Genomic DNA, 72,089 nt, shown 5'->3' with positions numbered 1-72,089 from the left:
AAATGTATGTGTATACTCAATCAACATCTGTTAATTTGCTTTATAATGCTTCTGTGAAGATGTTACTCCAATATCTGGAATTCAGGCTGTTTCCAATTTAAAGTCAATCTCCTGGTCTTTGGAGGCTTCCATGGGATCAAATCTAACTGTCAGACATCAGCTCTCACACTGTGACCACAAGATCCCAAAAATAATGTCTTTTTCACTGGAATCGATAAATTTGTTATGCTGCAGGAGAAGATTTGTGAACATGAAGCACAGAATTTTCATAGGTGCTTAGCTGAGAAATGGCCTTTTATTGCTTTTAGCACTAAATACAAAATTCATTTCTTTCTTCTGAGCTTTCTTCCATCAATTCTTCACACATGTAAATCCAAAATCCCCTAGCCCAAACCCCTGCAAAAGAATCAATCTTTTTCTCCCAAAGGCTATAAAACAAAAAGGATTGTTCATTTCTATTTTAAAATATTAAGGAGTTTTTACAAGGATCAGAACTTAGAAAGCATGAGGATCAAAAAAACCTCACAGAAACAAAGGCTAGAATCATCCACCAAATTTAGATTGAACCCTATGAATAGCAGAAAAAATATGTGGCTGACAGCTATTCAATGACTTTTGTTCCTTCATTTTCTTGTCCTTCTTTTAGTAAGAATCTTACTTTACTACTCCCATTTTATAGATAGGCAATGTAGAATGTGACATACCAAAAACTTCAGTGGTTTATCAGTGGAAACCTGTTAGCTCACACTAGTCCAAAACTCCAATAAATGCTTTCAAATCCAGCTTTCAAAATGTAAACACTATTTTAGGGTAATACTGAATATGCTATGTCCAATGTATGCTAGACACATTAAAAAATACATTAATAATGTTCACAAGATTCAGTTTTAAAAAACTGCCCAACAATCTGACATACCTGAGAAATTTATTCTAAATCCAGTGTACAAGCTACATCACACTGTCTGAGGTTTCTTTCCATGTTTCTGATTCATCTGCCCTAAGCTCCCATCTGTGTATGGTCCTGCCCTTTGGATAAAAAAGGATATCTATTTTCCTGTGGGTATCCTAATTTCTCTTTTGAAACACATTTTGAGGCCATAGAAGTGTTTACCTAGAAAACATCAGGAAATCTACAGAAAATATCAGGAGAACATTCCTCTGACCTTGATAATGGCACTGAAATGGAACAGCCCCTTAGTTTAGCAGCTAAACTAATTTTCATATTAGTTTGTACGCATATAGGACATCTACGCCATCTTAACAATCACCCTTGGAGCTAGAAAATAAAAGCAAATTACAGATATGCAGAAAAAGTCACCTCTGCAGCATAAATCTAGTCTTGGGTTTTTATTACATGGTCAGATACTTACACGTGACCCCTTGCTGAGGATGGATTACATTCAGGAAAATAATGAGGTGTTAAAAAAATTTCTTTTCTGGAAAGTGTGGCCTTAGGTCTTGTTTGCACTACGTTATTAAAATTCTCCTTTGAAGCCATTTGTTTAGACTTCTCTGTGGTGCATGTGAATATATTTCATGAACAGCAGTGCCTTTCCTTTTACAACTGCCTATAAAATATGACTGTAATATTATCCTGATTTTACAAAGGGTAATTAAAGCAGCAAAATTTAGAACCACTGAGTTGGGAAGCCCACTATCTGGGATAACTGAGTCTCAAACTCTCTGCCTTTTCCACCCCACTCAAATCACAGCTTCTGAAGGCTGCAGCCTCCACACCAGTCCATCAACATCCGCTGCCTTCTGGTTCGGAGAACTCCTATCACCAAGTATCAGGGGGAGGTCTTAAAGAAATGTCAAAGGTCATTCATCAGCAGTATGAATCAGCAGTATGAACAGCATTAGGCAAAAATTCTGCAGCAGTAACAGAGACAGAAATAGAAACCGGCTTTTCAATGCCCTCACTGTGGGGTAACCTTTGTGGCCTTGCCTCATGAATGGCATGAGTTTTGGCTTCTTTAAGAGAGAGGCAGGGGGCCCTGGGGAAGCAGCCTCCCTCATACTCCAAGGCACTTGGTTTCCAAAGCCAAGTCCACCCTCTCTGAGAGAGTAGCTGGGTGGTAAAAAGAGTGCAGATATGTCATTAAGAGCATAATGGGACCTATGCTGGAACAGACCAAAGGTCACTCAGTATCGTGTCTGACAATGGTTAGTAAAGCTTTCTTAAAGAAAAAGTGTAAGAAAAAAATGAAACATGTACTTACATTACTTTCTGCCTTGCAGGAAGGAGAAGCTTAAGGTTTTCCCCAGTTTCCATTTTTTCTTTCTTTTTTCTTTTTTTCCAGGCAGAAGCTTCATCCAAGCTTGTGAATTTATCAGTTGCCAATGGACATTCATGAAATAAAGATGTCTAATTCATTTCTGAACCTTTTTCTTTTTTCCCCTGCACAGTATCTTACAGCAAAACAGTTTCATAATTTGAGGACTGCGATAAATAGATTCACCCAAAACAGCCTACAGTCCTCTTTGGGACTCTTTCCTTGCAGGGTGAGACTGCACATTGGAACCCCCATGGGTTCAGAAAATAAGTTATCCTGAAACCTGCACATTAAACAATGAGGTTTTTTTAACCCAAATCTGCAAATGAAGATGCTGATTGCTGACTAGAACCCAAAACAATGAATATGTCAGAAAAACTCTTTGAATGCTTAGACCTTCCTGGCACCCCAGCTCATCTATATTACTCCCATTACAGGTAGCAGTTTCTTAGACATACACTGTATACAGGAATAACATTTGACTAATGACTTTTTATATTTCCTAAGAAACATGAGCACAAGTTTATCATCGAGGGCATTTTACACTTGGAAGCACCTGACACAGAGAAAGCTTCACTGATGTTAGTCTATACCAAATGGAGAAACAGCTTTGTCTACCTTCTTCCCACGTACAAATCTTCGTATGCACATGCAAGACTTACACAGTCATTTTTGGTATTTAAAAAGTGAATTTATCCCTGAAAGGAATGTTGAAAAGTGTTAAAAATTCTTTAAAAATGCTTTTGTTTCTTTATTTGTTTGTTTGTTTTTAAATAGCTCGTCTGGAGATATGCCAGATACCTTTACATCATATGGTGAAACGTTAAGCATTTCACTATAAATTCCTTCACAGCATCCATGGAGGTTGCTAAAATATCAAACCCCAAATGGTTTAGGAAACAAGTGAAGCATTATCCAGCTCACATGATTAGAAAGGTTCCATTATGTAACCTTGGAACAATTAAATCTTGCTGGACTGGTAGCCGTTCACCAAAGACTGTACAGGTAGACATGAGTTAAATGAAGCACAATTCAAGGAAATTATAAATGACTGACCTTTATCAGGTAGTCATAAAAAGGAGGAGAAACTATATATCACCCACAAAAGCTTTCTTTTTAAATCTCAGACACTGTTCAGCCCATTATAATTACTCTAACTTATAAGTAGTAAAATGTTTAGTGGGACAACTTAGAGGAGAAGAATGTATGAGGGAAATTATGCAGTTAATGGGGAATTGCTCAAGTTGTAATTTACTAAATATTGTTGCAGATTCCTTGTGTCAGGTTACAATAAAAGGAAAATCTTCCTAAATTAATTTATACTGGTTAATTAACTCCTAGATAATAACTAACTACACTTTTATGCAACATGAACCAAATATTTTAAGCTGGACACCCGAGCTTAGACATTCAAAATCTCCCAGCACCAGCTGCTGTACTGATCTTCAGCCTGAGCATGGATTTAGATGGTGGAAAGCAGGCAGCTACATTTGACTGTTGGACTACCACAATACTATTATGTTTGTTCAGTAACTAATGTCATTTATTACTTCATTCTGATTGGCCCCTGTATATCTGAGGCATATACTAAAATTAAATGTCCTGAAAAAAAGAAAATAAGCATGAAAATGAAAACTGGGCTGCATGTGGATTTTCTAAACACTGTCCAGGAATACAGAGGTATATAGCAAGTAGTTATTTATTTGAGTGTCTCATATTTACTTGGGAGCACTGGACACTCTTCAATAATTCATAGCACCTCAAGCTAGGAAAGTGCAACTAACTAAAAACAGGGATGCAAATGTTGCTGGGTAAGCTTTTCCTTTCTTTCTTAGTCCTTTATTTTCAGTGGAGAGAGGCAGAAAGAGAAGGAGGGAAAGAAATTGTAAGAAAAGACATGGTGTGCTACAACTGCTCCCTGGGCTTTCTCCTGCTATTTACATTTAAAGAGGTCTTGCATGGCTGTTACTTTAAGAATAAACAAATAAAAATAAATCAAAAGCCATGTTTTCAAAGAATCTGATGTGCGAGAAGCTTTAACTATAGAAAAGCAGCTTGTGAAAAAGTCACACCTGCACATCAGATTTAAAGAAATTCCAAACCAAGACATTCTTAGTAGCTGAAAAATTTTCCTTTGCATTTTTCGGGAATCCATTTCCCTTATAATTATATTTCCAAAGCATGGAAAAGAAAAAGTACTGATAAAAATATTTTTTAAAAACTGCTGGTAATTGCATTTCTCTTTGTGCATTTTTAATACTAAAAGCCTACAAGATACAAACTGGAGCAACTCAATGAAGCTAAGAAGGCTGCAGTCTTTTTATGTTGTTCCTCTGATATTTGGCACTTCCAGGAAGGGCTTGGCATTACAACATCACCCTCAGAGGAACTGGGTACATGAAGTAATGACACTGTGCTGTAGCAAGTGACCAGTTTTATCAAGTAGCCACTGACAAGTTTAACTTCGTACCAATACATCAACTTTCATCTGTGAATTCGAAAGATCCTTAGCTTGAACTTGATAAAGGACTTCTAATTATATAAAGCATTCTCCATGAGGCAGAGAAAGTCAATGCCAGAACAAGGATCAGAGCTGAGCCCCTGCAAGTGCGTGTCTGACAGGATATAACCAGCAGGCTGAATTGTAGCTTTTAGTTAAAAGTTTATAAAAATGCTTTTCGACACCTCGATAATTTACTGAGGTGAAGAATTTCATAAAATAGGATGATGTTTCCCCAGTACTTCATGGACATTTAAGATCGACATATGAAAGTATCACATGGAGTGGTGGGACTGCCTATGAAACTACCACGGATGGGTGAGGCTGACCCTTTGTTTTATTTTTTTGTTGGCATTTATCTTAATTAATTAGAGTCAAGCTCAACTCTTTTTTGAACAGAGAAAGCCGCATAACTAATGGGTGGACCCAGTGCATGCTTTAAGAGAGCGAGAGAGAAATGTTCAGGATTTCAGAAAAGCACTCAGTAGGCATGGTGTGAAAGTCACCCTGCTCTCTGTCTCTGCCCCCTCCTGTGGGCCGCAGGAAGAAGGCATCACTCTGCAAGGATCACTTTATGCTTCTCAAGGCCAAGGATGGAGTCATCTCCTTTCACTAAGTGAGAGAAGTGTTGCTGCTCTTGGGCAACTTTTAACTTATTGCTTTCAAGGTACCAGTAGGAATCAGACCAGCATGTTCAGAAGAAAGTCCATCTTTATTTACCTCGTACTTTCACAGACTGTTACAATTTACCAAATGCTCCCCAGGGATCAACTTGTGCAGCAGCACTGTGCATTATGCAGGAACTACCATCACGGTACTTACACCAGCACTGTAGAGAATTACACCTGAAAAAGTCCTTTTGACTTTAGAGTACAGAACAGTGTCCGCCGCGATGTCTCCAAATTTCCAGTATGAATAACTAGAATGACTCACTGTCCTACTTCACATTCAAGAGAAGGCAGACTTCTCCCTTGCTATAAATGAAAAAAAAATTGAAAAGGAAAAGAAAAAAAAAAAAAACCACAAAAAGATGTGTCAGGCAATGTAAATTGAGCAGTCTTGGCAGGTTGTTTCTTCATAATGTTTATGGGTCAGGTGGTCAGACATGAACAGCAGGGTCAGCCAACTTTTCTACAATAAGTGACATGTATTTTAACTTGCAGAGACCTAAGTGATTTTGAGCTCTGTTCAACTTACCCGTGTTTGGCTTCCAAGCAAAATTTTACATGAACTTTTAAATGATATTTTAAGTTATCTTCAATCAAATAGATAGTCCTATATCCAGATGCAAAGCACATTTTGTTTTATTTCTTTCTCCTTTAGGTACTGTGCCAGTAATCAAGGTTTTCTTAGTATTGCTTTGTAATAATACAGACCAGCTGTTACTGACTGAATTTACCTCTAGTGAGTATCAGTGAAAACTTTTAAATACAAACACCTTCCACAGATGGGAGTTTCCAAATGCTGAAAGAGCCTGTAGAGAGCTGTGAACTCAAAGCCCTTTCTTTTTCTCAGAATCCAGACCGTTTTTCTAGCTATTTAGAGAATACTGATTTGAAATTATAGAATCACATTATTAGAAGCACAAGACAACATTTGAATTCAGTGTGAAACACCAATTGACTTGAAATCTCTCTTGGCACTAAGAGGTTAGGCTTTTACAGTTTAAAGAGAAAAGTATTTCTATTAAAACCTTACCAAAACCTTCCTGAGGGGAAAAAAAAAATTGAGATCCCTTGATCTCCATATCAGAAGAATAATTTTCCTCAAACTTTCTTCTATCGCTAAATCATAATATCATGGACTTAAAGAGACAATCAGCAGTGTTCTCTGCAAACTTTATTTTCCAACAGGATTTCTTTGGATTTTTTCATAGATTTCTATAATACCATTCCATTTTATGATTTTTCATCCCATTGAGTGATGATATAAGTATAAATGAATATTAATGTCTTTCTCTTGGACTCTTGTTTGTGGAAGAATGGAAGAAACAATGGAAACCTTATGAAGCTATTGGTTGCGCAAGCACAGGCATCTGGGGTCTAAATGGCAAATTAGGATATCCTGACTCATCTCTAGTGGCACTCTCAAACAGGTATAGGATCACTCTATGTTCTGTTGTGCATCTGCCAACCACATGCCAACACCTAAGATAGTTTAGGAAACTTAATAACAACAGTAGACACTTTCAGTATAAGCGGCTGAATTGCTCCTCTATTTCAGAGCAGTGGTAAAAGTCCAACTAGCACCATAAAACCATGGTTTAGATATGTTGCTTTCATAAACCAGGTACCTGGAGTGCAATAGCAGCAACAAAGACAAAGATCAAACACCTTCTGGTTTTCCTTTTAAAATAAATCTCACATTGTGACAAAAAAAAAAAAAAAACCAAAAAAACCACTGCCCCTCAAGCTATGATCCAGAATTAGAGAATTATCTTGGACAAACATCCTTTCACTCTTCCAAATGCTGTATTAATTAAACTCTAATGTAATCTTCTGCAGTGGCAGCAAAAAGCTGCTGTTGTTGCAACCCTAGAGTTATTCTTCCTTAAGAGGCTCATGCTGAAATCTTTAGTTTACAATATCTTCTTCTTAATGGGTATGCATTCAGTTCTCAGAGTAATTATGACATTTTATTTGTGTGATTACAGAGAAAGATGTAAATATTTCAACAGAGGGACAGAGCCAGTTTCCGGTTAAATCAGTGGAAATTCTCACATTATTCTTCTGAAATTATATCAAGACCTCAATAAATAAAATTTTATTTTACTTAAATAAAATATTTAAAGGCACTCTTCTGTAGAAGATAAAAATAGTCTTTTTCTTTGAAATGCCTATATCTGCAGGTTACCTCCATTTCCAGCAAGCATAGTAGTGTCACATTTCAATTTTGTAGTTAATGTCAAAATATGATATTAAAAAAAACACAACTCTCATTCCTCATTAAGCTGAGCTGTACTTGCATAATTATTCTTCAGGCATCAATTAATTATATACCCCACCATGTGCTACTTTTCAACATCCTAAGTGGTACCACCTTACTGCTAAGAATATTAAACAATGAAAGGCAACACTCTTTTGTTTGGTTACACAGCGTGCTGTGTCTGAATTCAGTCTCCTCTCAAAGGTGCCCCCTCCCAGATTCTGAATTATATCCTTTACAACTATTTCAAAGACTAGCACTTACAGTCATGCTTTCTCTACAATGTCAGATTTGGTGTGTGGCTTTTGTGTTTCCTGTATCCCAGAATTTTCCCTATTAGTCAGAATAAAATTTAAAACAAAAATCAATGAAAGAGAAGAATTAAAGAAATAGAAAAAGTAAAAAGAATCTACAGAGAGTCAGAAGTTTTACTTCAGATCATTTTTTTTTTTCTTACCTTATCAAGCTAGTAATGAAGATGAGAAGAGAAACATTGGGAACATTAATAATCGTATTTCTTTGACTTACACCTAACACTGTGTTACCCTAGAGAACATGGATGCTTAAGAATAAGTGAAGAAAAACAGATAATGACTAAAAAGATACCGAAGATTATGCTCCAGTTCAATTAAATAGGAGTTCCGATCAAGCCTTGTACATCCTGAAAGTTTTTTCATCATAGTCCAAAACCATGGTACCTCCTGACCTCACAAGTGTCAAACACTGGCAGATTGACTTACCAATCCAGAAATGTTCGAGCTTTTTTTATAAGAAGGCTTTTTCTGAGAATAATAAAAGAGTTTGGTTCAGAGAAGCACGTTGGCAATTCACAGCATTTTTGCTGTGAATTGTAAGCTGCTGAAGATAAATAAAAGACTCTCGTTGATTTAAATTAGCTTTGTGTCAAGCTGAAAATGAGGATATTTGAGGAGTCACACCAAGACACAAATGTATTTTAATTATTTTAGCCAAATAAAAGTTCACTTTGTTTTATTTTATGGCTTATTTTGTATAATAATATTCCAAATTATATTCCTAAAACAAGACCACTCAAAAACCCCAACCAAAGAAACAAAAAAAAAGCTCAAATTAAATCTTACTGATAAATCATCCCAAAAAACAGAGCAACCTATCAATCATTTCCAATCAACAAACCCTAACATTTAATCACAGGCATATTCACACTTCAACATAGATCCACTTCTGTCTTTAAGCTTCTAATTAATAATTGTGGTGTCAAAATGCAGAATCATGAATAGTCCTTAAGGCTTTTCCTGTATAGATGATGATGAATACTTAGCCAATCAAAAGTTTATTTAGTTGTTAAAGTATATGTCTCTTTAAAGTAGGCTTTAACAACCAAAATTGCAGGCTTTTTGTCATTTAAATCATATTTTGAATGTTGTAGAAAGTGAATACTTGATAAATAATTACTGAAAAAGGCAATTCCCTCTGTGTTGTGGACTGCTGTTCTGTGGGTGTTACATAGTATGATGGATTCATTTTACCATTGGGCAAATCTTTTCATTCTTACTCAAGCCTCATTTCCGGGGTGTAATTTACTTCACAGGGTGGGGATGCATACAAAAATGGTGAAACCTGTTGTTACTGATTCATTGGATAGGGAAGGTAATAAAGTTAAGAAAAAAGTTAAGAAAATAAAAAGGAGATTGTTTCTGATCAGAGATAAGATAGTTTCTTTTTAACAAAGCTCAGATGAAAACTAGGCTCTGATGGACTTCTGCCTGCCAGGTAGCTTTGTAACAAAAACTTTCTCTGTTTGCAATCATTTCTGAAGCCTCCAATCCCCCTTGGCTTCTTGGTACTGCTTGTGAAGATAGCCCCACTGCTACTGGGCCTACTTGAAAGCTACTGTCTCATAGGCAGATGGATGTCGTAAAATAATGCCCAAAGATAAATGCTGACAGTCTTGCTTTTTCTCTTCCAAGAAAATAATTCCTCTCACAGCCTGAAACTTCTATGGTAGCTGTTTCACTAAACTATATAAAAATGAGAACAAAAGAAATACCTGTAGTTAAAATTACGAAAGTGAATTTATTTACTGAAAAAAAAAAAAATCATTTTGTGTGCAAAAGGTTGAAGGTATCCCAGTGTTTTTCAACATCTCCTTTAGGAAGCTTTCAATGTATTGAAAGGGCATTAGATTAGGCATTTTGCATTGTGACTGGCTTACCTCAAAGGAACACGCAATATCCATCATTGACAAAAATAGTCTGCTCTTTTTTGAAATTCTTGTATTTGCTCTCATCAGCAGAGTAATGAAAGATCACAGTTTTATGAAATAAGAAAGCTTTGCCTTTTCAAGGTAGGTGTATCTTATCACATGATTTTGTGAAGGATATTTTTCTTTGTTTTTCTGTTGTTTTTAAAATTTTTAGAAAAGCATGAAGGCATTTGAGGAATAGTTGGAAGGAATTGAATTCTGCAGATGAAAAGTTTTGTAAGCACCTTGTGCTTTTCTGGATGAATAATCACAAATAGTGTCTAATGATCTTTTCCTAGTTCACTACAGGCTGACTATGATCAAACAGTACTTCTCACAGTCTGACTTTTCTGCTACTTGCACTGACTCTCCCTGTTTCCCAGTTTCCCAGGATGCTAGGAAAAGTTGTAAACAGCTGTCCCTATCCTAGACTGTTCCTCACTCTCTTCTTGCCTGAAGAACTGTCCACAAGAGGGCTAGGTATAGCACAGATTAAAAGCACAAACCAAAAATCCTTAAAAATCTTAATAGACATACGAGTGTTATGATTGGATTTTGATGTGGTCTGAGAATTTTCTAAAACAAAACTGCTATGGTACATAGAATTTCATAAGCCTACAAGATAGTTACATTTGTACAACTTGGACAAATCCATAAGGCTTAACTGACAATTAGATGTTATTAGTAAACAAAAATGATCAGACAAATGTTGTTCATAAAGACTTATTTAAATAAATGCATTTTGTTTCAAAAATATATGAACAGATAACATCTACCATGCAAGAACATAAAAATTATTTTCAAGTGCTCAGTAAGGAACTTGTCTTGCAAGAAAACAGTTTTTACTTAAGGCTACTCTCTCCCATCATGATTCAACGTAAAACTTCAAACTAAAAAAAATAAAACCAAAAATCCCAAACATAACACCTCTTCTACTTTCTTTGATATTATTTCAGTGTGGAGTTGCACCCAATATGACTGTGCCAGTGAAGACAGAGAAAAAAAGAGAAACTAAAGAAGTGAATAAGATAAATTCCCCAGCAAGTATTAATTTCTTACTTGGTTAAGAAAATTAAGTATGCTCTTTGGACACTACAAGAATACTTTTCTCCTTGATCAGACAGCTAGATCTTAAGGAGGAAAGTAAATTTTGCAGCTACCTCCACAATAAAAAAAAAATAAATATTCTTTGATGGAAAAACTGTGATTTGTCTTAGCATGGTTCAGAGAAAGAATGAAGTCTTTTACCTGACCAGCCTGATAGTTGTCTCTAACCCTCCCCATTATTTTGGACCTGATGGTCGCATTCCTTGCTAATTGTATACTGAACAGCATGGACAAAACAGCCTGGCCACTGCCCTGCTCTTCAGTATGCCTTTCTTCCATAAAATCCTGAAACTCTTGCTGTACTTGGGCCCAACAGCCTCAGAGATGCAAAGACACTAAAAAAAGGGGAAGTGAAATAGAAATTTCAGTGAAGACTGCATTTAGAAAATCTGTACTAAATATCCATCATTCAGACAATATGAAAGGCTACAACAGAATTTCTGCATCTTATCTTTTGTTTTGCTAAAAATCTTTGACTACATGATCCTAAGCGACTTAGGAACTCAATATTTTTAAAGCACATTTAGGGTACAAATATGAAATTATCATACTATAAAGATACAGTATAAAGGTTTTCTGCATAGAATATTGAGCTTCATGTTTTCCAGAAATTCAGGGTAGAGACTGGGCTTAAAACAGCTTTCTTTTGCTTTATTTATTCATTTATTTTATTCTGTTCCTTTTTCTCTAATAAAAACAAAGAGAAAACCAGGGCAAAAGCATTTGGATTGATGCCCAAAGTACCATTTTAAGGTTGTGTGAGTTTTTCTCCCAGTTACCTAATGGGAGAGCTACAATGGGAGAGAGACAGCTATAAAATGTTCACTACACACAAAAAGCTGGACTGAAAGAGCATTGTTAAAGTTCCCAAATCTCAAGAGACAGCAAAGCAAAGCAAGAATGAGCATTGCCTCCCTTCATATGCAACATCATGTAGCCTTTAAATGCACCATGACATGTTTGATAATTTTTCTAAAGCCTCCCCCCATCTCGTTCAGGGTACATGAAAATTGGACTTCAAATGATAAATGATGAGCTGGTCTTTGATATTCTGGTTATTTTTATTTTCAATGTCTGTCCCTAGGCCTCACTAATACACACGACTCAAACTCTGAGCTGGAGACAGAATTATTCGTTTCCTTACAGGCTTTCCTGTGGTATTCATCACACAAAGGTCTCTAAGCTTCATGAAGATTAATTTGTCTTAATAAAATCTCTCCAAAGTGACAGGATAATATTTACAGACAGGCCACAGAGGCACACAGGCAACAGGCAATTCTGAGCTACACAGGACCCAGGTCATGGAGTTTTGTCATGTTTTGTGACAATTTTCACCCTTAAGCACAGTACCCATTCACTTGAGTTGCAGCTGTGACTGCTCAGTGCTTCTTCATCTCAGCCCCTAGGATCTTGAGGGGGACATTCGAAAATGAGAGTACACCTCTCATTAGTGACCACCTGGGCAACATCTGATGTAGGGGACTGTGCAGCATTGCTCAGGAGCTCTGGCAGTCGGAGATGGACTCTGCTTCCCCATGCCAGGACTTAGCTACCCTGAGGTGAAGGCATTCTTTCTCTTCCAATACTTATAAGAAATATGGCAGAATTATCACATACTGCAGCATCCTTTACTTTGCAGGTCTGAGTAGAAAGACACTCTTAGACTAGGACAACTGTCTCTACTGAGAGAAGTATGAGCCCATGTTAAAACTAGGAAAGGTTCACCTGGAGTACAGCTTGCTCATAATTACATGGGATGAAAAGAAAGAATTAAGATAAACAAATTTCAGCATAACTTTTGTTAACTTTCAATCCCTTCACTGGTGCTTCAGCTTCTTGTCACATCTTTCTTTTCTCTTGCCTTTCTCCTGTCTCTCCAGTATCTAATTCTATTTACCGGGGGTTTGAGCAGCTAGTTCCTTTGCAGGATTGTTCACTCTGTGAAGATGCCACATAGAGAGTTGGCATTTAAGGCTGTGAGGAATTCAGGCACAATGAACAAATATAGTCTTCTAAGGGATATAAACTGCTATTAAGTATATGCAATCTATATTTTTTCAAACCTTTGAATATGGCCAAATGTGCCGGAGTTTTCTTAAGATTGACAAAAGTACAGTGTCCAAACACAAATGATAACTCTATAAAATATTGTGTCACTGATCCCAAGAGTGAAAGTGTAAGGGTACTTCAAATAAAAGATCTTAAAGGTAAAACAGTGCTTATATCTAGCCCTCATTATAATGTCCTTCTTTTCCACTACTTGTTCCATAAATAGCAGATATACCTTTAAATAGAAGTGGGGGAAAAAGACCCAAAGCTAACCACTACCATCAAATGAAAATCTGAAAAACATAGCTAACATAGAAACATCACAGCCAAAATGCTTAGTTTCACGAAATTACACATTTACATACTATGACCATGGAGTGTATGGTTTATTTTTATGCAGAACAGTAATTAGAAAAAGGAATCCCACTGAAATAACAAAAAAAATCATTTGCCAAATATTCTTCAGACTAGTAAGTGTCTCAAATGCTACTAGATTTGGAAGGTCATACCTTTATTCATTGTTATGCTTAAAATTATGAAATATCTATCAGTTATATTACAGTTTCTGGGAGCACACCATACACAGATATGAGAAATTCTTATCCCAGAAGTACTTAAAACATACAGATTTGTGTAACGTTTCCTTGTTCTTCAGAGATTACAAACTCTCTGAGCATAGTCAAAGCTTTTATTGGACTGGAAATTAATAATTCTGTGCATGTGTTATCTCCTTAAGATGAATAAATATGTAAATGTGTAAGAAGTTTCACTGATACTCTCAGGTTTGAAAGTCAACACACCACAATTTTTTTGCAGAACTGTTACCAAAATAATTACTTTTGAGTTATGCTGCTACTAGCTCTGCTAAACTTGTGAGTATATAAATGCTGAAAAGTGATTGGTTGGTTAGTTGGTTGGTTGGTTTCCTCCATTACAAATCAAGCTTGTTCATAGACTTCCTATATATTTCACTTGTGGCAAAGACGCAATGATGCTGTTGTGAAGAGGCAAGAGAGATATGCAGGAATTGGATAGTATGAGCACTTGGGTTAACAAAGCCAAAGAGTAGTCTTCATTGAAAAACAACAACCTCCTCTTTAAATTTTATAAATCAGAATTTCATCAGAAAAAAATCAAAATATCCCTTTAAATGGTAAACAAGTCTTTGATATAACAGTAACAATGAAAAAACAAAAGCTGAAAATAGTAAAAAAAATCAAGCAAAATATCAAACACTAACCTTATTAGTCTTCATTTTTGACTTTGCTTGTTGGATAGCAACACTAACTCATGGTCTCATGCAGAGAAATAAACCATCAGCCGACCAGCTTCTCACAGGGCAAGGCAGACCATACCAGTGCATGTCTTTGTGGGACTAAAGCACTCCAAACTTACTGCTCACAAGCAGCACAGTAGCTTTCATTTCTAACTTTTATTGAACCTAGAATCATAACTTCATAGCCAATTTTTCCTTAATGGTTAAAACAGATGCATAGACCAGAGGTCTGTAAGCTGGGCAAAGTGGTGAACATGTATGTCCCTTTTTGACTTTGAAGGAGCACTTGATCTGGAACATATACTGGGTTAGTTATAAGACACAGGATGAACTATACAATTCACATCCAAAGCAGAATAAATGGGTCTTCCAGTATTACATTTCTTTGGCTTGTTTTAAAGTCATTGTCCTGTGCATGGACATTCTGATTATGACCTAGGAATAGTGTCCAATGATGACTCATCTGTTAGAATCATCAAAAGGGTGAAGAAGAGGCAGTAAAACCTCAGGTAAGCTGTATCATTCATACTGTAAAGCACAACTGATACTTCTTCCATAAGTTAGGCTAGATGAAAACTCTTTCTACAGCACAAAAGTAGAGATTTCACACAGGGTAACTAGAGACATTCACTTCCTAGATTCATGCAACATGGTTGGTTGTGGACAAGTCACATCCATCAGGCTGAAATTTAACATTGATAGCATGACATGGGTTATTTCTGTTTTCTGCTTGCAGTATTTGACAAAAACATATGGCTTGTGACAATACATGAATAAAATAAAAATAAGAAACATGTAACTGAGTTTTAGGATTCTTTCAGTTAAATACATTTCCTAATAAATACATCTTCTGGTTTTATATTTTAATAACCATATATATTATTTTGTACTTTCCTGTGAAAATAATTTAAGTTTCCATTAGTTTCATTGAATATACGGTATTTGAAATAATTATTCTTGTTTCTAAATTACAAAGTGATAAAATTAGATTGACCTATCAAATGTCTTGAATTGAAATAGGCAAAAAAAAAGAAAAAAAAAATGATCTATTTTTGCGTTCTGCTTTCCTTCTAAACCAGGTGATGCTGCTTAGATTCTTTTTCCTCCTGTCTAATTTACATTTAACTTGGCTGCTGATAATACATCTCTAATTTGTAATTTCAACTGATTACTGATGACGTACATGGGCTTGAAGTGAATCCTATAATCAGCCTTCATTTTCAGGAGTGACTTAGGATTTTGGCTGCCCATCTGAAAAGGAGCTGATTTCTGTTATAGAAATCATTGAAACACTCACCATCTGAACCTGTGAAGACCCCTATAGTGTGTGTCTAATCACTGAATCACTCACAGTCTTTGGCTACTTCAGACAATTTAAGTCCATTACCTTTAAAGAGTCGTGCTTTTCTTTTGTTTTGCAGGTTTTCTTTGCTTTGAATGTATCCCTGATGACCTCCTTTAAAATAATTAAAACTCTGTGGTAATAGAAAATCTTTTAGGCAACATAATTGTTTTCCTTTTGGGGATCATTTTAATCTTTTAAATTATATTTGATTTATTGTACTAATTTTTTACTCAGAGTTATTGCTATGCTTAAGATATGACATCAATGGAATAGACCATTACCATATGGAAATGCTTTCCTTATTTTCATAAGTACTGATGGGAACTCATGCAATTATAAAACAAATAAATGTTAAAATTAAGCAAAAGGATTGTTCTCTAGTCAGATGGCATTAATAGTGTGAAAGATATCTCTGCAACTATGTCACATGTCTTGTATGCATGTAGTAACTTGGGCGATGCAGTAAGTAAGGTGAAAGTTGCATCCTGTGACATTATGGAACTGCTGCATACCCATTGCTAGGTATGACTAAACCTGTCCAGTTGTTCATCCAATGGAAAACCACATTGCCCATGCAAATAAATTTATCTTTAATTTGGTACAGCTTATATCTGTTTCTTTTAGTCTATGATTAGCAGCTAATTTCAGCTATTTGGCAGTCTAAGTGATTATTAGGTGTTGGTTTCAAATTCTGTTTAGTCTTTATCCCAGCCTTGTGAAGGTATTTAGTGTTTACTTAGTGCAACAAGCACTTTCTAGATGGCTACTTACTATAAGTAGCAGGATTTTAGTGATTTTAGTAAGAGAGCTTCCCTCAGTGTAGATTCTTTTAAGGGTGTTTTAAATACCTAATGCAGTCAAGGTTGGTCTCTTATTTAAATAGCATTGATATACAAAGGTAGAAAGCAGGGGAGAAGGAAACATTAACTGCAGGGGGGAGGCATTCATTAATATGCTGTAAACACTCTCTCTGATGTATATAAATATATATTACTGTGAGTAATCCGTAGAACATCAAAATCCATTTTTGTCTACTCAATTTTTTCCATAGAAATCTATATAAATACATCTATCTTAAGCACAGCCCAAGTATCTTCTTCTTAATCTGTCTTTGAAGATAAAATGAACAAGATATTAATGTAAGATTCTAGAAGTATAGTTTTTTAGAGCAGGCAATAGCTAGTGCAGTAGGATTACTGAGTTACTATTTTCCCCTCAAACCCTGTAAGTGCGAGAGAAAAAGGAGAAAACAGAAACAGCTTAACTCACCAAAAATCAAACCACTGCATTGCCCTCTTAGCCACTGAGTGTTTTGAGATGTAAGAACGAAGATTACATCAGGCAATAAAGGCTTTCTCTACAATTACACTATGTCCAAAAAAAAAAAAAAAAAGAGTGCAGCTTTATCCCAGCGTCAGAGCCAGTAGAAATCAGAACAGGTAAAGAGGTGCAGAGAACAGTAAAGAACAAGGAGAGAGGAGGAAGGGTTAAAGGTATCATCACAGCCATTAGAGGGAAAAGTTGAGGCAATACAAGCAGAGTAGACTTCTCTCCCCCTCCTCCCTTCTTTCCCCCACTCCCCTTTTCCCAAGCTGGATCAGTGTGTAGGGAGGGCAGTCATCACGCCATCCTGAGCAGCAGGAGCTGACGTTGGATGAAGCAGCCAGGTAGCTGAAAAAAGGCACAGAAGGCAGCTGATACCCACTTTTCAACGTGATTTTTTTTTATTTTTTTTTAGTCTGAATCTGGACTTCAAGCAACACAGCGCCTGAGACAGCTCATCTGAACCACACTGTATTGCAATTCTCGCTCTTCCCAGAGAAAAAGACTCCGCTGAATAGCAGGATGCTGCCAGTATTGCAGCTAGGGTTACAATATAGATCCTTTTTGTAACATTTTCAAATCTCTTTCTGTTCATATATAGATACATACATACACTCAAATATCAATTCTTCCTTTTTGAGAGTACCTTTGGCTTTTGCTACCCTGATGTGACTTCTTCATCTTGGAATGATGGGGATCTTTCTAGCTTATGTTGGATTCATTTTCTTTTCAGTTATGTATATTCAACAAGGACTTTCTACCCAAGGTAAGACCATTTATTCTCAAATATGTCTATGTGTTTTTCTATGCTAAAGCAGACTTAGAACAGGATTGGAGGGAGACAAGAATGAAGACACTAAAAGGAAGGAAAATAGCTACAATTTATGGGAGATGAGGATACCAAGCATAAGGTTTAAATTTAGCTTAAAAATTATCTGTAAATAGGAACAGAAGTGAGAAGTTTAGCCAAAGTGTGAATAAAACCGGTTTCCTTTACTTGTTTGCAAAGAGGGAAATAAGAGGCACCTTGTAGAAGAGTAAAGGGGTGTCGGTGAATGGACATACATGTGTTTGGGTTGTATATGTTTGCATATATGCCTGTATGCATACAATAAACACCTTCCCGGGCATGCATAATTATTGCAGTCACCAAGTCCTGGATGACTAAATCAACAACCTTCCTTAAAATATTGCAGTATCCTTTCACGTGCATCTCCTTTCGTCTCCCATTATCCTGTAATCCTGAGTCAGACTTTAATTTTGATTCTTTGATTATATGTATTTCTGACCCCCTCCCCCCAAAAAAAAATAGAAAAACGGGGGGGGAGACAAAATCGACTTCTTTTAATACCTCTCCTCTCCCCCCCCTCCACTCCTCCTTTCCCCCCCCCCCCCCCCCAATCGCCTTCCTCCCTCGTCGCTAAAAGGCGCGTCTTGCATTTCAAGCAGCCCCGGCGCTGCAGAAACCAGTTGTTTGGGACCTCGGAGCTGCGGCGACGCTGTCAGCACCATGGACAGATCGCGCGGGACCGCTGCCTGCTGCCCCCGCCCGTCGCTTCGCGATCGATCCGCGCCTGCCGCCCCCCGCGCCCCCCTCCCGCCGCCTCCCGCCCCCCGATCCCTGCCTGCTGCCCGCCGTTCCCTGCCGGGAACTGCCGAGTCTGTGCCGGGCTGCTCTTGGCGGTGCGATGGGGGGGAAGATGCTGGCGATATTCCCCTCCGTGTCCCCGCACCTCTCGCACGCACCGAAGAGGAGGGGAGAGAACGAGCAAAGAAAGATAAAAAAAAAAAACCAAAAAAAAACCAAAAAAAAAAAACCCAAAACAAACTCACAAGCAGCGAATACACAAAATGCACAGTCCTTTTGTCTGTTTAATTCGGTCACTAGCAATTGCTGACTGCTGTGTGGCGGGGGGAAAGAAAAAGGGAAACAGTGAAATACAAAACTAGTAGCTTTGCTAAGTATCTGTTGCCATGCACAAACATAAGGGGAAAACGAAGTAACACTGGTTGAGTGTATTGCCAAATTATCCCACCAATTCCAGGTCAACTAGGACGCCTGGATAGAGAGAGAAAGAGGGGAGGAGACAGCGAGCAATTTTCCCCTTGCATCATAATATGCTCTAGTCAATCTGTAACGACGTATAACAGAAAACAACACTGCAGGATCTTCCTAAATTCTTTTCTTCTGGAAACACGGGTTTTATTAATTACACTGTCTGTCTGTAGTCCCTCTCACTTAACTATCACGTTTCATTATGTTGCACAATTCTAAAGTGAATTATAGTGAAGGATGAGAAGGAAGTCAAGACTGAGACTTAAAGAAATATTGCCATACTGGGGTACATCCCTCAGGATCAAATTTTAAAGCTAACAGTAGTAGTAGACTGTAATAGGCAAATCCTGTTTGTTCAAGGACTAGTATACAAAAGCGAGGGTTAATTGCAGAAAGTGTCTACCAAGACAAGAAACAGAGGATGTATTGCTTTTTGGTCTGATTATGCAAGCGGAGGTTCTCAGAAAGGGTAACTAACTCAGGTAAAGCCTTTGAAAGGCATTTTGATGAGTGGTTGCAACCTGCACCTCAGAAGAGTGCCTATTCCAACAGCTGATCCAGCTGGTTGTGGAAGGTTTAGCAATTTACATACCTCCAGCTCAGCTCTACAAATACAATAAATCAGTGTGACTTTTTTTCCTCTTCCAAATTAGTTTTTGCACAAAATCCTTCAGTGAGTATGGTGGAATACTGCATTCTGCCCAAGGGTATTTGGACCTAATTACATGAAACTTTGCTAGCCCAAAGGAGCAAGCAGGAGGGTCTATAACATTTCCCACAAGAGGAGCTTAGAATGTAAAGAAGGTGAATTTGTGCATAAGGGAGAAGAAGCATACCTGGATGAGAGAGAAACCAGGGGAGACAGTGTGCAACTGTAAAATTAGAAATGAGGGGAAATGGGATAAGAAAACAGAGGAAATAATTAAAAAGGAAAACACAGAGAGAGAGAGAGAAGGGAAAAAAAAGCAATTAAAAAAGCAGGGAATAAACAAGGAGTTGTTACAGTAGATCCCAACATGTTATGCATTTGTTTTGCAGCAAAATTCACTGAGTTTCCCCGAAATGTCACAGCCACTGAAGGACAGAATGTGGAGATGTCTTGTGCTTTCCAAAGTGGCTCTGCTTCGGTGTACCTTGAAATCCAGTGGTGGTTTCTGCGGGCAGCTGAGGACCAAGAGGCTGGAGCTGAGGTGACAGGCACTCAGGTACTGATCCTCTGCCACGGGGTCCCCAAACCACCCAGGAATGCCACAGAAGAAGACATGGAGAGGAAGGGAGGGAAGGAGAGAAGGGGGGAAGAAGGAGGGAGTAGAGGGAGGTTCTGGATCTCCCCAGGGATTTAATTTTGACCATGAAATAACAGTACAGGAACCTGAAGAGAAAAACGCCTACCTGAAGGGATGATAGCTCTGGTGCCTGTCACTCTCAGGATGCAGCTAGGGACAATCACAAAACCATACGGATTTCCAGAGTCTATTTTTTTTTTTTTTTTTTTTTTTTTACTTTATTCTCACATTTTCCCTTTGGAAAGAAGCTGTTCAGAGATTGTTCCTTGTGTGCGTGTTTTCTTTCCCAAACGGCGAGATCCTATATGTGACCCTCCAATTTTACAGCTGGTGCAGTCGAGTTGTCAGCCCCAACTCTGCAGGCAGCTGCCACAGGAGGGCATGCACTCGGGTTGGGGGACAAAGGGGGAATCAAGGCGGAAACCATGCCCTAAAGGGGTAAAAGAAATCATACCACAGCGCAATTTCAGTCTTCGGAGTGGGACAGAAGGGGCACTGTCCATTTACATCGTCATCCAGGGGCGCTTCTTGCTCTCCTGCGCTGCCACCTCCGCGTCAGTCTGGGCATTCAGCCGCCCCGAAAGGACTCCCATGAGAGTTGGGGGGAGGGGGGGGTTGTGACGGGCGAGGGCACCGACTCCGCGAGGCTCGCGGGGTGTCCCCCTCCTCCCGTGCCGGCTGTCCCCGGCGCTGCCCGCAGGTGGCACACTCGGCGCGTGTCTCCCCGGGCTCGGCGGGGGGGGGGCAGCGGGTGGGCCGGGGCGCGGAGACCCACGGCGGCGCTCCTTTCCCTGCAGGTGGAGCTCGTGCCCGAGAGGGACTTGGACAGCGACGGCACGAAGATCAGCGTAAGTGCAGCCCCCTGAGACTCCTGGGTGTGAAGGCTTCGGAAAACGAGTCCCAGGGAACACACCCTCGGCAGTCTGTTCCCACCCGTGAATCACAGAATCCCTAGGCTGGAAAAGAGCTTTGAGATCATCAAGTCCAACCGTACCTGTCCGCTGTTAAATCATATCCCTAAGCGCTTCACCCACCCGCCTTTTAAACACCTCCAGGGATGGTGACTCAACCACCTCCCCGGGCGGCCTGTGCCAGTGCTTGATAACTCTTCCAGTGAAGAAATTTTTCCTAATTTTTCCTAATTTTTCCTAATTTCCCTGCACCCATCCTTGTACCTCTTCTTTCCATTTACCCAGGGCGACTCCTGACTCTGCCTTAAAGCTCCAAAGCTGGTTTTAAGGCTGAAATTTGGCTGTGAAGCTGTGCTTTCCTACAGTGGGGTGTGAAGCTGTATAAATGGGTGCTTTCCCAGGCTCATATCTGCTAAAGCTCAGGAAGTGTAATCTCCACTCTTGGCCACTGAGACTCTTTCTTAGGACGGAAATACAGCACATCTGCTGTGTGGAGATTAAACAGAATGTTTTCTCTTATGAGCAACATTGCTCCAGCTCTTGTCCAGCAAAAAGTTAACTCCCTCAGCAGACCCAGATCCTGACTCGGGCATAGCCACAACCCCTGACCTCATAAGTGTTCAAACCCCCCTCCCTCAGCATCCCAAGAACTGTATGGTGGTGGAGTCATGGTGTGGTGCTCACTGCAGTGGAAAGACGCAGATACTCAGCAGTTACTGCAGCATGACTATTTCTTATGACTACAGAAGGGTTTTCCCTTTCTCAGACACAATCCCTCAGAAGCGCCTTTTAGGTGCAGCCAAGACTATAAGTACCAGCAAAGCTTAAACCAAAACCAGATAGATAGATGTGAATAATTTCTGTTAAATCCTTTACTGCGCTGCTTTTCAATGCCTACAAATAGCTAACCAAGTAATTACATCAGGTGAAATTGCAGCTAGGCAGGGCATTTATAAATGACAATTCAGATACATTATATTCAAATGATACATATTCTAGTCATACTTACATCTCCTATGAAAGTTCTCACCACACTATAAACGATTTGTGTCATCGACTACATCTTCAGTTACATTTGTACATTTGTAGATATCTCACAAATGGGTCCCGTGTGTGGTCTTTGGATACTGTTCCACTAGACACTGTGCAAGCAGCCACTTTATTCTTTATCAATACTGGGTCATTCAAAATCCCTGTAGTAATCCATAAGATCTGTGACACAATATAGGCTGTAAAGCTTATCCCATCTTTCATGTTAAAAATCTCTTTCTTTCATTAAGTATGATAATAATTCACGATGGTCTATCTATATGAGTTTTTATAAGCTTTCATAAAATGTTTTATATTTCCAATTAAAATAAATTCAATGTTAGGTTGACAGTCTAAATGCACTATTACAAATGTAGCCTTCCTTTTTTCCCATTATTGAAGGCACACACAGAGTCTCTGTTAGTATGGTTGGAAAGTATCTTCATGAAGAGGAGAGCAAATTTTAAGTGTGTTTAGTAAATTCTATAAAGCAATGGTAAAACATATCAAATGTGTTTTTAAATGGTGCTGAAATACACCACTTCTGTTAATTTTAAATGATAATCAGTCATAAATTGAAAACTTGCACCTATGCTGACTGTAAAAAAATCTAAATTTCAAATGCAAAACCCAAAACAAATTCTGTTTTTCATTAGTACTATGCAACACTGTTGATTTTGCAGATATTGCATAGCAGCAAATGAAAGCAGAATATGACCTTCTTTCTATTCACATGAAACTTCTTTAATCCTTTTGCCGAATGTGAGCTGTTCAATAGAAATATATCATTATTGAATATGATTTAAGTAACTATCCAGCACTTTCTGTGTAATTAATATGGCATATGTTATGCCTGAAAGTATGCAGTCCGTACTTTCAACTCGGTTTGCCAAGTATAAATTCAGAGCTGGATACAACACAACGGACTGTCAAGTCCTACCAGTAGTACCTTACACCAATAATATATTCACAAGTATTGCTCTTTAATTTATCAAGCAGGCAGAATAAGAGCTTTGCCAACGCTGGTAATTATAGCATGCCAGACTATCAGAAGTAATATGTGATATAATCACCAATAATACGTGCCTAGTTTCAATCTAACAGTTCTGAATTTTTGTGATCTACCATATATTCACAACCCTTATATTTCCTCATTGCCTGCCACTGGTATGACATAAAGCAACATTTGCATCCATGTTTACATAACTGTGGAAGTAAACCAGGTTCAGGATTTCTTCAAAGCTTCAGCTTTCTGTCCTACTTAGTACCTTTTAGCTGGCTTCATGGGGGGCAAGAGATATTAATCCATGTAGAAAGTAACAGTCAATTAATTAAATATAAATTCTTTAAAGTGGTGAATATACAGAAAGGAATCTGTGTTACCTTTCCTAGTGCCTCTTAATACATTTCACACATTTCTGGATGCATAATTTTCTCGTATTATTTTATTATGTGAAACAAAAATATGTTTTGTTACCCTCAGATAATAAAGGTGTTTAAAAATAAATTAGGATATGAAATAGGATATGAATTAGGATATGAAATATCCTAATTTCCTAATATGAGAGAAAAAGGAACTACCTGACACCATATGACTTATGCTTAATAAACAAAAAGTACCAACCAAAAATTTTATTGGACATGCCTGAAGGATACAAAGTGAATGTCAAATATGTATTTTCAATGCAGTGAAGACTACAAAATAATGTAAGAAACTGTTATTAAAGAAGTTAAGATTGGCAGACATGTCCAACAAAATTGATAAGTGGCAGCTGAAAAACTGAATTATTCAGCAGAGCCAACTAAGTGAAAAGATTTAACAAATGAAGTGCACAAATATTAAGTTTATGTAAGAAAGGTCATTAAGAATGCTCATGATCTTAAGCAATTAATTGGAATAAGCACCATCATTTGGGTTATTTGTCTGAAACCAATTAACATCTCAGAGCAAACCATCTAAACTGTTTTGGAAAGCAGATGCCAGATTTCCTTGACGCAACTTCCCTGCAGTATGCACAATCACACCACTGATTAATTTGGCACTTGAATACTCTGGACAGGCTCTACATCAGTGGAGTCTTCCCAGAGAAAGAATACTATGTAATATGTTTGTTTGTTTGTGTGTTTTCCTGGGAAATTTGCAGACAGTGAAAGTACAAGGGAATGACATCTCCCACAAGCTGCAGATTTCAAAAGTGAGGAAAAAGGATGAAGGCTTGTATGAGTGCAGGGTCACTGATGCCAACTATGGAGACCTTCAGGAGTACAAGGCCCAGGCATTTCTCAAAGTCAACGCTAACAGCCACTCCCGGCGAATGCAAGCTTTTGAGGCATCTCCAATGTGGTTGCAAGATACGAAACCTCGCAAAAACATCTCAGCAGCTGTTCCAAGTAGCATCCATAACTCTGCCAATCAACGTGTGCGTGCCACCTCCAGTCCTGAAGCAGCAGCCAAAATCCCCAAACAAAGTCCACAATCAGGTATGGTAAAGCATTTTGAGCTTTCATTTGATTGCTTACCAGCATGTGAAAGGAGGCTAACTCAACAAGGTAACCAGGAATTGTGACTAGGAAGAGTGTGGTGCTCGTTTATTCCTCGTTCTTTCTGGCTCTATTCCACCTGCTATCTGCTCACTACCTAAAAGCTGAAGAGTAAATTTCTGGGCAAAAGAAGCAAAAAGCCTTAAATTCCTGTATGCGGATTTTATCTCTACTGGTTTTATCCACCTAAAGTTAGCTATCAAATTGAAGCTTAGGTTTCCCTGTAGTGTGTGTGGAGAGGGAGGAGCATGTCAGTGAATGACTCATTTTAAGATGGCTGTGCATGATAAATAAATAAAACACCAATCCTCAAGTGTTTGTTCCTAAGTTAATTTGCCTAACTTTTATATCTCTAACATTTTGTGAAATTAATCTACTTTTATTATCACTCCTATTTTCATAAGGAAGTTGACTTCTAAATCTAAGCAGACTTAGACATACCAGATTGTTTTTCCATTGCATAGGCTTTACAAAGACCATGGGTTTTCAAAGAGTATGGGTTTGACATCTTCAGCTGATTGACCATTGTCTTTGACTCAAGTGTTAAAACAGCAATGTCTCAATTGTCTGTCATATAGAAATTAAGATACTACCCACTTTGTTTGGTAGATTCTGTACAGCACTATATAAGCCTGCATTTTCTACAATAATACAGTAAAATTCACATTTATGCCAAGGTACAAGAATATAAAGGATATACAGCTATATGATGGCAATAAAGAGATGGACAGGATAAAAATTGAGACATTGCAAGTTTAAAGGTGTCTGGGTTAATTCTTATAACACTGAGGGCTCAATATAAGTCAGGAGATTGCAATCTAACTTAAAATATATAATGGAAACTAACCTAGTTTGTTCTGTTGCATCATTTTCTGCTAGAAAATGCCATGTCATCAAAACCAAACCTGAGAATACAAGGATTTTCATAGCATACCTGTTGTGAAATAACTTGCATCTAGTAGCCATGCTACTAGAAAAATATTTTGATAAGGAAAATACATTCCATTAAAGATTGGAAGAACATAATTATTCATACAGAAATTCTTAACTGCTGTTAGAAAAAGATATGTACATTCTTTTGCCATTGCATACTTGTTTTAATTTATTTAAAAGTTGCATTCTTCCTTCGTTCATGTTTTAGTTCTTCCAAGAAATGTTCAAGCTATTAGAAGAAAAAAAACATTTCAATTGATTTAAAATTGTCACTCTACCATGGCTTTCCTTTCAGATAACTGTGTAAACCACTAATTTTCCATTGGACTCATACATTTAAAAGTAACAGATTTGTCCGTAAAGTGAAAATACTGGTTTCTGTTCAGTTCTATGTGAAATTAATTAAAATAGTCACAAGTTAGCTACAGACTTCACTGCAGCCAAAATGTACACAGAATTCCTAATCCACTAAATCATTTTGGATATATAATGGACTCTATAATATTGTTAACGTCTTTAGTCCAGGCAATGTCTTGCTTGCTTACTGGGCATTTGTTATTTGAGAATTAGTAGGTTATTACATGAAAAGGTCCCAGGGAAAAAACAAAGCAAAACAAAACAAAACTATGGGAAAACTTTCCTTGGGAAAAGATTACCGCAGATATAGTACAGACAATTCCAATCATAAGTAATTTACAAATTAAACAGATTAAAATATAATTTAGATTTTTAATTAATTTGGTTTATGGTTAAACACAGATTAATATCGTATTATTCAGAGGTGAAACCCATCTACTGAAAAAACAGTGTCCCAAGAATCCATATTCTGCTTAATTCCAATTTAACAGTTATGCTATGCAGTAATTACTGGTGATATTTTTTGTGAACATCAGTTTAACTTTTGAGAATCAAGTTTTATTTTCCTTTACTTGAGAAAATCTGGGCCTGATTTTCTGTCTATAGTGTGATTTGGATTTTCACTCCATTTTACGCTCAGTCAACACTAATAGAAATAGCCACGGAAGCACAGAGCATTAGAGCTTTTCAGCTCTATGTATCTTTGAGGAGCGACTTCTGCTGAGGAGGGAGAGACATCAGTTGTGACACACCCAAAAAGCAGAAAAGAGTTGTCATTGACAGTAACGATCTTCATTATAGCGAATCAACACAATCTTCTTATACTGTCAAATTAGAAACTCTTCACTTTTTCAACACCACGCTAACTATATATGCATGAACAAGACTGCTATGTGATTACATTACATTACATGTGAGCAGTGTATCCATTTGGCCTAGAACACGGAAACAGGGTTGAATACAAATTAATTGTTATTAACCAAATGTTTGTGTTTGAAAGATGGGGGGGTGATTATGATGTGTTTGTTCATGTTGAGTAATGCATTGACTTCGACAATACTCTTTGAAGAGAGAAATTATTCTTAGGCATAGCGAATTGTATGAAATATTCTCCAATACTCGAAAGCCAGAGCATAGTTTGGCAAGCAATAAATTTTCACATGTTCACAGACTATTGTGAAATACATCTAAAACAGAGGGAAACATTACACTGAGAGATTATTGGGAAATCTGTATTCGGCCATTTCTAAAGAACTCACTTAATAGTATAAGAAAGATTGACTCTGATTATACGAATACTTTGTCCTCAGGATTTATTTTTGAAAATTAGATAGCATTCTTCTTAACTTCTTCTATCCTGAAGCACAATGTGGGATTTAATTTATTCCTTAATGACAGATATTTAATCGGTAGCTCTAGGAATGTAGTTTACAGTCACTACCATTTTACAATATCAGCATTTCCTAATTGAACAGGTATTCTTCTATTCTCCTCTTTTACTCAGAAGTAAGAATATCTATCATAACTACAGAGGAGCTATATAACCAGGGCTGACAAATTAAAGTGATATGAGGGCCATTCTGCATTTTGCACTGCTCTGAAAAATGTTATATGAGTGTAAAAATTATATTTGTTATTGTTATCATAATGGAGATTCAATACAGGAAGAAAGAGTTAGAGACAACATCACCCATAGACCCTCTTCAGCTAATATATTGAGAAGCACTAAACATCTATCTCAAAGTCAAAAAAGCCAGGAAAATAGAAGTCAAAGTCAACACAGATTAACCCTTTCATTTCACTTTCATGGGCTCCAGCAAATGAAGTAAATCACCACCGATTAACAGGAATCTGAGTAATCTGACAGGCTAATCTGCGTATATCCAGAAAATATCCTATGTAGGTGGAATGACAAACTTGTTTTTACTGCATAATTCATAACTACATATCTTACTCTAAAGGTAAAAGTACAGTTATCACAGGGCCTTGTAACTCTAAGCAATGTTGTGATTAACTGAGGTCTGAGATCTGCAATGAATTCAGGTAAAAGGAAGATGAATAATTTGCAGGCTGCACCAAATCTCAGTGTTTCATGGATATAAATCTCAGCAAACTCTGATACCTGCATTAAAATAACTTAATATTTATAGCAACACAAAAGAGCTGCAGAATTTGATGTGCTGAGAATGCTTTTACCCACGAAACTCTTCTTGTTCTGCCAATGCTCTGATAAAGCACTCAAAACCATTAGTTGCTTTTCAGACTCAAGAAGATCAGGCTCAGAGAACTCAAGAGAGAATAGTTACAACTGAAGAAAGGATGTTAGATTCATTTTATGACTGTTTCATGTACAGACCCTGCACGTTTCTAGCAACTTTTTATTCTTTCCTGAAGTAACAAATTCAGCTATTGACCTAACTACATGCCAAAACTGTTCCTATGATGATGGCAGTGTGGCAGCAAGTGACTTGAAAAGGAGCACAGAGGAAAACATGGTCCTTACCTAAGACAAAAGAACATGAGTTCTTGGCATCATAAATCAGATTGAGAAGTTGATCATCAGGCATGAATGAAAGAAAGAGAATGAAAAGAAGAGAATGAAAACGTATTTCTTCAGTCTGTTGATACTGATAAACCAGTGACGTTATTTCCAGCTTCCAATTTTATCTACGACATCAAGGAATCTTTTATTATCAACCTATAGTAAGCAAAATGTTATGTCCAATTTGGAATCTTCTGGGATATAAATCAACTTCTGTATTTTTTTTTTCTTTTATGTGATCTCTTAAAGTGAAGGAACAAAAACTCTGCTCTATCCTCTACCAAGGTGACAGCCAACATTACTCTTTTCTTCACTAAGAGAAAGACTATGGCTTTTGAGGCTTCTGTTTTAGAGACTGTTAATACCCATAAGGCTAGGAGGCACTAACATTCACTGTGATTGTTGCACAGCAAAAAGTCGAGTTTCTTTTTCCTTAGGACTATATTCAAGTAAAAGCCAGACGAGAGTTTTGTTCTTCTTGTTCTGAACCCTATTTAGCTATTCTCAGAAATTCTTGCAAAAAGATGATGCAAGGACTCTCTTATTTTGCGCTTGTATACATTATAATGTCTATTTTTACTTGAAACCCTCACTTTACTTCTCTTTCTGAAATAAAGCCACTTCACTTTTTTAGATTCTTTGAAATGTTGACTGATGTAGCCCTATTAGTCAGTTAGTAGTTGACCTTGAAACTGCAACATCTTCTAAGAAGTGCTAATCTGCTGCAAATAACTTTATTTTCAAAGCAAAGTCTTAACAGTAGCTAAACCCCTTCTTATCAGGCCAAGATTTCCAATGCAGAATTAACTTACCTTATGTTTCTTTCAAAAAACCTACACCTTGTTATCTTATATGTGCATACTTACACATAGAACCAAATGCATACTGGTATTTAAACTCCTGGTTTAAACTTGTCTATAGTCCAACTGAATTGAGTAATAAACAGACTGCTTTTGATCAGTCTTCTGTTCTAACTCCTGTCACAGGCAAAACAATATCTACCATCCCTCACTGCCATTGGCAGTCACTGATCCTACCCTACTGTCAGCTTTCTATTCACCTCTATTCCTCTTACAAAAACAGAGACCCAGAAACTAAGACGAGAAAGTAATTTGTCTGGTTTTGTAATTTTACAAGTTTTAGCAGTGGCTCAATCCCATATGCCCATGCCAGACTGAGTACTGGGTATCCTTAATTTCAAACATATCCTCTCTGAAATCAGAAATATTTTCATCCTTAGTTATGCCCACGGTTAAATACTAATATTGAATCACGGAATAAAATCATGGTCTTCTCAGATTTGCTGGGATAATCATGGATTCTGTCCTTAAATATATGATGCCTCCACTATAACTCATATTTCTGTAAAAGTAAGTGGTGTTTGGAAACAAATGTTATATAACCTTAGCTAATCACAATCAGGGTTAAAAGGAAATTTGTGAAAGCAGGTAATGGTAGATTAGAAACAGCCTTTTACAGGAAGCGGGACTCCATGGCAGATCTCCATTTGTATTATCCAGACATAGACTGCACAACTGCTGAGCAGTTGCTTTTTTGGGTACCATACAGGTTATATACGTGACAAAAAAATGTCTTTGGATACTGCACTACGTATTTGTCTCCTATGTCATCAACTAGAAACAGCGAGGACAGACACAGCAGTAACTAAGTACACACACGTAGACTGATATTTTTCCTATTCTTTTAGTAGCCTTACCAGTGTGTTTTGCTGTCCATCTGCCATTGATACGTATGCACTTAATCACTTCTTTTACTTTCTTTTAGCTGTTTAAAAATAAAATCTTCAGACCCATCTCACCTTTAGAACAAAACTGATATATAAAGATCTAGTAGGAGACTTGAGTTCCTTGAGTAGCAGAATCACGGTTATTCTGTTCTACAAGCCTGATGTAACTTTCTTTGGTGATTAACCACTGGAAAGACTGCAGATGGTCCAAAAAAGAGAAGAAAAGAAAGGAAGAAAAGAAAAACAGGCATCTGAGGGAGGGAAGCTGTTAATGAATTGTTTGTCAGCTCACTCAACTTGCTTTTTCATTCCCACATAATCAGGCAACTTGCACTGGGTCATCAGAGATGGCAGCACATGTGACAAGGACTGCTCTTGAAATAACTGATGGGATTTCCTTGCTTCAGAACACAATCCATTTGTTACTAGACACATTTACAGCAAAGGAGGGGACATTTTGACATGTTTCAGATAAGAATGAAATTTCCCATTTATGTTGTCTTAGTTCGTTATGAAAATATTTTGCATAGCTTAATACTAAAGTGGATGGGTAGAATTATCTGCTGGTTAGAATGGATACAACTCTGCTGAAGCCAAAAGAATGGCATTCATTCACAACAGAAAAAAAAAAAGGCTCAAGCATGAGGATAAAGATGAATTCTCTACTACTCATAAATTGAGAGTGAATTATAAGAAGAATACAAGCTTTACCCAGCATGTACTGCTTATGAAGCTTAGGAGAGTGAAGCTATCTAAGAACAGAATGAGGGGAAAGAAAATACCTGAAAACTGCTCATTCAAATGCAGGGGGACAGAACATTCTTGATGGTGGATATTGTTGCTTAAGGTTTTTTGTGCATTTTTTCTTTAAATTTGATCAACTTTTTTCTATTGTTTATTTTTGAAACCATAGGCTGGACTAGCTAGAAAGCTCAACACTCTTAGTATTTTCTTATTCTCTGGACAGGATTTTTCTATTTGATTAAATAATCCATGAGATTCAAAGACATTCTAGACATATAACCTTCTCTACAGCCACAGTGTTAACCAATTAATCCTGCTTTGCTGAACATAAAGCCAGATGTCATTTGAAGAGTAACTGATGATCTTTCTGCTAGCCATTTGAAGAGAAAAGTCTGCCCCAAACCCTTTATTTTGCCTTATCATGAGGAAGTTGTAGTCATACTTTCTGGCAGTGCAACTTGCTATACTATCTGCATGTTTTCCAGTCTGATCTACTTCACTTAAGTTTGTTCCCCAGCTGCTGACAAATGCTACTGTCTTGAAACAAAGCTGCCTAATGTGCTGAGAAGAATAAAAATGTGGAAGTTAAGTGCCACAGCCAGCATTTCCTGTGCTTCATACATAGGATCTATGTGTTCATCAACAGCAACAAAAATACAGACAGCAAATCTGGATGCTACTTTTACTGCCAGTCCTGTTTCACTGCTGGTGTTCTCTCATCTGCTGCTTTTGCCTATGACCCGAACTAAGGCTTTTGGCCATCAAATCACAGCCATAGGGCCATACTAATTATAAGAAGTGACTTCTACATGACTATAGAAGACAGTGTATTAAACTACAGTTCATGCTGTGTAACTGAAAAAAAAAAAAAAAAGACTTAAAAGCAATAATAAATCTGTTATGAAACCAAGAACTAGCAACAGGTCTCACATTCAGCTGCTAGACATTCAGATGGTGCAAAGCCCTTTAGTAGTATAATACTGTTTGACTATGTAGATATATAGCATTGTGTCTTCTGAAACTCTGCCAAAATATCAAGTTGAATACTGATTTTGTATTCTGTTGAATTATTCGTGTGCATACAATATGTGCTATTCAGTGACCATCTCATACCTGAAGAGCCTTTGAATAACGATGAGTGACATTTCATGGCTATGCTTGAACCTACATCTCAGAACTGTAATGAGAAAGGTAAAAAGATCTGAAATAAAACTAGAAAATATTAACAATATAGACTGTGAAGGAGATAGAATTAACACAGAATTTGGCACAAATGCTTCAAGCTTCATTTTCACAATCCACCATTTTTTAACTAGTCCACTGAGGTTTTAGGGGTGATAATGCTGTGGTTTTTAATTTATATAACAGTAATTACAAGAGTGAAGGCTTTGGCTTGTCAACTCTGATTTAACTTCTGCACTTAAAAATGTTGCCACCCAAAGTCTCTGTCTCACCCCAATCAGAATTTATATCCCCAAACCTGGATGGCAGAGGAAATAGGTGCCTGCTTCTCAGCTCTCCCAGTTCACAGTATTGAACATTAAATTAAGCCTCCATGACAGCTTGAACATTGGGTTGTTAATTTGAGGTAGATGAAGAGATGGTATGGGATTTGCTTCTATCACTCCTACTATTAGGCGTTTAATTTCCATAAGAGGGGGAGAGAGATGGAAGTACTATCATTTTAAACTGCTCCAGCTAAAACCATTAAAAGCTTATGAGTCATAGCTTTTTGACAGAGGTATGTTCTGTTAATCAGAGGCATTGTTCTATAACTACTGCAATAACTACCAGGCAAAGGATCAGAAGAATGTTCCCAGCCTCAAAACACTTACCACGTGGGAATCAGACAGAAGAAAACAGACTCATCCAGTCAGATGGGTACAAACTGGAGCTTACCTGAATTCCATGAAAAATAGCTCTTATATAAATGATATAAATAGAAGGAGATCAGGTTGACTGTATGTCAAACATAAGCCTAAGCAGTGTCAGGTGTGAAAAGCAAGCAGAAGGATTGAATATCTCATGCTGAAATATTTACAAAGAATGATAATTTTCCTTCTGTCTACTTTATAATAACCCTCTTTGTATATATTTTTCTTGGTATGACAGTGCTGTTGAAGATGACAGAGTAATATTAAGTATCATCCCACTTCAAATATTTTTCTGATAGATGAAAGGATGAACAGGATGCAAAAAGCATGCAGGAGGAGAAAGATGAGTTCAATTCTATTTTTCTTCAAATAAAACTCTTATTGCACTTTATGATATCTTGCAGAAATGGCTCTGTTAACAGTTTAACTGCAATGTGACATATGTCAAACATGCACACATTTATATGCATTATCAAAATCCTCAGTAACTTGTGCTGGAGACCCCTTTAGTGGTTTTAGCAGCAGCCAATTACAAACAAAAGAGTGAATTCAAGAAGAAGTTTTATTAACAGCCTAAGTTCCCACCTTCATTCAGGATGGAGCATAATTATTCACAAGTATGGAGATGGGTTAATACAGGACAGATGCAAAAAACTTTTGGAATCGGTCATTTCTTACAAATAAATAGAATTGCAATAATTTATATATTTTTTCTGTCACACGTTAAAAAAATCTAAGACATTTTATATCCATGTTTTTCAGGGATAGGATGAAAGAGAAATGTGCCCATTGCTGATAAGAGCAGTCATAAAGCATGCTGCCAGTGTTTCTCAAACAATATGAATTAACCAGTTTGGACCCTGCATTTACTTGAGCTTGCCCCCCTTCCTCCTCAGCTTTTAACTGTTGCATGGACACTGGATATTGGACTGCTCCTCACGCTAGTTTTATTTAAATAGCTAACACTGCTTTTTTGCAGATTGTTTGCAAACACCACTTTTAGCAAATCTTTACCCAAAAAGTACTCTCTCACTGATACAGAAAAAGCTGAAGTCAATGCATTACTTATACATTTAAAAACATATCCAATATAAAGAAAAAGAAAACAAGTCTACAAACAGAAGAACTTTGCAGCTCCAACACCAACTACAGGGAGGAAGATAATTAGGATATTTGCTACAAATGGCTAGTGTCTGAATATTTGTGACAGAGAGCCCCAGGCAGTCAGAATGTCATTCTCTTAAGAAAAGAAGTCAGTCAGGGATATCTGTGTGAGTACCAAGACAAAAAAGGTTCCACAATGTAATAAATAAATAGTGATGGAAGTAGTCATAGTTGTACAGCCACTAAGCAATTCAGAGACATCAAGAACTCAATATATTCTTGGCAGAACACATGAAAGTTGAGGTAGCTAAGCACTAAAAATGTTTTAAGCTTCTAGAAGTAGGAATATGCTTCTGAGTCTATCTAAAGAGGAAAGCTGTGTGCCTCAGGCTCTAAAGTCATATCGACTCTGACACGCACTACCCCACATATCACCTGCGGAGACAATTCATCTACGCTTCATTTCACCAAATGGGTATCTAACTTTCTGCTATGCTACTACTCTAAACTTGTTTATGAGAGTAGCACATGAAAATGCTAAGGAAATTAAAATTTTAGAAGCTGAATTTTTGATGGGATAGTCTGCCCAGATAGCTAGACTTACTTTCAGACTAAAACAGTCTAAATATGTTTCCAAGAAGCATAAATATTTGAAAAAAAATTTAGGAACACTGCTACAGAAATGACCCTCATGAAGCCAATGAAAAACTGTATTGAGATTTCCTAATCATGTTACTATGTAAAATATTATTTAGTCCTGAACTACTTGTTGACACAATTTCAACAAAAGTACATATTTAAACAGAAGGAAATACACTGATGAGAATGTAAGTTGTGAATTACAGGATAAAGACATAGGAGAGAGCAAAAATTACACTAGAAGTAGACTAAGCCAACTACACTGTCCAATTCATCTTCCTGAAAAATTATGTTCAAACTCAACAGTGATTTTTGACTATTTTTATAAGAACACTATGAAAATCTATAAAAGTGATGCACTTCCAGTTTCAGTTATATTTTTAAGGATCTCAACCCTCCCTCCTGCCTGTTCAAGGTAAAAAGATGATGGTCATTTTTATGGATTCATTTTCGTCTTTTAGAATGACATTAGAGATTATTTTAGCTTCTTTATAGTGTGTGATGGCCCAATTAGCAAGCCTGAGTCTAGTCAAGGGGTTAAAGGAGACAGATGATTAAGAGTACTGTTTGAAGAATTAAAAAGAAAACCATGACTCTTATATGTTGCAGAGATAGATCAAGATTTAAATATTTCCCTAGGTATGGATTGATGTAAGGGATTATATTGAAAGTGGTCTGACTGTAAAATATCATGTTTGTTCACACCACTGTATCTGTAATTCTACTAGTGGCTGTCTTTGCATTGTGAAATTGCAGTCATCCAAAATCCCACTCTTCTTTCTTTCTCCCTTCATGCTACTTCCTATTGTCCCTTTATATATCTACAATTGCTTGTTCTGGACCACTACCTGAAGTCAAATATCATTTTACTACATGCTGCTTATATTTGATGTCTCCTGAGGTTTTTCCTCTCACGAGTATTTCAGTCTCAAGCTTGCATTAGAATGTGGAGTTACATGTAGCTGGCAGCAAGTTAAAGGCTGTGACCTATCTTAGTACAGAAAGATCTCCAGGAGTTGTTGTCATTCAAACCTTTGGCAGATTTCTCTCCCCTACTCAGGATTGAAAAGTTATTACTTTCTGTTGCTCTGTGACATGACTGAACAGCTCTGTTTGCCTGGGCACCCTACCTAGTGAAAGCCAGGGAATAATCAATCCATCCCTTCCCTCTTCCTCACCTGCTTTTCTGGGCATCTGTTGTAGAAAAAGAAAACATAGCAAATGAACAGAGCTACATGATGAACCCAAGTCTGTCATAGTAGACTCAGAGAAATTTAATACATAGACTATTCTAAATTTTCATCATTTTTGAAGCAGTAATTTTTCTCCAAAAAGAAATCAGAATATCAGAAGTTTTCTTCTGGCCTGTAAGATGAATTCATTTGCCCTGTGTCATTCAATTTCCCAAAATCAAACACTGGTAACTGAGCCTTAATATAAATACGAGAAGTAATTTCCCTGAGGAAAGAAAGGGTGACTTTATATTTGTGGAAGGGAATTTTTCTCCCTGAGCGTGGATGTATTTTCCAGCAGTATAGGAGAGCTACGTGTAACCGTGATTTCTGCAATTCAGAGGAATAAAAATGATAGTAATTTGTAGGCTGGAGAGGAAGAATCTATTTATTTAAAACTTGTGTGAGACATTCAAATAAAACTCCAAAGGAAATCCACCATACTTGGTTTCGCTTACCTTTATGAACATAAAGCTGCAAACACCTTCCAATAAATCTCACAGTTCATCAATATCCTTAGTAAAATTAAGGCAAGTATTTTACAAACTTCTGCTTATTTTACATGGAAATCATGCAAAATTATGATTCCATGTGGTTTCAACTAGAGCTGACAAGAAGGCTATTTCAAATCTAATATTATAAAGCAAAGCCAAATGTTGTAAAACAGTAAACCACGCACTTAAAAAATGGAAAATTTCATCACAAATTCCAGCAACTTAAACTACTGAAGTTTCTACAACTCTGTGATTTCAGAAACCAGTAGTACAACAAAATTTGTATTCAGCACAAGTGAAAAAGAAGTTCACCCTTCTACCTCTCTTTACATATACACAGGAACATTTTGGCATCATGTAATGCATGCAGAGTCTAGGATGGACTTTTGAGTGACTGGCTGTATTTTCCCTGTACTGGTCAGCATAAAAAACAGGAATCTACTTAGGTATTAGTCTTTCCTCAGTGACTTACTAATTAAAGGAAACTCAAGAGATCCTGCACTAAATGTGTATGTTTAGTAAAATATGAAAACAGTTCCTCTGAATTTACAGATTCATTCTGCTATTTATATGGCAATACATTGCTCATTTTAAACAAAACTGTAAGAATCTAATTTTCAAAGTTTTTGATGAGTATTGAGGATTACAGTGTATCTATTACATCCCACAAACCTCCCAGACCTTAGTAAGCACAAGGAATGCAAAACTAGCTAAATTTCAACTCTTGCAAATGCAAACCATTTGAGACTCAAAGTGGTTAAGCATGCAAGGTACTCCTACAGACAGAATATTCTAAAATTGTAAGGCCTGGGACAAATGCTTAGTTTACAAATCAATGCTTTTTCCAGTTCTGAAAAACAAATGGACAAAATTAAGAAATCAGTATTTCTTTTTCTTTGCTTGGGACCTAAAATTCCATGTAGTTTTACACAAATATCGTCTGATCAACATCTTAGTGAAAGCAAGAGATCATTCCGGCATGTAGTGAGTAACATTTTCTTTTGATCAGTTAGGGTTTACTAACGATTTATGATGTGCTGGTGTTATTTTGTATTTAAATGCTTTAAAATTAACTTCATGAAGAGGAAAAATATTATGTTTATCTGTTTTGTCCATGCACTATAAGGCAAGAAATATGGTTCAGAATTTGTGACAGAGATAATTTTTATTATTTTAAACACTAAGATCACAATTATTTATATAGTTTATTCTCTGCTTTCCTGTCATCTAACTAAACCACATATTTGAATAAATCACTGTTTCAAAGAGTTTTATGGCATGAACTACTCTTTCATGCTGTTGCGGAGAAACTTATGTCAAATTGCCTTTGATGATAAAACATCTATTTATAGAAGACTTGTGTGGACATTATCTCTTTTGGATGTATGTTAGTGACAGGAAACAAAAAAACCCAACAAATTGGTATTTAAAACACACAGCAAGAATTTAACTGTCTGACAGATCAAAACATGACAATCCCTGATCCAGACATCCATCAAAGTTTAATTAATACAGTAGAAATAATATATGCATGCATACTACCATTCTTCTTCCAAACTACTATCTTTGAGGGTAACATAATTGTAGTCCAGCTTTGCCTGGTGTTCTTGATCTGCAATAAAATCTCCTTTGGTTGTCATTATTTTAAGTAGAAAATAATACTAGAAATGGAAGGGAAACGAGTAATTGATTTAGCAAATCCACAGACAGGTTTTCACTTATATTACTGTGCTCAGAGTTTCTGTGATAATATTTAAGTCCTGATCAGATCTATATACCAAAACACATCTGCATGAAATCTTTGGATTTGGGTACTGTGTATTTTCAAAGAGTTTGGATTCTGATCTATGCTTTGCCTCTGACTTGAGTCTAAAAATAGTGAAACTATAGCTATAACTTAGTTTTATTTCCCCAGTTTTTTTCTCATGTGTTCAGTATTGCTTTAGCTTGCATTTACTACTCATACTCTAACATACATCCCTCACAAGAAAAAAGAAAAAATAAATTTGCAGTTTACAGAACATGCATATTGATTGTGTGACATGAATTGGAGGCAGGCTGTAGTTTATAAAAAGGCTAAACATTATAAATAAAAAGTTTATAATGTGTATGCAGTATATGACCCATAATTTGAGGATCTACAGATTGTCTTATTGAAACAAAACAAAAATCAAAGAAATCTTTGCCTACAAATATTGTGAGGATGCTTTCCCCACTGTGAAATAATTAAAGCAAATTTATTTTGTATCACACTGTTTTTTCTTCCACGCATAACAGATTCCAAATTCTCAAATTAGAATGCCATTAATCATTAAAAAAGCTCTTTTACAAATGTCCATGAGACTCTTCTGAATATTTATCCTTATTTGCATTGCACATATTTTGTGCAGAGGAAATGTATCTCCAAAGACCTCTTAGAAATTTTCTTGAGTAGTGTATTTCTCTAGTTCAATCAAAAGGATATGTAAATTGAATAAAATAAGTGAAAATAATTTAATACATCATTCTACAGTTGGGCTCAATGATCCTGAGGGTCTTTTCCAACCTAAATGATTCTATGATCCTGTGAAATGTTCTAACATTAACAAAGGCTCTAACTAAGTTCTGGTAACCTACCAGAGAAAGAAAAGCCTTTATAAAAATCTGTTAAATGACAAGTTTTATACCTTATATAAAAGAAAGAATGAAGCTATGCTACAATAAAACCAAAATCAGAAATTGAACACAATCCCTGTGTGCAAGTTTGTAAATGCTACCTATATGAGAACAGTCCACAGGAAGAGGTTACAGCAAATTTGCTTTTGTTCTGTATTAAAAACAAGTGTTTAAGAAACTCAGCAATATTCTGTAATGTAGTGCAGGTAAGCTAGCATCACGAGATGGGCAAGAGAAAAGTACGTTTCCCACAACTGTCTATGTTCAGTAAGGACTAAGCTCAGAGATCCCTTCAAATTCTTTGAAAATCTTAGTAATGTCTTTGAGCCATGTTTATATTTAAAAGTTAATTTTTGGTCAGAAAATTGATTCCACACATGGGTAACTGATGTATTATTGTATTTAGAAGCCCTTGTGTATGTGACAAAGAAATAAGTGTCTTTTGTGGCAATTAATATATAAGCAATATCTCGCACCATGTATTTAGAGAAGGAAGCAGTGTTCAGAGATCTGGGATTCAGTTTAATCCCCATATTTGAAGGGAAAAATTTACTAAATATGGGAAAGAAATACTGCCTGCTACACTTATGAAAATAGCAGATAGAGAAAAATTCTTTACTGATGAACAACTGAAATCTTTTAAAAAATGAGCATTTACCTTGATTTCTTTTTGTTTTTTTATTGTGAATATTGTTGATGGGAAGATAAATATGCTTTTTGAGGATGCATTCAGTTTATATTAAATTCTTTACAAAAATAACTTAGAGACAATGAATAAATTTTTGATAAATAAACAGTTATTAGAAGTCCAACATTATTATGGACAGCTAGTGGCCCCATTATTACTTTGTTATAAATTTGATGCTTGTAACCATCAATAACATTAATCCTTTTAAACATACAACATAGCTATAGAATCTATTAATCATACATTAACCTGTTCTAGTTGGAACTCTTATTGATAGTGTAGCCAAATTACATGTTTTTCACCTCAAGTAATGTTTCAGATTCTGAATGTAATTCTTTTTGATATAGAGAGTTATCAAGCACTGAGAGTTGGTCAGCAAGATATCTAGATATTTGGCCTTGGTGTGCAAACATTTCAACTAGCCTAGATCTTAATGTTTTTATACTAATAACATAGTTAAAATATAAAGTCATGTTTTTAGAAATAATTATATGTACCATTGATCTTACAGCTTTCTAAAAACAAAAAAAAAGCTGAGAAAATCTAATTTCTCAAAAATAAATGCTTCAAATATTTTACAATTGTCTTTCTCCCTTGTAAACAGCGCAGCCATTTGCCAGTATCTCCTCTGTTTCACAAGAAAATACTGCTGCCACTAGGTGACATTTTTGTTAGCAGTCAATGATGTAATGCTGGAAATTATTTTGTAAATACACCATGAGTTTGAAGGTGTTTGGGTTTACTCCTCTTGGTACCTGATTTCACGGAATATTGTTGTTTAAATAGACAGACGAAACAAAAAAAGCAAAAGCAAAAAAAAAACCCAAAATCCTCCCTGGGACTGAAATACTTTGTATGTGTTGTTATTTGCAGTGCATGCCAAGACAATCATGGGCACCAGAGCCAACCTGGCGAGCTAATTAAATATATAAATGTATGTGTTTAAAACAGCCTTATAAGGAGCATTGGAAATCTGCAAGATGAGCGAATATCTTATAACTTCTTCCGCAGGTGCGAGGATAGCTACAAGCCATGGACTTTCTGTCCTGCTTCTTGTTTGTGGCTTTGTGAAGGGTGCTTTGCTTTAATCTAAAAGTGCTGACTTTTTCCAATATCACTTTCTCTTCTTAAAGCAAAGAGCAAATCGCCTGTAAAATCCACGGAGCGGACAGCAAAGTTGACCCTAACCTCCAACCACCACTCTGCACCCAATGTACTCTAAATCTCTACACAAGGAGCACCTTCTTCAGGAAGTACAAACAAAAATACTAAATAAATAATTAAAAAAAATATTATAAAAAGAAGAGGATACCACATGTTTTCTTGATATATCTTATTTTCTTTGGCATATCACTGATCTTTTCTTTGAAGAGAACTGGTGTGATGTAGTCAAATGTTTTGTAACAGCAAGACATAGTTTCCTTTTCTTTCGGCAAGGAGAAGCCTCATCCTTGACTTCTCAGGGGTTGGCCTGCGAGTCATCAGTGTTACAGAATTAAAAGTGGATGACATTTGGTTTCCTATGCTGAAAGAACCATACCAGCCTGGAAGCAAACAGAGGCCGAATAACGAACCAAAACATAGTGATTTAACATCAACACCCAGAAATCACCCTACAACTATCAAAAAGCCTTTTTTTCTTTTTTTTTTTTTTTTTTTTTTTTTGCATGAGTAGTAGGGAAGAGACAAGAAATTTTACAAAGCAGCGAAGCAAACTAGAGGATGTTGTTTCTGGAAAAAAAATCGTTTGAGTTGCTCAGGGTTTTATTTTATTATTCCTTTTCCCTTGTGTTTTTTTTCCTTGTCTTTTCTTTTGGTTGTTTCTTGTTCAATGGTGGCAATTATTGACTTAGGCCAACCCCTGATGACTGTGTGGAGGTTTATATATATACATCTTCTTTTTTGTGCGCTTTCTATATTTCAGTGTGTTTTCTCTAATTTTGCAACTCCTGTATATGCAAAACTAACTTAAATTCTGTAAATTGCTTACAGTCTGTGTTATATAACTTCAGAGTAGACATACTTTGATCCTCATGCAATCCAGTTTTTAATATTATCTATATGTCGTGTCACCAATAGACATCTATCCTTTTTCAACAAAACATCACTTTTTAGTTCTGTAATTCAGTACTGTGTGGATTATGTAATACATACATTCACTTCACTGGTTTGACTCCTTTCAGCCCTCTGTTTACTCTGTAAATGCACATTAAAATTTGTTATGGTCTCTAGACAATGAATTATTTTAGTTTTGTGTATGTTGTGTTGGGGTTCAGTTGCTCAAAGCTCTTTTATGTTGTAATGTTTATAGAGGACGAAGTGATTTGATCACTAGAGACTGTAAAAAGCAGGTTTTCAGTCAATACTGCATGCAAAGGCAAGTTAGAAGGGGAAAACAGATGAATGAAACCTAAAATTGCTTAAAGGATCTACTTTTGGTAAAGAATGTAGGAAAATGAATTTATGACACTGATAAATTATATTTGCATCACAAATCCTGCTACATGGCCAAAGAAGCGTCTTTCTTTGCTTTTCTGGAAGTAGATTGTCATTATTCATTATTGATGTTCTTAATTAAAATACTTTATGTCTGTGAACTGAACATGAGAATTTTGCTGTTGAATGAAGTAATATGCATTACATGAATTACATTCATTAATGCAGGAAGGAAAAATTGCTACCATTTGCAGCTGCAATCAGGAAGGGTTTTTTCTTGTTCCCTTCCTTCCACTGATTCTGAACAATACACACCCTTTCATTTATCAGCACAATCACATATACCACATGCTTATTATGAACTATTTACAGCTGCAATAAGTAGATGCAGTGTGGTCAGCTGCGTGATTTCTCCTCATTTTGTAAGTAATGTAGAAGGAACTAGAAAAGAATGTTTAATATTTCACTAGTCCATGGTCTGCAGGCCTCATACTTTATTTCAAAATGCCCATGAATCTGAAGTCTTCTCCCATTAATTTTAAAGGACAAAGAATAAATAGTAGCACAGAATGAAAAGGTAGCACACTAATATTTTGGAAGAGGAAAACAGGTTTATGCAAATCTTACTTCCCTTAACGATACATTCAGTACTATAATCTTGACAGGGCACAGTCAGTCTTTGTTTTAGAAAAGTTTTAGCAGTAATAGAGTAGAAATTTGACTTAACACAGATAAAGCAGGAATAGCTGTCAGGAGAAAAGGGTTCCTTTATTTCAACATAAAATTAATGACCCACTATTGATACTGTATATTGAAAAGGTTTTGATCCACAGTAATAACAGTTTATCAGTCTACTGACAAAGAAAATAGAAACAGTCCCTGTTAAAAACAGGCTCTGTTAAGGTATTCTGAATCAAAACCATAGTTTGAAGAGGATGTAAAAAAAAAAAAAAAAAAAAAAAAAAAAGAGACAGAGCTTTCCAAAGTCTCATTTTCTGAACACACTTGTGGAACAAAACTTTCAGAGCTCTGGAGGAGAGACTGCATTTTCCCTATAAAATAGATAGCTATGACTGGATGCTGTAAAACTCTCCCATGTGGAGTTTGGAAATTTCAGTTTCCCTTGGTCTTGACTGGAACCAAATGCTTGACATCATGCATATTTCAAATGTTTACTGTATACATATATATTGTATGAATATTCTGTATATGCACATAGTAAACCAGCAGTGGCATACGGCATTTTTCAGAAGCAGTTTAGCCTTACGTTGTTAAAGTTAGCCTCTGATTACTATATTGAACTAATAATGTGTTTTGCTTTATGCTGCTACCTGCTTAGACATAAACCACAATGTACTAGGACGTAAGATTAAAGAACTAGTTGACATTAAAAACAGAAATCTAGACCACTTGGACTAGTGTGATACAACTCAGAAGATATTACTACAGAAAGTGCTGTATTGTGATATTATTCTTGATAATATTCTTGATATTATTCTTGATAATATTATAAAAAATGGATAAAAGAAATTTGTAGGACTTCTGAAAAGCCTTCAAATCTTGCATGAGATTCAAAGGGGATAGAGTAGTTGTTGTCCTTCCCCCTCCCTGAGATAATAAACCCAAATTCTTCAAATGAAGCTGGTTCAGCCCTGCTGGTTGCAGAACTACAGCCTAGCTTTATAGCTTCTACCAAGCTGTGTGGATGCAGTAGCAACATCTTCTAACAGGAGGAAGTTTTGTATTTCTAAATTTCGCACTGTGTCTTAACAGCTGTTCTTCAAATCAGGAATCATCCTGAAGCTCAAAGAGATTCTTGAAATAAAAGTTAAGCTGCAGTAGCCCCCCTTTTTCCTGAGAACTTACTTGTGAATAATATTTAGTACAGAAATGAAACAACTGCCTTTTTCTGCTGTGGCCCGATTCTAATTTGGATTTAAGACTAATAGAGAAAAAACTGGCCTAACTGTGTACCTAAAAGCTCTATTGAGTGATGTATCTAAAAGGACCACTTACACCTAGCAGTGGAAAAATCTCTCAAAACCCAATGTTGACAATTCTGCAAAAGTAGTCTAGTTTTAAGGTGGTCATTTACCTGACTTGTTTCTCACTTGGCATCCCCAAGGCCTCCTTGGGTATATGGCTTCCTTCAGATTTTTCCAACAGTTTTTGATAGAAAAGTAAACATAGGCAAGTATGAAATACTTTTTTATTCCAAGGTATATGCCCTCCTAATACAACTCACACACTTTGAGATGTTATGTTTTTTGGAACTAAAAGAAACATATTCCAACTCCGTTAAATGTCAAACTCAGCTTTTTCATAATATGAAAAAAAAAAGATCTGTAGCACATTTGTACTACTCTCAAGGATTAGTTCTGCTACAGAGCCTGTCCCATAAATTCTCCTCCTGTTCAATGATTACAAATATTTAAATCTCTGGAGCTTTAGTCATGTAGGCTGCTGCATAACATATTTGAAACTTCTTTCTTAATTGCCTTTTGTAGATTCTTCAAAGACATTTATAGAGCAGGAGGGGTGCTCAGACCAGAGATTTAAAAAAGCTTGGCAGACTAATTTAAGATTATTTTTTTTTTCCTCAGAACAACTGTTAAGGCAGGTACTAGAAAACTTGAGTGGTAAACACTAAATCTATCATGAATTATTGTTATTTCTTTCTGATTCTCAATATTGAATATTTATATTACAGCACTACCTGAAGGTAAATATCAGAACTAGATCTAAACATATGAGGCATCACAGCAAAAGCAATATGGCTGCGGGGAGTTTTATATCTATGCATTTAATTAAATTCCGCTATGATTTAGGATCAGAATTCTCACATTCATTTTTTAAAGTATTCTACCATTGTTCAAATAAAATGAGGGAACAGCGGCCACTGCAAAAGAACCTGACTCCTTGCCTCATAATTTTCAGAGTTAAATATTTAACTTATAACAATCTCTAGAGTGATGTCATCATTTAATTCACCATTAACAAAAAAAAAAAAAAAGAAAAAAAAACCCCCAAAAATGGATTATACTGCTTTCAATCTTCAATTCCTTCCTCAAAAAAAAAGGAAAAGAAAGTAATTTAAACCTTTATTATTTGCAGGATGCGAGAACATTTGTCCATGACATTACTACTGGTAAATGTCAAATGCTGTTTACAGATCTAAAAGCATTAAGAACCAAGAATGGAATCAACATACTTTGCAATATAAATTTTTAAAGGTTAATCTTCCATGATTAACTTAGCTAAACAATGCTAAGCATAAAGTAAATTGCTTAATACAAGTCACCTGAAATGGCTTTAGTCTTTTGCTTTGAGCTTCATAAATATTGATTTATTTGATTTCACAGTCATAAAGTTTGCACATACATTCACAGAGTTGAAAGGTTATACATAGTTTTACTAGCACTCTTCATCTTAACAATATATGAAGACAATAGCAAAGAAGAAAGTTTGTCTGTAATAATAAATCCAATCAATTAGCAGTTACTTGCTCAGAAAGAGAAACATGACTTCTTGAGACTAAAGTGTAATTGCAATCTTCTTTCATATTTTTCCCTTATGAAGTATTTTTTTTTTCGCCAAAGAAAAGAATTTTTTTTCTGAAAAACATGACAACGCTGACTTTCTTACTACTCACTTTTTACAAGGTGACAGAGGACAAAATACTGTCATCTTTGTTATGAAAGATGCAAGGGGAAAAACAATCCCTTCATTTAACAACAATATAAATGTTTACAGTGCCATATCACCTCAAAATATCTCTGCTCATGGGTTTATAGAGGAAGGAGAAACAGAAAAAGGTTTGGTGTTTCAGCTTGATTTCCCAAATCTAACAGTGTTCTCAGTTAATTGTCATCCTACTGCTTAAGGACAGGACTCTTCCTTAAGCTTCACAAATACAGTAATTTTCCCTGGAACTACCAGTGACAGACTTCTGAAATTATAAATACTTGCAACTCAGAATATTTTTCCATGCAGGTATAAAATTTACAAGGAATTGCAATGATAAAGCCATAAACAAGTCTGGAGGAACAATACAAACTAGTAATTTCTCAAAAGCTTCAAAATATAACAAACACTTTAGTCAAAGAAAGGCTTTTGGTGGGATTTTATTTTAAAGTTTTATTGTATCCCACTCCTATCCGCACAGCTATAAATACTCTGCATTTGAATTCCAACTATATGGTGCTGACATAACAGAAGGCCTTCAGATGGGACTCAGTGAAATTTTCACTTATTGAAATGTTCCTTTACATTGTTATTACAGCACAGAAGAGTTTTTATGTGTATATGAAATTGTTTGCAGTGATAGCTCATAAGGAAGCCAAAATGTACATAACAGCTATTAATTCCTTTCTTCTTTTTATATGAATTTGAAAAACAAGAAAGAAGATTTGGTTTGACAACTAGCTGCTTAAAATAAAATATTTCATTTAAATCTTTGAAGAAGCAAAGTCTCAAACCTTCTTTATTAAAAAGGCTTTTGTAAGTATGACCTTTTAAATTATATGGGGTTTAAATTTTTAAGCGAAGTTATACATGATGTATGTGAAGTCCTTGTATATAAAATTGAGAAGGGAGAATATGTTGACTTCCTTTGTTACTTCTGATAGAAGATTGTGTTAATTGATGCTCATTGCTTTCAATATCAAATGATTTATTAGACCCTTCAAATAATTGACAGATATATTTCTTAAAAAAACAGGTGTCACTTTTTCTTATCACCTGGGGAATGGAGATGGCCAGGAGAAAGCTGTTGGAGTGATTCTTTTGGTGGTAATCTGATACTTGTCTTTAATTTTTCCAGTATGCTTCTTGGACCCAGCAAGGGAATAAATTCTGAAAGGACTTATTATGCACATGCAGCAGCAGTAATAACGTTTACACAGTGCACGTGGGCAGGATATCTGGCACTGTCTGGATTCTAGAAATGCTGAATGCCTGGTATGTACTGGAGATCACATCATACTTCACAGAAGGAGCTGCTAGATATAGGCTGCTAATGTCTGGATAGGATTTGTCTAACTAGAAAAATTGTTCCCTTTCTAAGGCTCCTAAGTCACAGGACAAATAAAATATAAAATACTGAAAAATAAAGGATATTAAACAAAATTCCTCAGGAGTCTTCCTCACTTTGTGTGTTTGTGGTTGACATTTCTAATATTGAATTTGAAGAAAAGTTCTCTTCTCAGCAATAACCGCCACAGATGGAATTTGAGAATGCTGTTACACCTGAAGTTTACAGCCTAACTTTATTATTTTCACTTTTGAAAGGTATGTCAACATTTAAATAGAATATAAACAAATAAAAAGAAGAGAACTGGAACATTGTGCCAAAATTCTCATTCAAAACAATATGAAATATAAATTATCAAGTATATCTAATAGTAAAACTTTTTTATTGAACACATGAAAGAGCTACTGATTTATAATGGACTTTAAGGAGACATCTGGGAATTTATGCTCTATTATTCATTTGTTTCAAAATCAATGACCTTAGAGTTGCTTGTAATTTGATAAATTAAATTCTATTTTATATGATTAACTACAAAGTTAAATAATATATATCTAAGACATTTGTTGTGAAGATGTACACAGAACATGCAGAATTATACAGACAGTTCTGCTAATGGTAACATAGTTCTTAGCAGATGGATGTAGCAGATGGATAACTTGTATTTTCTTCACACTTTTCCTACTGATCAGTGGTTTCCAGCAGTAGTATCGATGTCTATCCTGGAAATATATACTTACAGTGATTTTTTTTTTTTTTTTTAAATTAGCCATTTTTCGTTCTTCATCAGACTAGGCTTTTGATAGTCCTTGGAAATATGTAGCACACAAACCTCACAGTTTTTTTGTATAGCGGTTGTATGAAAGTATGTGGGCCTTCAAGTATTTTTACTGACAAAATTACACTTACCACTTCTGTAGGAAAAGAAAGACATCATGTTATCCTGTAAGAATAATTTAGTATATGCATGTCATATCTGAGACAGTGTTCAGAAACATTTGCTATCACATATGCCACAATACAGGATCTACTTGAAACATTCTCATTGCAAAATTTTAAAATAGTCTATTTCCCCTCATTTTATCATGGGTTTCTGTATTGTATGTATTCTGTTTCAGCAATTTAATTTACGACGCTATAGGACATTGCTGAAGTGGATGAAAGGTACCTGCACTATCTATTAAACCCGGTCATATTTGAGGGATCTGAATTCCTAGCTGTAGGGTGGTGAGGTGATAAACAACAGGTGGAATAGCAGAAAGGGTTTAAAACATTCACGGCTATCTATAGACGTCAAAGAAAACTCCCAAAACCAAACGAAAAAAACAAACTCACAAACCGTCTAGGGGGCTTTCAAAGGAATGTCATTCAGGAAACTGGCACAAGATCTGCTGATAAACCAACACACCAAGCACATGCTAATGGTGAAGCTATGTCAAGGGAAGAACACAGCACTGGGGAGGCAGGATGAATATGACAGCAACTCCTTTGCTCTGTCCAGTTTCCATCTACTGCCAAGGGCTCCTCCACTAACACTTATGTTAGTATGGGTGTAAGTTTTGAAGCTTTATTACATAAGGCAAGGTCTTAATAATTTTGCAGCTACCACTGGACTGGTTTGTGTCTGTACTAACTGTAGTCATTCCCATACTCGTGCTCAGTGCAACAAGATTAGTGAAAAAAATTGTAGTGGTTGATAAGTAAACAAGCAGAAAATATATTGACGCTTGTTTCTGCTTTATGATGCTGAGGAATACTACATGCAGGTTTGAACTCGTTATCGCTCACAGCACCAGTACCAGATGTGGCAGTGAGATAGAGCCATACCTCAAACTGGAGCTACAATGACTGAAGCCACTATATCATAAGAAGTAACTATATAGGTACTTAAGATATATAGAAAAATTCCGACTGAAACTGGACACTTCTAGAGTTAGCAATAAAATCTACAGACCCACTAAAAGAGGTTAATATAAATCATCATGTTTCAGGACTGAAGGTAACAAATTTCTACCAGTGGTGTGGAATAAAATAATCTTTAGGCATATTATTCCATGAACATGTTATTTGATGAGATTTCTTTTGCCTCTCTCTGAGAAGCATATAGTTACAGCTACTACTTAGCACTAGATGCTGAACTAAGTGGACCCCATTACATACTGTAGATATGAACAATGCAGAGATTTCAGAGATTTTTCTGACAGGGAGCATGGATAGGACCCTGACTACGACTACCACTGTAAAACCGTAGTATGGCCCTTTAAACTTCCCCAACAGTAAAGTATTGTTTCAAATTTTCACAATTTTTACACTATAATTTCTACACCCAAAGAGGTGTATTTTGAAGAGAAATGTGAAAACCAATATTTTTTTTCCATAGCCTTCACTGTAGTACTTTTAAAACTCCAAAAGGAAGACTTCATTGGTTCATAAATTTAAAATAATTAATAACAATTAGCTACCAGCTGCTCTTAATGCAAAGAAATGTAGATGTGGCAGTTACTTCATTTTATTACAAGCAGAGTCTTAGCACTACCACTTTAACTGCAGCATAACTGAGACTTTTAATTTTTAAATTCATAAGATATTGTAATGAAGTTGATTGGTAGTAGTATTTTGCTCCAGCTGGAGGTACAAGCAAATAATTGTCACATGCCAAGAAAACACAGAAGTATCAATTCAGCCACAGATATTGAGTCATATTTCTAACCACACAGTACCTCATCTAGGAGAAACTTACCTTGTATTGACTTCTAAACTTATTTCCATTTTCATTATGCAGCACATATTTAACAGAAATACACAGTCTAGCCTTAATCCTAATGCAGTTATTACCATCTTGGCACTGATTCACTTGAGCAAGAGAGAAAGTGTCATATATGAAAATCGAGAAATTAATATGTGAAAATTAAACATAGGTAGATTGGCAGGCAAGTCATCATCACCTCCATCTCATGTCTTCCTTGCAGGAACTGCCATGGAAGCACATTTTTGCCTTTTAGTATCCAAAGCTGCTAATTCTTTTCCTCCCCCGCTCCCTTCATTTTCTGTTTTCTTCTCATGCATCTATTGCAAATATGCTGTATAAATATGATATGCTCATTTATTAATCATGTATCATTCAAGCCTGGCAAGCAGCTTCATAAATAAGAATGCAGAGAAAGCTTAGATTTAAATCTGACTTCAGGAATTTTACCTAAAAATATCTGGTTCATGTATCAGCTGTATCCTGTCGACCTTTATCGCTGAAGTACCAAGCTGGAATTGTAAGTATTCACTAACTGTAAGAAATACTTGTCTTTTAATAAAAAGTAACTGAATGACTGAAGCTAGCCCAACCAAAACTCAGGTGCTTTCCTCTGGTGCACTAGTACAAAGAATCTATTGTCTGTTGAAACTGCATGTAAAGTCAAGAAACAATAGGATTCCTTTGCCTAGCTTTGCCTAGATTAGAGGTGACCAACATTAAGATGAAAAAAAAGCAAAACTTTAAATCATAGTCTACATTTGGGTGGCCAGCTTGAAGAGGCTTGATAAGAATTTGCTAAAATACTCTTTCTACATTGGAAAAGAACGAATTATTTAATAGGTCACCAGTGCAGCATCAATTAAATCTAAGAACAAAAAAAGCTCTTTTTAATTCTAGAACTATATAGACCACTTCTGAGAGAAAGAGGAAATCAGAAACAGGAGAACCTGTATTGCTGCTGCTAACAGTAAGGGCAAAGTAAGACAGTACAGTCCTACTGTCTACTTTTTCCCTAATCTGTCTTCCATAAAGAGTATCTTCTTATCACATCAGGAGATATAGATTTTTTCCCTTGCTCTCAGACTCAGTGTAAATGACAAGGCTTTGGTAGTTTGTGGTCTGCAGGCTCTGCGGAAAGAGGTTGGGAACAGCCCTGCACTGGACACAGCTAGTTCCAGATGGCTCTGCAACAAATCCACTTCTGGCTGAACCTACCAGCCACATGTACAATGCCTCTGGGAAAACATATTTAAGAAAGGTCAGACAACACAGAGAGAAAAAAGAAGAGGAAACAAAAGAGTAGAAACAACAAAGGGAACATCAAAGTCAGAGGATAAGGTGCTCCGCGGAAGAACGGGTACATCCCTGAAGGGTCTACAGCCCACTGAGACCCTATACAAGAGCAGAGGGAAAAAGTGAGAAGTAAAAAGCAGCAGATGGAAACTACTAAGTATTGACTGTAACTCCACCCCTTTCAATAACCTTGCATAGTGTGTTGCCTCTCTGAAGGGACTGAGTGTAACCTATGACAATAACAAGGATGAAGGAGAGGAATTTGGAGTGAAGTTGAGCATAGGAAAAAGGGAAGGAAAAGTGTTTTCCTCAGATGTGCAAGTGTTTGGTTTATTGTTCCTTTATTTCAATATGGAATGAATAGTGACTTTTTTTTTTTTTTTTTTGATTGTCAACAAATAATCTACTGCAAACAAAGTCTGGTTTGCCCACAATGGTAATTGGTAAGTAATCTTCCTATTTCCATCTTCATCCAAAAGTTTTCTCATTCCCGTTCTTCTTCTTCTGCTCCTGTCCCACTAAGGGGGAATTAGAGAGTGACTGAGTGGGATTTTGGTTGCCAGCCAGGACAAACCTGTCACAGCTCTTCTTGGCATTCAAGAAGAGGACTGAAAAAAAAAAAAAAAAAATGTTAGTCTTATCACATATTCTGGGTTGATGTGTGATTGCTGATTCTTCAATTTCAACAAAATATTTCTGGTTGTCTAAAGGTTTTGATAAATATTCTTGGGTGCAGAGCTGTATGTCAGAGGCAAGAGACTCAAAGTCATGTGAGACACTTCCTAAACTATGTGTTCGTGCCTGGTTCATACCGGATTAGAGTGAAACCCAAAATGCAGTCATTGTTTAAGGAGTCTTGGAAGTTAAATTCAATTGCAGTCTTGTGTTGACCTAGTCCCCATCCTGACAGCAAGAGAACAGGCAACCTCCTCCTTTATCAACATAAGAATTTTGGATCACCCAACTCTAAATCACACAAATAGAAGATCTCACAAGTTCTGGCTTCTTGTTTCCTTACATTCAATTGCAACAACTTTGGAAATAAAGCAGTCCTCTTCATCCCACTAAAATACCTCTTTAAAATATCTCAAGAGACTTGCCAGTGTTAAAAATGGAGAAAGTTAAATGGCAAAAGGTATATCATGTTGGCTGGTCAACAAACTGATCATCTATGAAACGCAGGCTTCATAAGCAGTTATCCTAGAAGCAAACTGCCTCAAAGGGGCTAGCGGTTCCCTGATCACTGTCTGTCACTGATTGCTGGTAAGAATGGTGTTTCTTTTTAATTTCCTTCTCTTCATTGCTTTCATTCAGACTGATTTGTTACTGCGTCTTTTGAATGTTTACTTATTCATGTATTTACTTTTAATTGCAGTTCTTTATGTTTCTTGTGGGAAGGAAGAAAAGGAAAAGTGAAAAAGAAGGTATAATGTATCTCTTAACTAGAGATATTTGTCCCCAGATGAAAATGAGTTGGGCTTTTTAGCATGGGGTGCTGGGGTGAGAAGACAAATAGTGTCAAGTTGGAGAGAGAAATTAAGACTATTTTTCCTTAAAACACTGCCTTTTAAAAATGAGAGAATAACAATACTAGAGCTTACTAGAAGCTTCTCAAGGACTAAGATTGAGAGAGCAGGGAGCTCCAAAGCCAGCTAGAGACTGAAGCTCTTTATCAATGAGAGAATGATGTCAATAAGAAACAATTCCTTCATTAATCGTTATGAGAAGAAAAAAGATATGAGAAAGAAGAATGGTATTTCAAAGCTTTCAAATAATATAATGACCAAATTAAAGAGTTACTAAACCCCAAAAATATCACTAGCTGAGAAAGGGCATTTAGAAGAAATAGGGAACTGGTTATGTTTAGAATTTAGTGGTGAAAACACAAATTCTGAAGTCTGAATAACTATATACTTGGGCCACCGTGTTTCCTCAGTTAGGCAAGAGCTTCAAGAATGATAAAAGAGAAATTTTCAGCAGGTAGGAAGTTTTTCAAATTCTTCCCTTAGAATCTGTTCTGAAGCTGATTTTTGTGTTGACAAGTGACAGGCACGGTGAATTGTCTCCCATGTTGCTGTAACATGAGGTTCAACTTTTCTCCAGAGTCATTCTGAGAGGTGATAATAACAGTGTTAAATAGCATGGAGGAAATCACTAAAATGGCCTCATAAGGACAAAGGTGAAAAGGTCTAAAAGGAAGGAATTCAGACTGTTAAAAGAATAGGAAAATTTTATTAGTAGTTTTGCAGTGAAGAGAAAAAAATGCAGAAGATAAGGCAAATTCTGATAACAATGAAATTATTAGCAGTGGTTTGGAACAGAAGAAAAATGAAACCCAAAATATTGCAGTTCATCTGATGAGAAAGATAATTAGCTCAACAATCAACTGCCTCTGTATTTAACCTAGTTCTTTGGCACTAGTTAAATTATATAACACACAAAGGAAAACTGTGATTATGGAAAGCAATTTTAATCATTTACTCAGTTTGGCACGGTAAAAGGAACAGAAATTATCACATAAAACTTTACATATTACCAATAAAATCAGTCAGTATATTGATCTGGCTAAATCTCTATGAAAATGTCACATCTCTCTCTAATTATTTTGGTATTTGCTAAATTGGTTATCACATCATGCAATTAATTTAAGTTTACTCACATACTAGAAAACTTAAACACTATCTTACTAGAAAATGTACCTATATACTACTCCTGTATACTGAACTATAAAGTCATTTGCCACTTTTCCTTGTGGAAAAGAGAAAACTGAGTGGAGGTATGATAGAAGAAAATGAAACTACAAGTCGCAGAAAGCAAGGTGGACTGAAAATCTTCACTCTCTTTTTCTAGTGCAGGAAACAGGACATGTCCAATTAAGCCAGTATGAAAACATTTCAAGACAAACAAGAACAGGCAAAAAAGACCTAACCAAAACTTAGAAGTTCTTAGAGGTTGACTGGGAGGCTGGAAAGGTTTATGGAAGAAAAATTCTTTGTGGGTTACCAATGTATAAAACCATATAAAATCAGGAAATTTCTAAAGTGAAAATAGCTAGAAGCTGAAATTAGCATTAGGCAGAAGTAGTATATTTTAACGTTGTCCTGCTCTTCCTTTTTCCAAATCATTCACATCTGAATGTTTTTGTATACAGTACACAACTCGGTCTTTGGTTTGATCCACTGCAGGTATTAAAACTTTATTAAATTCTCCAACTGCTCTCACCCACTAATGTCTCCAAATGAAATTGTGAACGAGTCTTCAAAGCTATTTGTGTGTATTCATTTCATACAGTCTGTATAACTACTCCAGGATTTCTTAAGACTTTTTAAATGACCTACAGCTTTTCCTTCTATTTGTACTGGTTCCATAAGGGAGATTTATTTATTTATCTATGATTATGTATTACCCAAGACCTCTATAGTGACTATTTAGAAGGCTGAAACATGAAGGTGCACAAGTCCATGGAATCTGATTAGATACAACCACACGTCCTGAGGGAACGGTCAGATGAAGTTACTAAGACACCATCCCTCATATTTGAAAAGTCCTGGCAGTTTGGTGGAGTTTCCACTGACCAGAAAAGAGGAAATATATCCTCCTTTTTCTAAAAAAAAGACCTGAAGGACAACAGGCCAGTCAATCTCATCTCTGCGCCTGGCAAGATAATGGAGCAGATCCTTCTGGAAACTCTGATGAGGAACATGGAAAATAAGGTGGTGATTGGTGACAGCCAACATGGCTTCACTAAGAGCAAATCATGCCTGATGAACTTGACGGCCTTCTACAACAGGGCCACAGTGCTGATGGATAAGGGGAGAATAACTGATGTCATCTACCTCGTCTTGTGCAAACCATTTGACACTGTCCCACATGACATTCTTGTCTCTAAATTGAAAAGACATGGATTTAATGGATGAACCACTTGGCAGAAAAGGAATTGGCTGGATGTCTGCACTTAAAGGGTTGTGGTAAATGGCTCAATGTCCAAGTAGAGACTCACACATTCCACAGGGGCTGGTATGTGGACTGGTGTTGTTTAATGTCTTTGTTGGAGGCATGGACAGTGGAATTGAATGCAGCATCAGCAAATTTGCCAACAGCATCAAGCTGTGTGGTGGTTGACAGGTTAGAGGGAAGGATGCCATGCAGAGAGGCCTTGACAGGATTAAGAGGTGGGCTTGTGTGAAACTCATGAGGTTCAATAAGGTCAAGTGCAAGGTCCTGCACTTGTGTCTGGGCAATCTCAAACACAATTACAGGTTGGGCAGAGAATATATGTTGAAAGTAGCTCTGAAGAGAAGGACTTGAGCATGCTGGTGGAAGGGAAGCTCAAGATGAGCTGGCAATTTGCACTTGCAGTCCAGAAAGCCAACCGTATCTTGGGCTGCATCAAAAGAAGCGTGACCAGCAGGTCAAGGGCAGTGATTCTCCCCTTCTATTCTCATGAGACCTCACCTGGAATGCTGTATTCAGTTCTGGGGTCCTCAGCACAGGAGGAACATCGATCTGTTAGAGTGAGTCCAGAGGAGGGCTGCGAAGATGGTCAGAGGGCTGGACCATTTCCTACATATGGACAGTCTGAGAGAGTTGGGGTTGTTCAGTAGAGAGAATAGAAGGCTCCAGGGATACCTTCTAGCAGCATTCCAGTATTAAAAGAGGGTCTATAGGAAGGCTCAGGAGGGATCTTTAACAGGAAGTGCAGTGATAAGATTTTCACCTTAATGGTTTTAAGGTGAAAGAGGGGAGATTTAGATTAGATATTAGGAAAAACTTTTTTTGCAGTGAGAGTGATTAAGCACTGGAACAGGTAACCAGAGAATTTGTGGATGCCCCCTTCCTGGAAGTTTTCAAAGAGAGTTTAGATGAGGCTTTGAGCTATCTGGTCCAGTGGAAGGCGTCCCTGCCTGTGGCATGGGATTGGAACTACTTGATCTTTAAGGTCCTTTCCAACCGAAACCATTCTATGATTGTATTACTATGTTTCCTTCTACCCATCTCTTCTGACAAAGCTTTCCACCTCTGCTACTCCTACCAATCTCAGCTTCTCAGAGATTCTGTCATATGTGCACTAGGTTTTACAGTTGTGCTGAAATCATGCTCTCCTCTGATGTTTTTCTTCCACCTGTAAACTGAAAAACTGCAGTACTTTTCCAGTCAGGTATTAGGTTTCATTTGTGAACAGGTTTTCTTGTATTTAATTTTTTTTTTTTTTAATCGTGTCCCCTGTATCATATAGAATCAGTTTTAGATAGGCAGTTGAGAGGAGAAACCTGCCAGTCTCTACAAAGATAGCAAGAAAGAGAGAAATATTTTAATGATTTGCTGACCTCTTAAAAGTTCTACAGGTAAAGTTTTTAAAATAAAATGAAAAAAGTTTTATCTTCATAGTTTTTTCCTTACAACACTGACCATTCTGCTGCATATGACTTGTTTCGAAGATATATCCTTGGCTAACACTTAATCTCGCTTGTCACATGCATCAAGCTGGCTATTATGACAGGATTTTTGTCTGGAATGGATTCTAGAAAATTTTTCATGTGCATACAGGATGAACTGAGACCCTGCTAAGCAACGGGAATCCAGTTAAAATGGCCAGGTAGACGTAGTCATAATCTTCTATTTTTATCCACAGAGAAGCAACGTTAATTCCTTCATTTTAAAACATGATTTCTATAACTGTGCAAACCTGCCAGTGTCTTAATGTAATTTCTCACATGGAAAGTTTTCCTCTATATGATATTTTTCCTATATCTTGATGAGATGAAGTAACACCAAGATTTCCATTGAATAAGATCATGAACAGCCTCTGATTGCTTTCCAGGGCGACGAAATTGACTTTAGTATCCAATTTGGCTAACTTGCAATTTATTACCAGCCACATGTCAATTCTTTATTTTTCTTTCTGTGTTAATACTGTTTTCTATTAAAAATATTAATGATTTACCTTTCTATTATTCAGTCCTGGTGTACTTTATAAACTATACATTAGAATCACTTTGTCTTGCACTGAATTTCATCCACATCTCAGCCGAAACATAACTATCTGTTAACACTCGGCAACACCTTTACAGCACTTTAAAACAGCTTTAAGTTTAGAACTTACTATGGCATTATGATACTGCCTTATAGCAACTTTGAAAATAGTGATTCATCCTGTCATAAGAAGTGCAGCACCAGTTCAAAAACAAACTCAGCTTTCAGCATTCAGCATTGAAGTGGCAGGCATGGCATGTTTCCATCAGCATATCCCTAAATCTAAGATCAGAATGACTGGATATTTGTTTAGTACTAAGACAATAACTATAGTCCTGGGTCATACAGTACCTATCTCTGCACATCTATAAAGCTACATCATCTTCACTGACAGCACCCAACTATATATATTATGTAAATTCAGAGTTGTTTACTAGCTTGCTTACTTCTTACTGGTGAAGAATCTAAATCAGTTGTAATAACAACATACGGTTAATTAAAATCATTGAAGTTCACCACTAGAATAAACAGACATAACAACTTGCTCTTTCGTTGTAAAAAACACACAAGACTGTACATAAAATAATCTTAAAATGTTGGAGTATCTCTTAAAATTACTCAATATGTCAAAATCCAAATAAGATAAAAAACTCTTACTTCAAAATCCATCATCCAGAAAAATTACGATCAATACAATTTATTTCTACTTTCTGCTTTGTGTAATACTATGGCTTAATAGCACCTGTCCATTGACCACTCTGAATTTATCTTTTATTTCTGCGTCTATCTACATGTTCAGCTAGACTAGAAATGGTTCAATGAATAAAGTATGAACTACGTGATGAAGGCTTTTCTAAGTCATTATTTAGCTGCACAAATTTAATTGCTCACAACCCTTTTTTTCACAGTGTTCTTTGACTTTAGCACTGCTTTACCATATGTAACTAGGGAGTTTCTTTCATCAGAGGTTCCCGGAAGCAGATTAGACAAACAGTTATCAGAATGTTTGTTGTACAATTCATCCTGTATTGGAGCAGAGGAATGAACTCATTGAGTCTCAAGGTCCCTTTATTTTACAAGCTAGGTTTTTAGAAAAGTTAGCAACAAAATCAAATGTTAGAGATGACTTTGACAGCTTTGGGCATGAACCAATGCCATATCATATCAATGATAGCTTTTTTAATCAATTGCAAACTATATAGGATTAAGCAACACAATAATGATTATTCTAATCCATGTTTTTACAGTCTCTTGTATATTTTACCATTACAGCCTAAGTTGTCAAAAAGTTTATGATAATAGATATTGCAAATAGATTTTAAAATATATTTGGTCAAATACATACATTACAGAGTATAAAATAGCAATGTACATATATTACAGAGTATCAGATAGTAATCTAAGTTGTCAAATGTATTTTGAAAACTATGTTTATAACCCAGAGAGCCGCTCAGTGATTTGCTGAAGGGCAGACATCTGGATCATTATAATATCTGTATGAACAAAAAATAGAGTTGATTTAGCAGCCATTTTTGACCTCTCTGAATAATTTCAATCTGACTATGCAAAGACTCTGCCAAGCAGACAACAGCATCATACCCATGTCAATTATTGCAGACAGTCAATGTATGGCTGCTGAATAAGTGATTCAGTCTTTACAAAATTGATATTTAGATCTGGCATCTGGTTTTCCTGGCTTATTTCTCTGCTGACTCTGCCAGCTTCTTAATCTCCCTCCCTTTCTTTCCTTAAATGCATAGATATTTTTCCTTTGCCTCCCAGTTTTCTGCAGCAGACCTGTCTGCTTTTCTGTGATCACATTTGTTCAGATGCAATGAGCGACTTATTCTATTATTCCAACAGTATGCTTCAAGTTTCAGGATATTATTTGATTTTGCTTCCCCCTCACCACTACTCCATACACAAGGACCCATAGACAAAATACGGAAAGATGTGAATTCACTGTAAAAGCTATCAACAGGAATTTTTCCTCCCAAGTACATAGTCCTTAAACGGTTAAAAAAGTGTGAGGACACCATAAAAGCCCTTCAGAACCTACAGTTTCACAACTAGAAAGGCTGCAGATGCAACTTTGATGAGGCATCAAAGACTTGATGATAGGTTTTCACAGCTATTTCATCACTTCCTTCTCTTTAATTTTTAAATAAAGTAAGGCCCATTTCATCTCTAGTGTCCTAAGAACCTAAACAGCTATCAAACTTACACTCACCAACTGCCTAAATCTCTACAGACAATGCCAAATCTATCCTCAGTACAGAATATTATGAGGTAACACAACATTGTACATTGTAATACTGCTTAAAACTGCCCAGAATCTAGCAAACTTCTCTATAACCTACCCGGCTTCAGGCACAGCAGTTTAGAATGTAAACTATTGAAAGAAGCCAAGCTCAGAAATAGAATACAGGGCTAAAAGGCCCTAAACTCTCACACTGAAGGGCACTTCTAATATTAATCCAGAACTACAATTAGGTATCCTGAAAAAAAACCGTACTCAAGTAACCAGTTCAGGTCAATAAATGTGATAGATTCCATCCACCCTGTGGAATGACTGTAATCATATGGCAGCTGTATTCACTGTTAACTTTAGTATTACCAAGTAAAATATTTGCATGCAATGTAAACTGAAAGAGAAGACAGTTCAAAACAAAATCCTTGTAAACATAAAACTAAAGAATACTTGGTAATGATGACTTTTATGACCAACTTATTCTACACAGATGTACATATAGGTGGCTAACAGACATTACTAGATGAGCTGAAGCCATGTTTTTGGGGAACAATTTTGGAGACAGTTGAGGAACTGCTTCCCATATTAATGAAAAGATGGCACAGAATTTCTAGAGGTATCTGTTTTGCAAGGATATTGTGTAATGATTATTCCAATATTATTGAGCTCTGCTCACCACTAGTGGCAAAAAAATGGCATTTTGAGAAAGGTAGAATTTTAAGAGACTAAGGGAGGTGACTCTAATGACTTACTTTATTGCTACTTATCTTGTATTGAGCCAAGAAAAAAATCTTGAAAATATGCTTAGGTTTCTGTGGAACTTTTCAGTAATGTAAGGGCAAAACCTGAAGGAAATCTTGACCTTTCTGACTCTTTTAGAGACCTCAGAAAATTACTCTCTTCATTTCAGCATATGCCTGTCTCCTGGACTGTTAAACACAGAATAAAAGCCAACAAACTCATAATCACCAGCAAAATAAAGAGTATATTTTCTTATTTTTACCTGTAGTATTGATAAAACTTCACTTAATCTGTCACTTACCCCTTTGACTTTGACAAATCCTTCCAAATTGTATCATATTACTGAATCCTGAAATACAAGGCCTGTTGAGCCAACTACATCATCTTTTACTGGGCTACTCAATTAAACACCACTGCTTTTCCCTGCACAAATAAAGCAATTTTTTCATTGTTTCAACATTTTCTAACCCTATGCTTCTTTGTCTTATTTAAAGAAGTTGATCTTCGTTAACTTATAAACTTAATGACATTTGAAATGCCATGTTATTCACTTTGGCTCTGAAAGTAAAATAGCAGAGTTGACTTTGGGAATTTTATCAAAAATCAATAATCCAGCTCTTATATTCTTTGTTTGCTCTGCTACTCAGCACATAAAGGAAGAAAGCCTCTGCAGACTTCTGCTTTACACAAACACATGTAGTAAAGGTATGTTTTCCTCTCCTGTTCTTTCCCAAGTAAAATGAACTTGTACTCTTTAACCAGCAACATCTCTCTTTATGTGACCAGCACCCCTGTTGTTGATCTCTAGTAGTATTCTGCCAAGGATCCCCAAAAGAATCTGTGGGTCCTTGTAGTGTTGGATGACACTGTGTTTCTGTCTGTTACACCTCATCTCTGAACACTATAGGCCTTGAATTCCAACATTTATAGAACATTTTATAATTATTAGGACATATTTTCATAGAAAAATGGAACAACAGGACAGGATGGTAAAAGAGGAGAATCAAGCAGGCATGTAGGTCATTTGGCTTGACAGACTCAAGAATTTTCTACCATCTGCCAAGACAGTAGCTAAATACAATAAAGTTAATCCCTGACAGCATATCTCAGCAAATTTTTCCAGAGCTTTTATATTCCCTTCAAGAAAAACATTTTTAAGAGGCAAGGCATTATTTCTTACTCTCCAAATGAGTTATTCACTGACCTTTGCTGACTATGAGGGACCCCAGCAACATTTCAAATGTCACCAGAATACTTATTTTATTTTCCAGTACTACCTTTTCCTAGTTTTTCTACTGGATATTATGTTACAGAAAGTGAAATATGTAAAAATAATAAGCAGAAAATTCTCTATGAGAAGCCAAATCATATTCAGAAAACAATTCTGAATAGAAATATCTAAAATAAATAGCTTTGTATTCAAGGAAGTATTATTAATCTCTTCACATCTTTCTTTTCCATCTGAAGTATATTCCCACAACTCTTGTAATTCCATAAACCATGGACTGAAATTACATTAGCCTTTCAAAGGCAGTATACTGATGAGAAGGAGAGAAGGGTCATCATTCTTTTGCTGTTTCCATGTTGTGATTTCTTTGTTATGATCTCTGTAACTCCATCACCAGTGTTATTTATTAAATAACAAGATTAATTAATGATAAGACCAGGTTATTTCACCTTGGCTAACATTCATTATGATGTTTATGGAAGTTACATATTAAATATATAATTATTTTTAAAGAATTCAGGCTTACACAAATAGCAGTTTTCTCTGCCAATTCTCCATTTTTAATTGAAATGAGTTCAACAGTGCTCATTTAAAGCAAATGTGATTTCTTATAACTTGTCAGCAACGTATACATTAGACAGCAATGGATGGAATTATTTTTACCTGTAAAAATATACTACAAATTACTCTATAACAGATCTATAATATTTTACTTTTTTTTTTCCTATGGTTTAATCAAGAGGAGTTTGTTAAACTAATATTACAGCCTATGAGTCAGAAGCTTAGTCCTCAGCTTTAAACAGGTATAACTCTGAATGCAGTTGAACGATAGCAAATTACAACCTCGAGGGCTTATTGTCTCTTAATCATTTAGAGTTTAGAATGAGACTTTCACCTTAAAGACACAGATTGATTTCAAACTCTGTTTTGCTTCTATTATCTGTGTCTTTTTGTACAGCTGCAAAATTGCAACCCCCTAGGTGCTCAGTTGACAAAATCATTATAAGCAAAAGCTCTCCTAATTTGGTTTTATAGTTTGGATTTTGCAGACAATCTAGTTTTTGATAACATTGACGTAAGCTCTAATCTGGATAACAAAATATCTAGTGACTACAGCTACTGCTAAATTGCCCTAGTGTTTAGGGAAGCCTTGATCCATATTCTCAAACCTCATGCATCTTATTTCCAGGAAATGTATATCAAATTTTATTTTTCTAGGCATTGTGTCTCTTTGTACATCATCTCAGTTTTGGAGATCTGGTTGGGAAGAAGAACTAAGGAAGTCCCTAGGGTCCAAGACATTAAGAATTAATAAATATATAAAATAAAACAGGTCCTGATTATATTAACAAAATTATCTATTCAAAATACAAAATAGATATTATCACTTTGAGAGAACTGCTAAGTGATAAACTTCATTCTATATGAATTAAAATATGAACAGCTGTGTACCAAGCTTCACTTAAAACTGTGAAAGGCATGAATAACTGACACAGTCACAGTAAATATCCAAGGTGTATCCAGCCTTATGTAAAACACAGGATATAGAGCAAATCCATTGGTTACTTTTCCTCTTCCTCAAGATCCTCCTGATCTCAAACATTTAAAGTTATATGAACAACTACAGCCAAAAAAAAAAACCCAAACCAAACAAAAAAAAAAATTAGACACAGAAACACAGTTTTCATTATATTTTTACACAATTTGCCTATAATTTACATATTTGCTTAAAACTGCTCTTCTGCTAATCAGTTGCACCCTTATATGACATTTTCTCTTTCTTTGCTACAAAAGCTTTGACTATAATAGCTCTGTCTATTCTATTCAATGTGGCAACATTCTTAATTCTAGAGCAAGAAGTTCTGGTACTTTCCTGAAAATCTATTCATAGGAGGTTCCCCTTGACTCTACATTTTTACTGCAAAGTATAATTAGTCCTTTGCATTGCAGCATGATTTCCTAAGAACAGGAATTCCACTGAAAACTTGAACATCCTCTATTTGAATGGAACTACTGGTATCTCATAGATTTGGCAGGCAATGACATCTTACCCACAGTCCATTAAATGCATTTTTGATCATTGTCAACATTTTGTTACTAGTATGTAACTAGTAAGTAAGTATCTACTTCTTAGCTCCTGTATTTCCCTTGTGTTCACCAAATCTAACCGGTACACTTAAAAAGAAAGAATAATTTCTTTTGTGGTTGATAATTTTCCTGGGTTTTTCAGGAAGAAAACTCCATGTTGATCTTCTATTAACAGCTGCTACATGAAATGGAAACCATGTTTCCTAAAAAATAAGATTTTATTTCATGTTTTCTTTCTATACACTTATAGGGCTCCATTTAAGATCAACAAAATTATTGGTAGTAACAGTTGCCCAAGTATATATCACGAGCACTAACCCAATGAAATAGCACATGTAACATTTAGCAGAGCCAGCTTTCTGATGATTAGTGAACAACTTCTACACAGGTATGGGGTAATTTGCAGTGCCACTGCAATGACTAAGGACCCTTCATGATGGTTTGCTTTCCCGTTCAGAAATTCTGTAACAGCCAATAATCATTACGTAAGTACAAGGTGGAAAGTTCTCACAAGTTTACACTAATTCTGCAATTCCAGAAGCTGGTGTTCAAACAGATATAAGTAGCAAAGATCTGAGTTATTATGTCAACCCAAATTTTAATCAATGTATTACATTTGTCTTGAGTGTTAAACATACTTCCACAAGGTAGAAAGATCTAAAATGTTCTCTAACTCTTTGACTGCTTAATGATTGTCCAACAAATAGCCTATCTAATGGCTCCATGGTCTGACCAACAAATTTGATAAAAAACAATAATAAAAAATTGCAGGCTTTCAAGATCATTGAGTGGTAATATCGTAAAATCGCTTCAGCTTTTAAAGCTGTGAGAAGAAGACGTGATGTCTTGTATTTTACCCACAAAAGAAAGCTTCATATTGCAGAGCACAGAAATGTTATCCCTCTTTAAATGGCAAGTCCTCATAAACTCAGTTACCACAGAGGGGTTTGTATGCAGATGACAACACTTATCTATGTACGTATAGGCAGGAAACAACACATATGAGTCCGGTCAACAAGCAAGTATAGTCTGTAATGTCAATATACTCTTATCGATACTTAGAAGGAGCACAATTCTTACAACAGTCTCCCCAAAGTCAACAGGAAAAGCTGAGGGACAAAAAGCACACGAAGTAAACATGGGGATCTAAAACATTAAAGAAACTAAAAAAAAAATTAGGGATTTGGCTTAGAAATGAAGATTTTAGAGTCTTATGCAATTCTTTTTAAAATATGCACTCTTATCCCAAGTACCCTGACTCAACACACATACCCAGGCTCCCTACACCCTGAAACCAACAAAAAAAAAAACCTCTGATGTGTGGCTTCAGTGGTGTTCAAAACAATTTTCACTTGGAATAATTCAGAAGATAAGTATGATACTGTCTAGGTCAGCAAACACTACTGCCTATTGTCAGCAGATCCTTTCCCTTTGAAGTATTTTACATCATCTGAAGCTGTATTATATTGTTTCTACTATGCAGGTTATACACTGTCACAGAATGCCAAGGGGTGGAAGGTCATTGGTCAAGTTCCCTAATGTGCAGCATATGCTGTGGTCATGAAAGCTTCAGCTTCATCACCTATTATAAGCTCAAGCTGTTCCCAGGTAATATGAAATAATTCACTGTTTCATATACAATGAGTATTAAACCCACCACCACAGTACGAAATTGTGTCCCTTTGCTTTCTGAAAGATATTTGTGTATTTGCTAATGGAAGAGGCATCAGAAAAGAATCCATCTGTAATCCAATTGAGAAATGCTAGGACGATTTAATCTTAAGAATTAAAGAATTAATCTTAAGCAAAGCTTAAGAAATATGTTTTGTTGGAGGTGCTACTCAGCCTTTTGCACAAAAAAAATTGAATGCCCTTATATAAATCAATGTGAGTTTTGTCATTGTATCCAGAAGAAATAAAACCACACCGTACTTTAAAAATTTCTTATTTATTAGACCATAAGGAATTCAAAACTGCTTTTCTCTTCATGCATAAAATCTTCAGTAATCTATAAAATACTCTTTATCTGTATACTGTAGACTTTTGACATGAATACTTGTGTTTCAGAAGCAGTAATTGCACCATCTTGGATCATAGAATCACAGAATCATAGAATCACCACTTGCAAAGAACCCACTGGATCATCGAGTCCAACCATTCCTAACACTCCCTTAAACCATGTCCCTAAGCACTTCATCCACCCATTCTTAAACACTTCCAGGGAAGGTGACTCGACCACCTCCCTGGGCAGCCTGTTCCAGTGCCCGATGACTCTTTCCATGAAGAATTTTTTTCTGATATCCAGCCTGAACCTCCCCTGGCGGAGCTTCAGGCCATTCCCCCTTGTCCTGTCCTCAGTCACTTGGGAGAAGAGGCCAGCTCCCTCCTCTCCACAACCTCCTTTCAGGTAGTTATAGAGAGCAATAAGGTCTCCCCTCAGCCTCCTCTTCTCCAGGCTAAACAACCCCAGCTCCCTCAGCCACTCCTCATAAGACTTGTTCTCCAGCCCCTACACCAGCTTCATTGCTCCTCTCTGGACACGCTCCAGAGCCTCAGCATCCTTCTTGTGGTGAGGGGCCCAGAACTGAACACAGTACTCAAGGCGTGGTCTCACCGGTGCCGAGTACAGAGGGAGAATAACCTCAAATTGTGTGCTTCCTTCTAGTGCTTCTAGTTTGCTTTTGAAAGTACTAGCTCTTATGAAAGTATGTCTGTAGTGATCCTGAATGGGAAACCACTGCATATCAAAGACTTAATGTTCTATATAATTACTTGTATGACCAAAAAGGAGGATGTTCAACCATAAACAATATCTGCACACCATACCATGTGAAAATCCATCTGGGATCTATCCAATGCTGCACAAAAGTGAGGTTCACAGCATCTAGAGGGATATAAAATTTATTTGCAGTCTATACTCCTCTTTTCACACTGTCTTATTAAAAGAGATATTTTCTTAAGCCATTTTTTTCTCTCAGATCTTTCTTACTGAGATCCAGAAAGAACCCTGCACTATTTCCTCTCTCTCATACACCCCTTTTCTCTCCCAAATGCAGAACAATTTCTCAGGGCTGCTTGACTCAGCTATCTTTTATAACTTCTTCTTCTTAAAACAGAAATGGATTTACAAAATATTATGAGGGTGATTAGCCCTTTTCCCTAAGAAAAGGGTCAGAAATCCTATAGTTTCACAGCTTGAGTTCTGAGTCACTCTCAGACCCAACATTTTGAATTTGGTGCTCATTTCCCTAATAAAGCGTATTACTACACTATTGCTGAGTGAGTAATACAGATTATAATGTAATCCGGTTCACTGTAAGTCTACAAAAACAATCGGATTGAGAGAAACCCTCAATTCATCCAGAAGAAGTCTTGGCAACCTAGAAAGTAACACTCTTCCAATAGTCAATGGGCTAATAGACAAGATAATGTTACAGAATCCAGCTTTCAAAACCAAACTATTCACTGGGTGCTTTATTCCTGAAAGACTTAATTTGAGCAGAGGGAAGATGGCTTAAGTGTCCAGCTTCTGACGTTATCTGAATGTACCCAGTGTAAATTCCAGACATAGTTGCTTTTTAGTAATGGAAATAACATTGCAAAATGTACAGCTGACAAAGTTCAGGAAGGCTGGAGAATGGAGACTGCTGGGCAAAATCTAACACTCTGAATCCTTCAGGTTAGCCTAGAACTCCATTAAGAGGATTTCTTGGTTAGCAAAAAAACATTTCAAAAGAATGATTATTTGGAGAGCTTCAAAATTAATTGTGCTGATAGATGATTTCATTTCTCTGAGGAAGGGCTGTTTCTGTACTGTGAGAGGGAATAAAGAACAGCAGTGAAGTCGGATGTGAGCCATTTGGCACATTGGTTTGGCATACACTGCTCTGCATTACTGTGATGGAAGGACAAAAAGCTCTTAGAAAAGTAAGTCTACAGAGTCAGTCTCATTTGAGGCAACCACAGACCTAACTGCAATTTTAATCTGAAAATTTCTTCATTAAAACAAATCATTCTCCACATTAAGCAGAAATCTTTGTTAATAAATGTGAGTGGTTATGTTCAAGTACTCATGGAGTAACAGTGTAGTAGCAGATTTCCTTACTGAGAGAGTCCTGAGCAAGGAAATATTAAATTAACTACACTTTACAGATGGGGCCAGAAACTGTTGCATATATAAGGGTTCTGAATCAAGCTACAATTAAGCTACTCAGTTTCCACTCAGTTCAAATTATGATACGGTTTAGAGAACAGATATTCCTCATCTGACAATCTGTTCCATGGCCACTTTAATGCTAATGACACTGTGTCCTTAATGAGGCCAATGCCAGCACAGGATTCATCTGGGGTAATGAAGGTCAGCTGCATCACTCTCAACATGCCTCCTACCAGCACAGAAGACTGAGGGGAAAAAGTAATGGCTCAGCAGTGGCGCAGATGTGCCTGAGGGAATATGTTCCTCTGGTTATTTATGGTTGGATAAAGTAATTTACAGAATCTCAGTGGAGCCAAGGGAACATAACCAGACTTGAGAACCTATTTTCCTTTTTAATCTTCACAGGGATTTCTAAACACTGTAACAACATTGCATTCACGGGATATTCTGCTCAAAGAAAAAGTGTTTTCATCCAAACCCAGTATTTGAAAGCGGTTTCTGGAGGGGAAATCCTACAGAATGTTTCCCACTAGAAAATCAAGGTGAAATGAACAGTAAGCATGTTTTAAGTACAGTCTGTTGATTGAGCAGGGGCAAAAGAAAGCAGGAACTATAAAAGAGAATGGAATAAAAGAGTCAGTGAACCAGTGCATTCAACAGTCATGAGAAGTATCTCTGGCAAACATGCAGTTTAATGTTAATGCTACTCAAGCAACATATTCTGATGTATACTAAAATATTATTGCAATATTTCCCCTAAAAAAAGGAGGATTCTCTCTTTTCACTTTTGAGCAGACAAAGGCCAAGAAGAATACACCTAAATCTCAGCACTTCCCATCTGACAGAAATTCTCTTCAATGATAATTTCTACCAATGTCTGGCATGTATTTGTCCTTGATGAGTGAGAACAGAAACTAATAGGAAGACAGAACTATGTGAATTCTGTGGACTCATAGGACTGGAGCACCTTCCCTATGAGAACAGGCTGAGAGAGATGGAATTGTTCATCCTGGAGAAGAGAAGGCTCAGAGGAGATCTTAGAACGACCTTCCAGTATTTGAAAAGGGCCTACAAGAAAGCTGGGGAGGGACTATTCATAAAGGCTTGTAGTGATAGGACGAGGAGGAACGGGTATAAACTGGAGAGAGGCAGATTTAGACTGGATTTAAGGAAGAATTTCTTCACCATGAGAGTGGTGAGGCACTGGCACAGGTTGCCAAGGGAAATTGCAGCTGCCCCATCCCTAGAGGCGTACAAGGCCAGGCTGGATGGGGCTTTGGGCAGCCTGATTTAGTGGGATGTCCCTGCCCATGGCAGGGGGGTTGGAACTAGATGACTTTTAAGGTCCCTTCCAACCCTAATTATTCTATGATTCTATGAACCTTGAGATGGACAAAGATGAGATATTTCAGAAGATGCACCACAGAGAGACAAATAAGATATAAAAAGAGGAGTAAGCATATGAATGAAGTGCAGGTTTGGGAAAAAAATGGGTAAATAAAACATGGTTAAAACTGAAGTACAATCTCTCTGCTAATGGTCTCAATTACTTTTTTGTATTGTACCCCTCTAAACATCATTTATTAAGGATACTTGTCACTAGGACAGTAGTCCTAGTACGTGATTTTACAATATTCTTTAAAGAATACCTCACTAAATTTTTAGCAGGCTTTCTCTTTTTCCACTACTAAAACAGTTTAAAATGATCTTGCCTTACATTGCTTCACATTTTTAGGCTACTTCCTACACACAGCTGCAACATCAAATTACCCCAGCTATCTTCTTACTGTTTATCATACATAAAACAGAATTTCAGTTTTAATTTACTACATTTGTAAAACATCTGTTTAGGAAGAATTATACAAAAATTTAATCATCCCTGTGCTTAAATGAGTCCTTATTTTCTTCAGCCAACACATTATAAGACCTATCCTAGTAAATGAAATATTTTATTGATTTCTGTAACAGTTCTACATTAGCCTTCTCTGAAAAGTCAAAATAGATCCTTATACTAGTGCCATTTTATTTAAACAAAGTATTTTTATCTTATTTCTTAAACTCTATAATCCAGAACACTGTCAAAATTCTCTACAGGATTCTTTTACTTATTAATCCAAATAGCATAATAAAAAACATATAAATAAGGTAAGTTTGTCTTTCTACTATACGGTCAGTCTACTTAGTCAGAAAGTGCTAAATACTTCTATAGTCACAGTACTGAATGAAGAAAAAAGGAAATTTTCATAAACAGAACAGATGTTACATGTGTGTGCATAAAACACAGAACTAGGTACCAGCATTTAGTATTTTACATGTAGCATATGTCTGTGACAAACACTTTCATTCTCTGCCTAATCTTAGACAATCCCGCATGCTATTTCAATTATTCTAAACAATTTTTAAATTATCTCATTGTTAAAATCACCAGTAATATTAAAAAATATACTTTTTTACAGTTTTGAACATTTGTGTGAAGTTCTGTAACTTGCAGTTGTGCTTAAAAATATTGATGATTTACCTATGCATTAATTAAAATATGGAATATTTTTAATTGTTAATGATAAAACCCTGAAAGTTTTAAAAAAATCAAAACTAGATATACTCCATCAATGTAAACTGAAAGAATCTTTCAAATTATTAAAACTCTACCCTTAAATAATGATGTTTCTCAGTAGATTGCATGTTCATATTAGAAAATAAACTATTTGTTTTATGAAAAAACAGCTTTGCTTCACTTAATTTCCTAGCAGAAACCACTGCTATGAATGACAGAATTTTCAGAGCCATGAAAAGGGCAGAATAAGTAAGTTGTGCATGTTAAAGAATAAGAAAGACCTTTGTAAGCATTCTTTCTTCAGCTTATATAGGTATCATATGCTCTACTTCAATAAAAGGAACATTTAGTGGCCTACTTTTAAATAAAGATTTGAGAAACATAACGCAAAGTACTAAATATTAATTAATTTATTCATTCAGTTTTTCAAGCATCTTGCACAATGTTAAAATTGTGCAGCACGTGACATTTCAACAGGCAGGCTGGACTCCTCTGATGCATAAAATGCAAATGCACTTGCTTACAGCAGAATACATATTTATACAGAATGTTGAAGAGCCGAAATAAAAAATGTACCTGTTTACCTATACTTATTTTAGCTCTACCCCAAAATACTTTAAAAACTGAAGCAATCTGACTGCTAATAAACAGCTGTGAGTTGCACAAACTACCTCTGGACTTATAACTGGACATAAAACTTTGCATACACTGCTTGTAAACAGAGTTGTAGGGAAGTACAAGTTTACTTTAACAATGTGGTTTTCTGTGAGCACATTGAAAGCATAATATAGCAATATAATAACCTTCAATTCAATCAATAATTTAATCAAGAATTTAATCAAGAATTTAAACTTCTTCCAGGACTGTGGGACACAGAATTTACTACAGGGTACCAACAACCTAAATTTGGCAAAGCCCGAGTGCTTTGCTGAATAAAGACTTTAACATACACATAAAGTATAGCTGTAAAATATTTTATCAAGTACTGCCCATAATGAAGAATTAAATGAAAATCAAGAAAGCTTCTGCTCTTTCGAGTGTTATTTTGTTTGACACAGACTTTCTGAATTTTATTTCTTTGCTTGCAATATTTTCGGCCATTAAAATCGGCAAGAGCACTGTTGTAATATTTGTCTTCATGCTTTGGTTCATGTCTTGTTAGGTGGTCTATGAAGAATTGCAAGTATTCAAAAGATCAGTTATAACCAAAATTAGACTAAAGTAGTAGTTCCTGAAGAGCATTACCTGGCGTTTTCTGCAATATAAATTACAAGCTAGGGTACTGATTTCCTTGTAAGAAATATACTTATAGAGTACTTGAACTTCTTAGGTTTTTCTAGAGTGTTTTGGTGAAATCTACTGCCTAGCCTAAAGAAGCCCTATGTCCTTATTGCAAATGAATATTGATTTTGACTCACGTTCACAGATGCTTACCTGGCAAATTTTAGTTTTTCTCTGGAGCATTTACCACTTTAACTGAATACTGACTGAGAAGTACACGTATAGAAGAGTGAAAAGACTAGCCTTGTCATCACTGATGTGCTGGAGTCTCCATTGCCACAGATCAAAATTAGGTTGTGTCAATAGTTCGCATAGGGAGGAAGGATGATTGATTACCTTGGGTCAAAGAAGCAATGGTAAATTCCATACTAACTTATGCCTTCCAGACATTACCTCTAAATAAGGTAAAATTTTTAGCAGCCTTATCTATTGCTGTCACTTGTTACTGTGAAG

At 36.3% G+C, this 72,089-nt stretch overlaps 1 protein-coding gene across 4 annotated transcripts; it reads left to right on the top strand.

The window, feature by feature from the left end:
- The first annotated feature begins 17,264 nt into the window (after positions 1–17,264).
- Positions 17,265–43,754, top strand: VSTM2A (V-set and transmembrane domain containing 2A). 4 transcript variants are annotated; one of them, XM_054060225.1, is made up of 5 exons: positions 17,265–17,791; positions 20,120–20,286; positions 21,165–21,215; positions 24,452–24,788; positions 40,731–43,754. In XM_054060225.1, the coding sequence occupies exons 1-5, from the start codon at positions 17,713–17,715 to the stop codon at positions 40,775–40,777; spliced, it is 681 nt and encodes a 226-aa protein (XP_053916200.1). In that variant the 5' UTR covers positions 17,265–17,712; the 3' UTR covers positions 40,778–43,754. The 4 variants fall into 4 exon arrangements, with proteins under 4 accessions (XP_053916200.1, XP_009564049.1, XP_009564051.1 ...); XM_009565754.2 differs by having other exon boundaries at positions 17,266–17,791; positions 40,991–43,754; XM_009565756.2 differs by having other exon boundaries at positions 17,266–17,791; positions 40,869–43,754.
- The last annotated feature ends 28,335 nt before the right edge of the window (positions 43,755–72,089 follow it).

Source organism: Cuculus canorus, chromosome 2 (genome assembly GCF_017976375.1).
Source record: "Cuculus canorus isolate bCucCan1 chromosome 2, bCucCan1.pri, whole genome shotgun sequence".
Lineage (NCBI taxonomy): Eukaryota > Metazoa > Chordata > Aves > Cuculiformes > Cuculidae > Cuculus > Cuculus canorus.
Note: the sequence above shows the minus strand (reverse complement) of the source record. Positions and strands in the feature narration are given on the sequence as shown.

Bases quoted from the DNA above. Each gene is read 5' to 3' on its own strand.
- VSTM2A (XM_009565754.2), top strand. From the start codon at position 17,713: ATGATGGGGATCTTTCTAGCTTATGTTGGATTCATTTTCTTTTCAGTT. The intron at 17,792-20,119 runs GTAAGACCATTT...TTTGTTTTGCAG, and splicing joins ACAAGGACTTTCTACCCAAG to CAAAATTCACTGAGTTTCCC. The intron at 24,789-40,990 runs GTATGGTAAAGC...CTCTTCTTAAAG, and splicing joins CAAACAAAGTCCACAATCAG to CAAAGAGCAAATCGCCTGTA.